Source organism: Vicia villosa, linkage group LG3 (assembly GCF_029867415.1).
Source record: "Vicia villosa cultivar HV-30 ecotype Madison, WI linkage group LG3, Vvil1.0, whole genome shotgun sequence".
Lineage (NCBI taxonomy): Eukaryota > Viridiplantae > Streptophyta > Magnoliopsida > Fabales > Fabaceae > Vicia > Vicia villosa.
The window spans coordinates 46,184,917-46,256,713 of record NC_081182.1 but is presented as its reverse complement, the minus strand read 5'-3'; the positions used below and the strand labels follow the sequence as shown (position 1 = coordinate 46,256,713).

Sequence of the window (71,797 nt, the reverse complement as noted above, 5' to 3'; positions counted from 1 at the left end):
CTGTGAGATTAATTAGTACATTAGATACTTTTAAGACGCTATAACTCATAACCATGCTTCTAAATGAAAACATGTCATTTCACAAGGATGACCTCGATGATGCATAGAGCTGGATATTAACTCATTGTAAGAATCATAAGTCAATACTCATGACTTATAGGCTATGTTTAGATTAGTGGTATGAGATGAAATGGAATGAAATGAAGTGGTAACTAATGAAATTCCACTGTTTGGATTTGCAAATAATGGATGGAATGAAACACGATGGAATCCATTCCATCCCATTCCATCTAATTCCCCATTTGTTATTCCATTCAATTTCGAGTATATGTGATAGAATGAGATATTTTATATAAAATAACCAAACAATGGAGTGTAATCCATAATCTATTCCGCTATGATATATTTCATTCTGCTCTGTTATGTTCCATCAATCCAAAGCATAACCCTAATTAAATAGACGACATCTTACCATTTTATCTAAGTATTATTAGATACTAATGTGTTTTCGATTAGCCTCTTTAAGCTCCATTTAAACTCGCATCATTACACATCCAAATTAAGATTTAAAATTATATTCAAAAGTGTCCTCAAACTATTTAAATGCTAGACAATTAAAGCTTTGTTTGTCAAACCATATTTTGAGCTTATAGCTTATAACTTATAAGCTCGTATAATAAAAAAAATTGTTTGATAACAGTATTTTCATCACGAGCTTATAGCTTATTTTAGTAGCTTATAACTTATTTTTCAGGCGCTATTTTAAATAGCGTTTTAGCTTATAGCTTATATGTTATTATTTTTTCTTCTATTAGTACCTTTATAGATTTTAATTATTTTAAATATATATTTAATTATTAATTAATAAATGTCTTTTCATGTCCTTTTACATTTATTAGTTAGTTAAACCGTTAATTTTACCAAACATTTTAATTAGCTTATTCATCGGCCGCTATGAATTACTCGCTCAGTCCCAAAATAAATGTCACATTTGTAAATATTATTTGTCCCAAAATAAATATCACTTTTAATTTTCAATACATTTTTTATTTTTATTTTCCAATTGTACTCTTTAATTAATACTCTTACTTTACTATTTCTTTCACATTAGATTAATGATAATACAAATACACCAATAACAAAAAAAAGAATAATTTGGTAAAATTGATATTCTCTCTTTCATTTATCATATTTTCTTAATTAATGTGAAAGTGTCAACTACTACATTTATTTTAGACGAAAAAAATATATGATATCAATCATAAATCATCAATCATAAACTATAAGTTATAAATTAGTTTAGCAATCAACCGTAAATTTTACCGCACATAATCTGAATTGAATTATTTTTTACGTACAAATATAGGTTTTCATTCACAAGGGACATATTTTACTGTATTAGGTTAGCGAGGGTAGCGACTACTTGACGCGAGACAAGAAATCAGCGAAGGAATATCGCCCACATCGAATGCGACAACGACAACAAGACATTAGCAAACTGGGAAAGGGAATTAGACTAGAGTTCATAATATAATATTATTATAAAAATACATAAATGATCTATCAATATTTTTGTTAGCAAAACGCAAGTGCAATTTCAATGGTCCAAACAAACCAAGAGCACCTCTTTGTTGGTTTCTGGCTCACCCTCTTGTTGCTTCACTGTTACGCACGTCAATCTTGTCCTGTTTGGGTAAGAAACGAATGAACCAAAAACAAACGGTGGTCAGACCATACCATACCACCACCACCACCACTGGGCCCACATCATCCATATCGCACCTGGTCCCCGCATCCTATTATTCTTCGGTTCCGATGTAGAGTGGTTGACCTTTCATCTTCCAGAGTAGCGTGTGCCTCTCACGCCAATCAATCTAATTCCACACGCCTCTCCTCAATATAATAACATCGATTAACCATCTTATGTCAAGAGCCCCTGTTTTTCTTATCTGTTTTTCCAACCACTATAAATATCGCTGTATCTTAGTCAACACTTACCTGGAAACTACCTTTGCAATTTGCAATACATTCTACTAGGACAACAAATTTCAACAAAGTTTAACAAACTCCTATCTTGTACTACTACTAATAACATGTTGAACTACAATGCAACTTAGGTTTAAAGTCACTGGTCTCATTTCTTGTCACTTTTCCCATGACAAAGACAAATATAAATTCATGCTTCCAGGGTTTACAACCGGTGAAGAATCATAGTATAACAATACTACAATTCATTAATTCAAACCCTGTATTGTCGTTTCTCACAAACATTCAATTCTACCATCAAAACAAAAGGTAAGAATAAGATATTTGGTGACCTTTTATTCTGTTTTTACCTTACGTGTCACAAATTTTCAAGAATCGGATTCTAATTTACTAATTCTGACACTACCGCACTCCTCTTTTTTTTGTTCAAATAACTATTTATTTATTAGTTCTCTTCATTCATTGCAATGATTTTTAAATACAGTTTCAAAGAGTTTCTATTTTAATTCAACCTATCATTGAATATTACTTCTTTTTTCTCTTTTCTCTTGAACTTTTTTTTGACATGATTGGTTCAGTTACTAGATTGGAAGAATCTGTGAATCCAATGAATACTATAAACAATGAAGAAGAAAGAGAGATAGAAAATATAGAAGAGGGTCCAGTGGCGGCTATGGAAGAGGAAGTGAATAGAATAGCACCTTGGAGGAAACAGATTACGGTTCGAGGATTAATAGCTAGTTTGGTGATTGGAGTAATTTATAGTGTGATAGTCATGAAACTGAATCTCACTACTGGATTAGTTCCTAATCTTAATGTCTCTGCTGCTCTACTTGGCTTTGTGTTTATTCGAGTTTGGACTAAGATTCTTGCAAAAGCTAAGATTGTTTCAGTTCCGTTCACTAGACAGGAGAATACCATCATTCAAACTTGTGCTGTTGCTTGCTATAGCATCGCCGTAGGAGGTTAGTTTGTCCTTTCCGTAAACTCTGACAAACAGGTTTGTGTGTGTGTGTGTGTTTGTGCTTTGTTGAAGTGAAATTGTATAATAATTGTAGGTGGTTTTGGGTCTTACCTATTGGGGTTGAATAGGAAGACTTATGAGCAAGCAGGGATTGATACACCGGGGAATACTCCTGGTAGTACTAAGGAGCCTTCGATTGGTTGGATGACAGCATTTCTATTTGTGACCAGTTTTGTTGGACTTTTAGCGTTGGTCCCCATTAGAAAGGTCTCCATTTTAACATTGAATTGAATGGTTTCATGATTTTGTTCATTCAAATGTTGTTAAAAATTCTGTCCAAGACGTTTTAATTTCACAAATTCTGTTCATTTCTATTTAGAGTTTTAATTTCACAAGGGACGGAGTGTTGCTATGGAAATTGGTTCTATTTGACTTGAATGGTGCTGATGATGAAATTTGTGTTGTTTAACAGATAATGATAATAGACTACAAATTAACTTATCCAAGTGGAACTGCTACAGCGGTTCTTATTAATGGATTCCATACGCCTAAAGGAGATGTCATGGCAAAGTATGAACATGTTTTTGTCTTTTTTTTGTTTTTCATTTTAGTTTTTTCGAGTTTCTCAAACTAGTTTAACTTCTTTTGCAGGAAGCAGGTTCATGGATTCGTCAAATTCTTTGCGTCAAGCTTTGTCTGGGCGTTCTTTCAGTGGTTCTTTACTGGTGGAGATACTTGCGGCTTTGTTCAATTTCCTACTTTTGGATTGCAAGCGTGGAAAAACTCGTGAGTTCTCCTTTGGTTTTTGTTCTACTACTAGCAGTACTAAAAATTCTCATCTACATATGAAATAATTATGTAATCGTTGCTGATTAAAGCGCTATAATTTCGCAGATTTTACTTCGATTTCAGTATGACTTATGTTGGAGCAGGAATGATTTGTTCTCATCTTGTTAATTTATCATTACTTCTTGGTGCTGTGGTTTCATGGGGCATCATGTGGCCATTAATCAGAGGACTAAAAGGAGAATGGTTCCCTGCAAATATAAAAGAAAGTAGCATGAAGAGTCTCAATGGTTATAAGGTTTTCATTTCCATTGCCTTGATTCTTGGTGATGGGTTTTACAATTTTCTCAAAGTTCTCTATTTCACTGCCACAAATATCCACGCCAACATGAAAAAGAAGAATCTTAATAATACATGTAAGTAAGTGATAGCTTATAATTTTTCCAGTCCTTGAGGATTTCATTCACACTCTCAACATACCCTTGTCATTTGCAGTTTCCGGTAACCAGAAACAGTTGCCTCTTGATGATCTAAGACGCAATGAAATGTTTGCGAGAGAAAACATTCCAATATGGTTGGCATGTACAGGATACATTTTTTTCTCCGTCATCTCTATTGTTGTAATCCCGTTGATGTTCCCTCAGGTGAAGTGGTATTTTGTCTTGTTTGCATATGTTTTTGCACCTTCTCTTGGCTTCTGCAATGCTTACGGTGCTGGATTAACCGATATGAACATGGCCTATAACTATGGAAAAGTAGCTCTCTTTGTACTTGCAGCCTTGGCTGGAAAAAGTGATGGTGTAGTTGCTGGACTTGTAGGGTGCGGTTTGATTAAATCAATCGTTTCGATTTCATCTGATTTGATGCATGATTTAAAGACAGGTCATCTCACATTGACTTCGCCGCGTTCGATGCTTGTGAGCCAAGCAATTGGTACAGCAATAGGTTGTGTTGTTGCTCCTATCACATTCTTCCTTTTTTACAAGGCTTTTGATGTTGGGAATCCCGATGGTATTTACAAGGCTCCATATGCTATTATATATCGAAACATGGCAATTTTGGGCGTGGAAGGTTTTTCCGCACTTCCAAGTCACTGCTTGCAATTGTGTTGTGGATTTTTCGTGTTCGCAATAGTGGCTAATTTGGTGAGAGATCTTGGCCCAAAAAAAGTTGGGAGATGGATTCCTCTTCCAATGGCTATGGCTGTGCCTTTTCTCGTTGGTGGTTACTTTGCCATTGACATGTGTATGGGAAGTTTGATTGTGTTTGCGTGGCATATCTTGAACAAAAGTGAAGCAGGTTTGATGGTTCCTGCAGTTGCTTCTGGTTTGATTTGTGGAGATGGATTATGGATTCTTCCTTCATCCATTCTTGCTTTGTTAAAGATTCGTCCCCCGATTTGCATGAGCTTCTTCCCATCTAGGTAGAATGTTCGGATTTGGACATGTTGCTTGGGTTACAATTATCGAAGTCAACCGTCCAATTTCAAATTATCTGTCATAATCATTTTTTAGCTGATTATGTTATTGTGAAATCTGAATTGTATCATCTCAGATTATAGGCAGAAATCTTGGTTCAAAGTTCACACTCAGTAATATTCACTTATAGAGATTAGAGGAAAATGGAAATAGATGTAGCTATGGTCATAATGTCATTACATAGGAGGCTTGGTACTTAGTTATATTATTATGTATATATAAATATTGCATGATTTGGAATTCCTTGTTTTTTTGATGAAAAACTTTGGAATCCAGATTGATATATAAATCCAACTCATATTTGCACAAGAAGAATAAATTTTGAGCACAAGACATGTCCCTCTTAAGAGTCTTAAGTGAATTTAAGTTTAGATCATAGATTAGAGAACGAGAATCTTTGATTTATTTCTGAAAATAAAACACAACTAGATCATAGATTAGAGAACGAGAATCTTTGATTTATTTCTGAAAATAAAACACAACTATCAATAACTACCTATATTTCTCTATTAATATTCTTATTTCTAATTTTATATTTGCAAACTAAATATAAAATATGTACCAAACACATTTGTGAATATAACATTTTCAAGAATATAACTAATAGGTAACCGGTGCTTATGCATGGGGAACGGCGTTGCCGCTTTTTTTTAGTAAGAGATCGATATTAGTTTAGTATAGATATATCCAGTTATATATTATGAGTGGCGTTGTCGCTCCCAATCTTCAGAAGAAAAAATTTATATTAGTTAAGTGTTGAAACAAATAATCTTTATATAATTCATAGGTTAGAAATGAAAATAACTATATTTAATCAAAATTGATTATTGCAACATGAACTGAAAATTTATTAATCATTAGTTTTTACATAATATATAATATGAAAAGCGCGACAAATAATATGGTAACAGAAGTCTTTGAAAATTCTAGTAACACACGATGGATGTCGTATCGGATGTTATGACATCCACTTCAGAACTAATTATAGAATTTCGTAGAGTAAACAAAACAATAAAGAACACAGATGATTGTTTACCCAGTTCAGTGTACAACAACACCTACTCTGGGGGCTACCAAGCCAGAGAGGAAATCCACTATATGCAGTATTAATTCAGAGTTAAACACAACAGTTTATCCCCCTCACTTAAAACCTACCCAATGCAATTTCAATCTAACACTAGACCTGAGTCCCTACTCACTCCCCCTCAATCACAACAGTGATAACAAACAGAAAACTTTGAAAAGCAAATTGAAGACACACTTCAAACAAATCTTGATCTTGCTTAAAAGCTTCAATCAAGAGACACAGCACTCATGCTTAACAGCTTAGAGTGACACAACAAATTACAACTCAAAACACCCTATTCCAATACAATCATCAAAGTGACTATAACTTGGAGTACAAGACAACACAAACACAAACACAAACACACGTGAAAACAAACACAAAGCACATAATTCTTCACGCCGAAATCTCTACCTCTGAAAGTAGGATTAGCAGTCTTCTTATAGGCAACACTTGGACCTCGGGCCTTCCAAACATAAATTAGGGTTAACCAAGTTAACCTAATTTCCACATCATCAGGGTGTTCACACATATGTTGTAGACATATATTTCAGCGCAAACCATACAACACAAAATATATAGTTTCCTAAATTGTAGCCTGAGATAAATAAGGAAACATAACAGCCAAACATAACAGCCATTGCTCTTAATTACTGATGTCATGACATCGAGCATGACATCCAACAAAAACATGTATTAGCTCAACCATACAACCCTGCAGAACACTACACATAGCGTGTCATGACATTAGTTAAGACATCAAAACACAGGAATGTTTTACCACAAAATGCAACCAATATGAAAATATCTACAGTCTTTAAGGATGAACCTTATATACATGACACTTATTGTTTGTTGATATTAGTTTAGTGCGAAATTATTTCATTTCATAAATGTCGATATTACATTTGGTATGAAAAAGGAGTGACATTGCTGTTCTTTTTTAGTAGCATGTCGGTAATATGCCGATATTAGTTTACTATGGAACTATCCCGTCACATAAACGTGTCGACAGGGAGTGATATTGTCGCTCTTTTTTTAGTTTAGTATGGAAGTATTTCGTTTCATAAATGTTGATATTACATTTAGTATGCACTGGGAGCAGCGTTGCTGCTCTTTTTTAATAACATGTCGATAATATATCGATATTAGTTTAGTATAGAACTATCCCGTTACATAAACGTGTCGACAGGGAACAATGTTGCCGCTCTTTTCTTAGTAATATATCAATATTAGTTTAGTATAGAACTATCATGTTTCAAAATGTCATATTACGCACTAGTCCACTAGGAGCGGTGTTGCTGCTTCTTTTTTGGGGCATGCTGGGGCAATTTACTGACCTTAATGATGGTAAAAGAGATTGAAAATTGTGTATCAGATGTATGCATGATGTACATTAGGTGAGGTTTTTATTTTGAATTAGGAATCTTCTTTTTTGTTGCGTTGGCATGGTTTAACTACATGGTGCTAGGCTTATTAAGTTAACTTAGAAGAAGTATAGCTAGATATAGGCCATCATCTTAACTATGTTTGAGAATATAGTGGTTGAAGCGGACGATATATCGGCGCGATACGGGAAAAATCGCCAGGTTGCTTCCGGTTGTACTATTTTGGCGCGATAGGATGAAGCGGTCGCGATTTCGGGTCATAGAGCGGCTGAAGCGGACACTTTTCTAATTTCTCATGTCGGGTCCACCCAATTTCTTTTAAAACGTAAAAAAACCCTATTTGTAACCGTTACAAAGCAATTTTCAGTAGCCGCTCCAGGACATACGATTACGACTATTCTCTCTGCTATTCGTCCATTGCCAGCCTTCACCATCTCTCTTGCTCTTCCTCTATCGCCAGCCTTCACCGTCTCTCTGCTTCAGTCTTCATCATCTCCCTGCTTCAGCCTTCATCATCTCCACTCAAGATATTTTGCTTCATCTATTTCTTTCCTTCTTCTTATCATCTCTGCTCTAAATTTATTATTTACTTCTTCCTGTCCTGTGCTTAGCCTGTGCTTTGCCTCTGTTTTGATTTTATTTGTTGTTCTCTACTTCTGTTATGCTATTTCTACCAAAAATTTAGCAATTGCTCCTCCAACTAGTTCTACTTAGCCATCATCATTCGATGTTCCATCTGTGGCTTCTTCTGCTGCTAAGATACACAAACCAATAAGTGATATAGGCTGGAAATTTAACCATATGAAAGACTTGAATAACAAGAGGAGGATTACATGTGATTTTTGTAAGACCGGAGGAATTTTAAGGGCTAAACAACATTAATTAGGAATAAAAGGAAATGTGAAGGTGTGCACTCAAACACCAGAAGACGACGTTAAGTTGATTTTACAGGAGCATGAAGATAAGAAATTGGCTGCAAAAAAATCTATGTCAGGTGAAGTCCATGAAGATGATGATGATGATGATGAGGCATTACAATTGATATAGATATTTAGGATTTGAAGTGGAAAATAGAAGCTACCGGAAGAGGGGGAGTATGTCGGCTGCCAAGAAGAATACAAAAGCCCCTTAGATGTAATTTACTGGAAATTTTGAAAAAAGGAAAGCAAACAAGCTTGAACGATGCTTGTGATAAGAAAGCAAGAGAGATTTGTTGCCAATACATAGCTCGTTTTTTTATCGGAATGAAATTGCTTTCAATGTTGCAAATTCATAAAGTTTCAAATGGATGGTTGAAGCAATTGGTATGTATGGTGCACATTTGAAACCTCCAAACTACAATTAAGTGTTCATTTGCTTCAAGATGAGTTAAAACTTACACATGAAATGCTGAGTACTAATAAGAAAGAACAAGAAAAATATGGTTGTTCCATAATGTCTGATGGTTGGAATGATACAAAGGGAAGAACATTGTTCAATTTTTTGGTGAATTCTCCGGAAGAAACAATGTTTGTTAAAAGTGTTGATGCTTCTTCTAACATGAAAATCGGATAAAAGTTGTTTGAGATTTTGGATAGCTTTGTAGAAGAGATCGGTGAAATTAATGTTGTACCGCTAATTACCGATAATGGAAGAAACTATCTCTTGGCCGGTAAGCATCTTCAAGTATCGATGCCCAAAAATATTTTAGACTCCATGTATTGCTAATTGTCTAGACTTGATGCTAGAAGATATTAGAAAATTCCAAAAGTCAAGAAGGTTGTACAAAAAGGAATGACTCTCATGGACTTCATTTACAACCATTTTGTGGTTTTAAACTTAATTAGGGAGAAATTAGAAAGTGAGTTGGTTATAAGTGGAGTCACAAGGTTTGCCATAAACTTTCTCATTTTGGGAGGATATTGTGTATGCTCTTAAAGATGTGGGGCCTCTTGTAAAAGTACTTAGGCTTGTTGATAATGAAAAGAAGTCGGCAATGGGTAGCATCTATCATGCAATGTTGGAAGCCAAGGAGTTAATTAAAAAACTTCAACAACAATCATGACAAGTACAAAGAAGTCATTGATATTGTTGATAGAAGATAAAGTATTCAACTTCATCATTCGTTACACGCAGCTGGGTATTATCTTAATCCAAAGTACTTTTATAGCAATCCAATGATTGAGAATGACGATAAGTTATTGGATGACCTTTATGCATGCATTAATAAGCTTTCTGCAAGTACTAAAGTTGTTGATGCCATCCATGGAGAATTGGCGATATAAGATGGGTGTATGCCACTTTGGATTGAATAAAGCGGTAAGGCAAATAGCCGATGTAGCTGTTGGTAAGTAATTATGTCTATTTCGCAATAATTTAATTACATAACCATTTTTGTGTATATATGCTAATGCAAATAAGTGTTGCATTGCAACTGAGTGGTGGAGGAGGTATGGAGAAAAAACACCAAATTTGCAGCTCCTTGCTATTAAAATATTGAGTTTGACTTATAGTTCCTTGGGTTGTGGGCGGAATTGGAGTGCTTTTAAGCATGTAAGTAGTTGATATTAAGTTATAGATTCAAATTAATAGTTTAGTATGTATATTTATTTCCTTAAACTAACATTAAAATTATAATATAGATTCACTCCAAGAAGAGAAGTAGACTTGAACATCAAATGTTGAGCTTGCAATCAACACTAGGAGCCAAGCAGCATTGCAGAAGAAGGTGGCTGCACCTCCACCACCTTCTTCATCTAGATCTAAGCCAAAAGCAAAGGAAATGGTAGTAGTAGATGATGAATTTGATGATCAAGAATATATTGGACAGGGTGCTAGTGGCGAAGGAAGTGATGATGAAGACTTAGATTTTGATTATTCTTGAATTTTTATTAGAGTTTTCATGTTTAGTTATTTTAAGATTTAGATGCTTAAGTGTTTATTTTCTTGAGTTTTATTGCGATTTGAAAGTATGTTGCATATTTTGCTTAAGACTTATGCCTTTTAATGGTATTTGGAATTGGAAGTATGCTATTGTGTATTTGGAAGTATTTTATTTCTCAAGACTTATGAAGTTTGAGTTTTTGTTAGTATTTGCTAGTATGTTTTCGGCATATAAGTGCCTACTTTTTAGTGTCTGCGTCGCTAAAATAACGCCCCCGCTGCTTCCCGCATTCATGCTGCTCCCATTTTAGGTTTGACCGCATCGCACCGTTTTCCGAAATTAACAACATAGCATCTTAAGCATAGGACTTATTTAGCATACAATGGTCAAGAATTAGTTCTAAACAATACCTACATTTCATGCAAATTTTAGTGTTTACATTATTATTATTTTTATTTATTTATCTAGGCTTAATATAAATTGATAGTGATGGTTAAGGAAATGAAATAATATCATAGCCTGGCGTGTTTTATGGTGGATGGTGCTAGTACTCCAATTGAATGCATAATACAATTAAAGTGGACATTTTCTATGTAAACTATGTTGACAGGTGTGTGTAAGCAAATTACGTTGGTTGGCAATTGGGCTCGAGTGGTAAACGAGATCCTGTTAAGGACAAAATTTGAGGAATATCGAGTTCGATTCTTGGTGGGAACAATATTTACTTGGCTAGTGCCATGACCTTTCGACATGAACTCTGAATTACTAGGGCCCATTTCTCCTAGGAACCAGATTGCATTAAAAATAAATAAATTATGTTGGTTGGTGCCTTATGTGAATCATGTTGGTCGGTGTCTCATATAATGATGTAAAAATATCATTTTGCGGTGACAGAAGAAGATCCATTGCCAGCTATAGATGAACTTCAAATTTCGGAAACCTTTGATCATCCAATTTATGTTACCTTGCTATTACTTTTATATCTTGTTTAGGTGACTCATCCTAACTTTAAGAAGGCTAAGGATAAATGATGTTTAAGAAGAAAGAAGGAGTGCCAGAAGGACTATATATGTGAAATATCATCATCTATTATCCCCAGCCTTCTTTCTTTCTAATTTGGTCCTCTATGTTACACTTTTTCAAAATATTGGTAATTCATTTGTACTATGAAGTTGAACTTTATCCATATGCAGTTTCTCAGATCAAGTTAGTTGTGGGGAACTGAATGTAAACTATGATTCGTTTTAGTTCCACATATTTTCAAATATCGCCAAATTTGAAATGTTTCATATATTAAGATTTAGGTGTGTGAAGCTATGTTCATGTTATTAACTCTTCATTGGAGATGCTTATGAATTAATAATATTATAAAAAATAATAATACTGTAAATAAAAAAATTTCATGATAATAATTTAATAAAGAATACTATAGATAAAAATTATTAATGGTTTAAATTATTGTTAAATGTTAAAATTAAATAATTAGTAGCGCTTCAAGTTACAATGGTTTGAACAGTCAGGATTTCACACTCACAACGGTTTAAAACCGTTGCAACTAGTATTGAAACAAAACTCAAACTGAAATTAACTGTCAAAACTTGCAATTTACGTCAGTTGTCTACCCGTTGCAATTTAGGACGATGTTTGGAGTGGCGGTTTTAGCAATCGTCGCAGTATAGGTTGGCCACACACGTTTTTTCGATATGACCACAACCGTTGCGACTTGCCAATTGAGGCAGTTCAAACCGCCGTAACTTGCAAAATTAACAGTCACATCTTCCCAATTTTCTTAGAGTGGTCCAGGAAGGTTCCAAACAACAATTTTCATTTTAGGGAGTCAGGTGCACCAGTGATGGTCATCTGAGTGTTGATGGAGACGACATGTTCATAAGGATCGATGCGCTCATCAAACTTAGCCAAAGAGGGAGACATGAATCCTTCGGGGACATGAGCTTCCTATATTTCATCAAAGAGTGATTAGAGATCAAGTACTTCCATTTCCTCCAGGGGATTGGTTTCTTATTGGCACCGTCTAATATTGTGGATGTTGATCTCAAGTGTTTGATTTTGACGGCGTAGTTCGTCGATGGCGGCACACATCTCCTCCAGGGCGTTGACATCAGTGCGACCACTGGTATCCTCAGGTGTGGGGGATGGAGCTCTCATGTTAATCATGGTCAAGGATGACTAGGTATATGAGTGGAGGGTAGCAGCGAGTACATTAATTATAATGAAGAAGATGTGGCTCAGGTAATTTTATCGGAGCCCCATGTTGGTGCCACTGTACTGGTTAAAAAGTACATGTGTGTGTGGTATCCCTACAAGGGTATGGGGTAATCAGAGGCCTTAGTAGGTTTATAATAATTTAGGGTGGTTAGGGCTTGTCAGAAGCCTTGTATGGTGATGTTTATGGTGTTTACGGTGGTTTAGAAGACCTGCTTACATGAGGTTAGAAGTTTGTATTATGCAGAATAATGGTGAAGTTATGATATGTCTTTCATCCGTTAGGGGATAAGTATTTATAGATACTTTGGATCCTAGGATTTAGGAATCCCTTAGAGACAGTAACCGCTTCCCTCTAATTAGGGGAGGCTATTGATTACCTACTTTCTAGGGGTTCGTGGTATGACCCCTTCTTAAACTTCCTTATATGACTAATGGGAGGGTAACAGTGTTATCCACTTTCTCTGTCCCAGGGTGAGCCCCATTGTTCTGTGAAGATGTCGCCCTGACAGGGCCATACTAGGCGATGGCCTTGGAGTCGTTCCTATTTAGGACTCTTACAAGTATAATACTACACGTTATAAATCTTATTAATGTTTAGTTTATTGCCTAAACCGAATTTTTTTTGTTGTGACACATAATAATTCAAATCTAAATAGAAAAATGACAATATAACATGTTTTATTTAATCAATGATTAAAGTCAACGAACGAAATGACTAACGAATTAAAGAGTGAGGATTATATTTTTGTTCTAAAATTTTATTAACAAAAAATACTATTTATATTTCTAAATTTAATATATTTTTAATTTTTTTTACTATGTTTATATAAAAAATTCTAAAATTAAAAGGAAATTTTACACTAAATCATATGAAGTTAAGGCTCTATTTATAAAGCATAAGTGTATTAATTATTATTTTAACAATACATTTTTAGTTATATTTCATCTCTATATAGAATTTGTAATAAATATTTTTTTTATTTTTTTTAATGAGTAATTTTTTTTATATAAATCGGATATCCTCTGCACGCAACTGCGGAAATAGGATTATAATAGACGGTAAATTCTCTCTAAGAAATTTAACTAATTTTTTGTAAGATCATAATAGACGACAAACTCTCTCTAAGATATTTAACACTACTGTATGTTGAGGGCTAGTTTCGAACACAGAACATTTGGTTAAGCTGAAAGAGACTCTGCCATCTTAGTATATTTTAAATTCTTATAATTTACGTAAAAATATTATATAATTTAAAAATAGTTTTAGTAGTATTTAATATTTCACTCAAAAGTGCCTTAAGACCACTTGTGGTTTGACTTTGTTTACTTTGACTAACCCATTGTTTTTGTGGTAGCTGTGGACTTGCCTTAATTTTAGTATATGAGACCGGTAGAGGTGGACTAGTTTGAGTCACTATTACTTTTACAAATAGCTATATTTTTTGTTTTATACATTTTTTTATATCTACCAACTAAACTATTTTGCATACTCTAGTTTTTTAACATCCATCCAATTCAATTTATATTCAAATGTAGACTAAATTTGAGCATTCTCTCACCATATTAGACTAAATTGAGTCAATTTTGGTTGGCACTGTTTTACAAACTCTTGTGCTTCGGTAAACACCGTTTCATAACAATAAAGTACAATTTTATTAATTTTTTAAAGATGGCCGTATTATCATTATATAGAAGAAAAAACATTTAGCATTTACTATTAAAAAACATGAGTGAAGACCCATTTTAATCCCTCACAAATATTACACGAGTCAAATTAGTCATTCACAATAAAATAGATCCAATTTAACCCCTTATAAAATTTAACCGGATCATATTAATCCTTCTGTTAATATTTTTTTTAAACCGGTTTTTTCATGGTTTTAAACTGTGACTGGACTGCCACGTTGAATTTTATTTATTTTTTATTTTTTAAATACTGAATTGATTTTTATTTTTAATTTCATTTTTAAACAATTATAAATTAATAATATAAAAAGGCCAAAATTGTTTGTTATAAGGAGTTGAACTCAGACCCACGTGGTTAATCTTAAATAATTCTAAATTTAAAAAAAAGATATACAAAATTTGTATCAATATGGTCTCGAACCTAAGTCTCTTCAGATTAAATGACAGTCAATTTAATACAATAACAATTGATTTGTCTATTTGTAAATGATAGTCACTTTACTAACAATAGAAATTGATTTGTCTAGTTGTTATTGATAATCACTTTACTAACCGTGAAAATTGATTTGTCTAGTTGTAAATGATAATCACTTTATTAACAATAGAAATTGATTTATCTAGTTGTAAATGATAGTCACTTTACTAACAGTTGAAATTGATTTGTCTTGTTGTAAATAATAGTCACTTTACTAACCATAGAAATTAATTTTTCTAGTTGTAAATGATAGTCACTTTATTAACGATGGAAATTGATTTGCCTAGTTGTAAAGTGAAAATCATTTAACTTGAAGGGACTTGGATTTGAGACCTCATAGGTAAGAATTTATGTATAGAATTTGTTAAAAATTACTTTATAAGAAACAATTTTGGCTTTTTTGATATTATTCATTGATAACTGTTTAAAAATGAAATTAAAAATAAAAATTAATTTAATATTTAAAAAATTAAAAATTAAAAAAATTCAACGTGTCAGTCCAGTCACGGTTTAAAAGTAAGAAAAGAACCGGTTTAGAAGTAGGAAAAACGGATTTGAGAAAAATATTAGCAGAAGGACTGATATGATCCGGTTAAATTTTGTAAGAGATTAAGTTGGGTCAATTTTTTTGCGAGGGACTAATTTGACTCGTGTAATATTTATGAAGAACCAAAATGGGTCTTCACTAAAAAAACATTTAACATTTTACTATTTTCAATAAGAAGAAACTATTAGTTATTTTAACGGTTATTTTCAACAACAAAAAATCAAATACAATTCGTTACAATTTAAAGGAAACATTCTAAGGATATTTAATATTAAATTTCATATTCAAACTCAAGTTTTCACATTTCTCTTATCCTAGATTATATGTGTAAGAATTAATCTTAATTTTTGGAAATAATCTGAATTAATATTGATAGATAAGAATTAATCTTTTCGATTAATTACTCCTTTTGCTCTTCACTCTTCATTCAAGTGAATCAACCACACCTTGATTGCCAAATGATTCGGCTGCACAAAGATAATAAGAGAAAAAAAAAAAAAAACGAGAAAATTAGGATTTTAGAGAAGGAGAAAGGAAGAAGAAGTTGTTAAATCTGCAGAGTAACTCTCAATTTCTCAATTTTTCGTTATGTTTACAATAGTAGGGTACCTCCCTATTTATAGCTGAGTTTGCTTGCTCACTGATCAAACTCTAACTAACTCAACAAATACACAAAATAAAATAACTGTTAAATCTAACTCTGTCGAAATGCACTTCTTTGACAACAACATATTTCGACAAATATTTGCTATGAAACTTTAGAGAAGAAGCAAAACTCTGAAAAAGGTTCTTGTAACTCATTCTGAAGCCCATAGTGAGCTAATGAAAAAAAGCCTTATTATAAAAGAGAAAATTATTTGTTTTAAACATGAAAACTCTACTCTAAAAAGTAAGAGTGATATTTTAGAAAAATAAATTCTCATCAATGTTCCTATGAACTTTGAATGTGCTTCAAAGAAGTATGAAACTTCTTTTTTAAACTTTCTAGCTAAAAACATAGATAAAAGCAAGATGGCTTCTATGATCTATGGAGTTATTGTAAATGGGAGAAGAGGCATTGGCTATATATGACAAAGGAACAAAATGCTTGACCCTAAACCTCTAGAAAAAATTGTGATTGCTCCAAAAGCCTTGTATTCTCGCTTCACTTATGGACACGTGCATGATACTGATTATGCACAAAGACCGTAGGTTGATAAAACCTCTGGAAAAACTAACCATAAAGGTTCCAAAAAAGATATGGGTACCTAAAGATAAAATAGTCAGTGTTGCAGACATCCTTAGTGTAACGCCCGGAAAAATAAGTATATGCTTAATTTGGACGTTTGTGACGTTTATTGGAATTTTACCGTTTTTGGAGTCGTTTCAGTCGGTATTAGTTCGGGATGGCGGACTAATATTTAATTGAAGGTTTTCATATTTTTGGTACTAGAAATATTATTAAGGTAATATTCTGCGTTTTGGGGTTTTTCTGAGCAATTGAGTTTAGACCGTAAAGTAGATATTTTGTTGAGTTATTTTGGAGAAGTAGGGGGGATATAGAAAAGAATATAAGAAAAGAAGAAAGAAAAACAGAAAGGAAAGAAAGAAGAGAGAAAGAAAGGAAGAGAGAAGAAGAAGAGGAAAAGGGATTTTTGTGGAGATCAAAATAAACCTTGATCCAAGAACAAATCCAAGGTAAGGGGGAGTATGTCGTTTATTATGCATTTGTATGGTTTATATAGTTGTTCTTGTTCATCTTCTTCATCCTTTCCATATCTTCCATTTTTTCTTGTTGTGTAAGAAAATGTTAGGTTTGAGAGAGATTGATGAATCAACCATGAAAAGTTTGATGTTAGGTTGTTCTTATGGTATGTATGTGTTGTATTGATGTTATAATGATGTATAGGAGTTAGAGAAATTTTTGTAAGAGTTTGGTTGGTGGAAATGGTGATTTTAGGGTTTCTACGAAGCTTAGGTCGACCTACACAGGGGTTTGCGTCGACCTATGCAGCCTAAAAGGCAAAAATCTGTGTTTTCTGCTGAATGCGTCGACCTATTGGGTCAGCGTGCGCATACCCGAGGGTGGCAGGAGTTCAATGCGTCGACCTATGTTTTCCATGCGTCGACCTACAGCTTTTTCCATTTTTTGACAGATTTTGTAACGATCATAACTTTTGATCCGTAGCTCCGATTTTGTCGCCGTTCGAAGCGTTGGAAAGCTAAGGCAATAATCTACACTAATATTTAATGAAATGATACATATGATGTAGTCTCCTATTATTTTTATTAGGATTTAGTGGTAGAACTAAGTAGGGTTAACATATGAAGTATGTTTATGTTTTCCAAACTTTGAAAAGTCGTATCTTTTAACTTGGGTGTTCATTTTATGTGTCGTTTGAAACGTTAGGAAGCTATTTCCATGCTCTATATGATGATGTAGGATGTAGTAGTGGTTGGTTGATTTTCATAAATGGTTTTGTGAACTAGTGCATGATAAATCATGATGATGTGTTATGTGAATGTTAACGTATTGGTACGAGGTATATGATTAGTTGTCGATAACATGGAACCATGTTCATATGTGTTATGTATTAATGAATGTTCATTCTTGATATGTGGCGATGTTTGGTTATTTGTTGTTAACATGATGTGTGGCCTTATGGCAAGTAATTGTTGTTATGAGAATGATGTATTATCATTGTTGAATTGTTGTTATTACAACTTGTTGATGATGTATTGATGAAGTTGTGGGCCGATGACCAATATTAATTTGATGTGTATAAGTGTGTTATACGTTCATCTATGCCGATGTGGCAGGTGTGTTTTGACGGTGAATGTGTGTTGTGTGCTTATTAATGCCTGTGTGGTAATTATGGTGTGATGTAATTGATAACGATGTTATTAATTGGTGATGTATCCTTTTGGATAGAATATAAACGATGTAACGTGAGTGTATGATCATGTTATATTGTTGATGATGTTGTTGTCATGTAATAGAGTCATATATTTGCGCATCATAACATTTCAATACGTTAATGGCGGAATGCTGTTAACAGATGGCTTGCGGGCATTGGTTACCAGTAGGAGCTTAATGCTCGGTAATGGTATATTAGCCTGAGTGGCAAGAGGTCATCAGTGGGAGCTACATGCTCGATGACGACAGCCTGCGGGCTTCCTGAGTGGAATAAAGTCCCTGCATAATGCTTGGCAAGGGTCATCAGTGGGAGCTACATGCTCGATGACGACAGCCTGCGGGCTTCCTTAGTGGAATAAAGTCCCAGCATAATGTTCGGCAAGGGTCATCAGTGGGAGCTACATGCTCGATGACGACAGCCTGCGGGCTTCCTGAGTGGAATAAAGTCCCAGCATAATGCTCGGCAAGGTGTATTTGTCATAATGACAAGGAGGAGTTTACTCCGGATTTGGTACCACATGCATATGCATAGTCGAGTCTCATTCATCATTGTCTGTCTTTATAATTTATGTTATCATTCATGTGTCGCATTACTTATATATCGATTGTGGTTGAATGAGTGGATTGCCGTGACTTTTATTCTTGAGATATTATGTTGATCCGTGTGTTGTATTTTGATTAATTGTGTTTTAGTCGCTACATATATTATACTTATTCGTAATGAACTATATACTCACCCTTCTGCTGATTTGATGCTTGAGTGGCATCCTGCAGATTAGCCGCTTTAGGAGTCTTTTGGAAGAGGTAGTTCTCCAGTTGGTCTTGTCGGTCGCTCTGATATGTAACACCGGGTAGTCGGGAGTTTGTTGTTATTTATTTGTATATGACTCTTTTGAAAATGTATATGTGATAACGTGCCATTGTGTATTGTAAACACTTTATTTTGGAAAACTCCTCTTTGAGAGTGAGAGCTATGCGTATATATATATATATATATATATATATATATATATATATATATATATATATATATATATATATGTATGTTCATATCTTCCGTGTGTTATGTATCGTTTTATTGGCAGGTGTTGTATGCTTTTGGCATCGCTGATGTTCGTTTGTTTTCTAGGTGTTTGTTTGGTTACTTAGTGTAACATCCTAATTATGTTGTATGAAATTTTAATCTTCTGATATTTTCTTGCTAAATGCTTGGGTAGAATTGGGGTGTTACACTTAGCAGCCCAGTTAAAACACCAGTCATGGTACCTGAACTCTGGATGCTCACGCACATGACAGGAAGAAGGAATATGACGAGAATATGCATAATTTCTTCGATAATAACATATTTCGACAAATATTTTCAAGAATCTCAACTAAAGATGTTTCAAGTTCAGAACGATATAGATAAGAAAATACCTCTTCTCTATCTGATTTTGTTTCTGATTCAGAGCTACCCACTTTCGCTTTTGCCATCAGCGTCATATTTGCTTGCTCTTCTTCATAGTCATCATCTGAGGAGTCAGAGTCGTTCCACGTAGCCATCATAACTTTATTTTTACCTTCGAAGAACTTCTTGTTTGACTTTTCTTTGGTGATTCGGGGACACTCATTCTTGTAATGGTCAGGATCTTTACATTCATAGTAGATGACTTCTTTTGCTTAGAGGTTGACTCTGTTCTTCTGTAGCCTCTGAACTTATGTTGTCTTTGCTTACATAGTTGCTTAACTCTTCTGGATAGTAAAGACATCCCATATTCTTCATCAAAATCTTCTTCATATTCTTTTTTTCAGCTTGAAAGGCTTTAGTATTTTCAGACTTACATTTGGACTTTAAGGCCATATACTTTCCTTTCTTCAATGGCTCGTCCTATAATGTCTCTCCATAACTCTGTAGATTGAAAATAATTTAAAAATATTAAATGCTAAGATAATTACAACTTCCAAAAAAATTAATAAAAGTCTCATAAACATATATTACCTAGTAATGATATGTTTCATCTTAGGTTTGAGTGGTTTGTCTAACGAACACAGTGTAATTATCATATTCGTCCGAAGAGATATGATAATCAATTGAAATTGATCTCTGAATGAATATACACGCATATATATAATTAGTAGTATATGGTAAAACATGAAAACTAACTATAATAGATAAACAATAATTTTAAAATTATTCACGTAAGGAGGAATAATGCAATAACATCCTTTCCTCCCACTATTTGGGATGTTAAGAATTCTTCAATGTTTTTTTGGAGTATTACTTGTAAATCCTACTCTAATTTGATCCAACAATCCATAAGTATCCAATTTATTTAATTCTATACAAATATGATGAATGTACCTAAATGGTTAAACAAAATGCAAAAAACACGTGAGGAATTAGTTATATACAAACCAATGGATATGCCATAATGAGATATACTTACATGCATAAAACTTGTAGTAACCCTACGTCCAGCCACTGATTTCCATTGATCATATCCTTTATATCTTTAGGAAAGAGTAAGAAACTCTCTAACCCTTCCATATCTGGATCATGTTCTGGCGCAAAAGTAAACATTGTGTCTTCATTACGCATAACAGTACATAAAATCTTGGAATATGATCCTTCAGAGGGATTCAACAACCCGTTATCCATTACTTGTGGGGGCGGCTGAACAACTCCTTTTTGTCCTTGCACCACATACAACATTTCTATCAAGTAATTTATCATCATCATCATCTTCTTCATTTGGACACTATGGGGCGGTTCCACTTATTCTCAACATCATAAAAAACACAGGAACACAAAATAAAATTAGCACAATATATATTATACATTTCAAATATCACAATATTCTCACATACCGCATATCAGCATGATTCCCTGAAGGACCGTAGTAAAGGTTGCATCGTTGTATGTACTTTTTGTAGTAATGCCAATAGAATTGATAAATGCTTATGTATGATGTAACAAATATTTCTTTTAATTAGATAAAATTAAATTGGTATAGGCCATATGAATCAAATACTTCCTTTACAAGGACTTCATTGGTAGCTGGAGATTTTTCAAGACAAAAGTTAGGATGAAACTCAAAGAAAACAAAGTTGTCACGAGTAAAATGACTAACACTTAGTGTAAAGACAAGCTCATATGGATATAAAGTTTTGATTAAGACAAGATTATCAAAGAAGGAAAAGAGCTCTCAAGTGAAGATCAAGTGGCAATCCCTCTCTATCAAAGATCATATACATAAGCTATTAATGTCATAAAAGAGAATTGATTATAATGCAAAAGTTACACAATTGCAGTTCATTATGTAATATCTTTATATGCTAGAAATAACATTGTTCCCTTCATCTATAATGTTTCTAAACTAGTATGCATTAATATCATCTAATCCAAATTGATTTTTCAAAGTTTTATGTACTGTAACCGGATACACAAAACATGTAACCAGTTACAGGTTCATTTTGTTTACTATTTTTGAAAGCTGACAGAGGTGTAATCGATTATACAAATCATGTATCTGGTTATAGGTCGAATTTGTTTGACAAATATGATTGTTATCAAAGGTGTTAACCAGTACACCATGCATTTTTTTTTTTTTGAAAAATCTGAACCACTATGTATCCAATTCAATGCAATTGTTCACGAAACTTCTCCAAACAATTGCATCTGATTCATGAGAAATATTAGGACGTATTTAAGCAAAAATACATGAGTTTTTCAAAGTACCTCTTCCATTCAAATTTTCAATACAATTCAAATTTGTTTTGAGATTTTATTCTACATAAATATGGAAACCTTTTCTGCATAATTGTCATATCTTTTGCAAAAAGTTTTTGAGCATTTAAGGCTGTTATATTTGAATTGTGATGGAATTGATTCAAGTACATCAATAATTTCTAATAGGTTTCAAGTTATGTTTTGATCACTAAGTGTGTGGTGACAATTGACTGTAATAGAAAGTGGTGTGATTTTTAAATGTTGTAAAAAGAAATCGGTGTGCTTTCTTGTTTATGTTAGAAGATTGTAAGAGATGTCTTGGTGTGAGACTTGTACACGGACCCAACATAGTGAAAAATCCTTACAGTCAATTATTTATAAGGGGAACTAAGATATATCATTGTGTTATTTACATTCTTGTTTTTTTTTAAATTTATACTATTTATATTCAAATTTTAATAACTTGATTTTAGACAAATAAAAAGAAATCATCTTTGCTTAATATTGATAAAAATCCAACAAATCTAATTCACTCCCCTCTTATGATGCAATATATAGTTATACTTAGTACATTTTTTGTTATAGTTGGTACATGAAGAAGATTTTGCAGAATAAATTTAAATTTTGAATTATATAGAGAATTAAAACAGGAAACCTTGACCATTGTAAAAAAAAATTGATCACGACCTTCAAGAGGGGAATGTTGGTGAACTTTTAAGGCATTAGAGGTGGCATGGTGGGAAGCACTAGAGTCAGGATACTAACTAACAGAGTTTGTAGAATCAATGTTGACCACAAGTGCCTAAGGTCCATGGAAAGATTGTTAAAATAACATTAGGTTAGGGATATGTATCATAATGTAAGGATTCATATCTGGAAGTCTGGTGTAAGTTTGGTTTTTCCACATGAGTTGTAAGACCAAGGTAGGTATGGAGTATACGGCCAAGGTAAGAATTTTACCATGTGAGGTACTACATGTGTCACCAAGGGGTAGTTGATGAATAAAGTATCTCTTGGTGTTAGCAAATTGAGGCATCATGACCATATTTGTGACATGCCTGACACTAGATTGAGCCACAACCTCCACGATCATGGCCACGACATCCTTAAGACTGCATATTTGGTTTAGGATATTGCTCGAGTATTTAATATTCATATTAGATAATATGTGTTTACGAAAGTGATATAGGTGTGCTTCATGACTAAGAGGCAACATCTTAACTTCTTCAATGAAGATTAAACTAAATTTGCTGCTGATTATCGATATGGTGGATTCAAATTCTTGAGGTAAGCCTTCGAGGATGACATCCAAATGTTCACGAGCAGAGATTGTTTCTCTTCAATACCATTAATGGAGCCAATGAGTGAGTAAAATTTCCAAAGGAATTCTGAAACATAATTCTGCAACTGCCATGACGCATATTACATATATGTGAGTGAAACTGGGAGAGATATTTGTTGTTGAAAATAGGCATGAACTTTATTCCAAAGCATCTACAAATGTTTGAGCCAATCAAACGTATAAGCATGACACGCGTCATGGCGACATGAAGTCAGACTAACATAATTTGATCATGTTGCTCCCAAGTATCATATTCATGTGAGATGTGACTTGTACTGGCATCGGTAACATAGTTAAATTTGGTAAGGATAATAGGATTCATAAGAAAGTGATGAAGTTTGTATGCTTTGATTACAAGTTCTACTTGGTAACACCAAAGTGACTAGTCTTCAAAATATAATTTCTCTGATATCGCGACGAAGGGAAGTTTCTGGGTGGAAAATGACGATACAAGGCTGAGCAACAGTAGATCCTTCGTAGTGTGCACCAGAGCTCCGTTCGAAGAGGCCATATGATCGATGTAAGCTTATAATATCATAATAGAATTACTAATAATGTATTTTGATACGATTCATAAATGCTTATAGATGAAAAACTATGAACTAAATATTGAATCTCAACTTCTAACTTTATTTAATGAATTTAGATTTTGGGCAACCAATTTAATGTCAGATAAACATCATTCAATTAGTTACAATTGAAGTTATGTAACTACATTATAACATAATTTAGTCATGTTTGTCTGCACAAATCTGTTACAACGAGCCTTTTAATGTATTCTTAAATCATGTTTGTTATATCTTTAAAAAAAGATCTTTGTATTTACAAAAATAATTTTTATAATAATGTCTTTTAAAATTTTAAAGTTTTTTTTAAAATTTGTTTTTAAAATATGGAAAGATTAATTTTGACTTCTTATAATATAAATATACAATATTGATGATCAAAACTTAGTTAAAATTGCAATTTTTTAAGAGTTAAAAGATAGTTATTTTACACTGTCATCCAATGAAAATTAATCATTTAGCCATGTTATATAAATTATTTAAAAATAACAGAATGATTTGACACTTAACATAGTTGTAATTGATTGACAGTGTAAAATAATTACATTGTCAGTGTATATCCTTTATTCTTTTTTTTAAAAAAAGTTGTTTCTCAAAAATAATTTTTTATAAAACGCTATTTAAAAAAGCTTTAAAATTAAGTGTTTTTTTTTTATTTTTTAAATTTTGATATCCAGCAAAAAAATTGTGATAAAATGATGATATATCTAAATTCAAACCAAATTTTAATTTGAAACTTTTATTAAAATTTTATAAACAAAAATATGTAAACTATAAAAATCACTTTTAAAAAAAACTGAAACAAACTGGCACGTTCAGTTTAAAAAAGATACAAAATTTTATTTAATTTATATAAATTTTAATTAAGATAATCTGTTTTAGATTTCTTATTGAAGAACTTTTCTTAAACATATCTAAGAGAGAATTTAAAAATAATACTATTTTTAAAATGGGTCCGTTTGTTTAAGTTTTTTTTATAAAAAATTTTAATGAGAAATTGATTTAAATAGTTATTTTTAAAATATCATTTTAGATGTTTCATCCTTTTGTCAGAATTTTTTTTAACGTCAAAATTTAAAGATAGCACTTAAATTTGCAGATATTCTAATAGTTTTTCATAAAAATTATTTTTGAGATGCATCTTTTTTAAAACATTGTGATTTTAAAAATTGTGATTTTATCTATGTTTTGATCTTTAATAATGTATATTTATGTTATAGGATGTCAAAATTAGTATTTCAATTTTTAAAAATAAATTAAAAAAACTTTTAAAATTCTAAAAGACATTTTTATAAAAATTACTTTTTAAAATATAAAAAAAATCCATTTTTATAAAGATAAAAAATGGGATTTTTTTTTAAATTGTGATTTTATCTATATTTTGATATTTAATAATGTATATTTATGTTATAGGATTTTAAAATTTGTCTTTCAATTTATAAAAAAATATATTTACTTTTAATATTTAAAAAAACATTTATATAAAAATTGTTTTTAAAAATATAAAAAAATCCACTTTTTCAAAGATAAAACAAATGGGATTTGAAACATTTAATTAATATCTTTATCAAAACAAGGAATAAATTATTTATATAAATTTCTATAAAAAATTTCTAATTTCTCAAAATAAAGTATCTTTATATATAGTTACAAAGTTATTATTATTCTTGTATTAACTTCAAAGTTTATTTTAGTCCTTTTCATTAAAAATTGTGATTTTATCTTTGATCTTTAATAATGTATTTTTATGTTATAGGATGTCAAAATTAGTATTTCAATTTATAAAAATAAATTAAAAAAAACTTTTAAAATTTTAAAAGACATTTATATAAAAATCACTTTTTAAAAATATAAAAAAAATCATTTTTTTAAAGATAAAACAAATGGGGTTTTTTTAAAAATTGTGATTTTATCTATGTTTTGATATTTAATAACTTATTATTTATATTATAGGATGTTAAAATTAATCTTTCAATTTATAAAAAAAATTATTTATTTTTTAATATTATAAAAAACATTTATATAAAAGTTATTTTTAAAAATATAAAAAAATCCATTTTTTAAAAGATAAAACAAATAGAATTTGACACATTTAATTAATATCTTTATCAAAAAAATAAATAAATAATTTATATAAAGTTCTATAAAAAATTTCTAATTTCTCAAAATAAAGAGTCTTTATATATAGTTACAAAGTCTACTTTCAAGTTGGTTATTATTCTTATATTCACTTTAAAGTTTATTTAGTCCTTTTCAATATAAAGAAAAGATTAAATATATGTTTCAAAATAAATATTTTTTAAAATATGAATACAATTTTTTTTATTTTATCTTTATTTATTAACTTTCACGAGTATTTTAGTAAATAATATTAATTTTAAGAACCGTACATAATTTAAATAACACATTTATTATAAACAGAGATAGTAGTAGTATACTGTAAAATATAAATAAATAAAAATTTCATGCCAAAATACTACTAAATGTTTTTTTTTTTTGACAGAAACTATAACTACTCCCTCCGTCTCATAATAAGTGTCTTATTTGAGTTTTGCGCGGTTTTTAAGAAAATGATTAGATGTGTTGATTTTAGTGAAAAAAATTAATATCATTTACTAAAATACCCTTATTTATTATAGATAGTGGAGTAGTTAAAAAACGTGAAAGTTAATATATAAATGTTGTATTAATATTCTGTCCAAAAAAAATGTTGTATTAATATTCTAAAAAAACATTTATTTTGAGACATAAAAAAAGTGAAAATGATGAAACAGAATACACAATGGCAATTTTGTAATATGAATAATCCACGAGGTTAATTTCATAGCCTAATGAGAATTGATGAAGATTTATAAGCAGGCACATGCTTGATCGCCATCACCAACCACAGAGTGAAGAGATTTGACACTCAAGAATCTACCAAGAACCGGAAGTGGTAACTCTTTTTGACTCTTCATTATCGCTTTTCTCTCTACGCTTTTCACCATCCATTTTTTTACAATTTTCTATCAATTATGCATGCCTTTTCTCTTCTGATTCTGTTTATTGATTTATTCTCTCTTGTGAATGATTTGATGTTTCCCCTTTCTTGATTCTATACAGTATAGATCCTCTTTTTTATTTTCATGTTCTGATTAAAATTAATTTGGGGGTTTGATTTTGATTTTTCTGGTTTTTATTTTTGGTTTGATTTTTTTTTTTTTTGGCAGTGAAAGAACTAAAAAATGGCTTCAGATCCAAAGGTTCACACTTTCGAAGATGTTGCAAAGCATAGCAAGACCAAAGATTGCTGGCTTATTCTTTCTGGAAAGGTCTGTTTTTTTGGTAATTGAATGTTTTATTTGATTGTTTTTGTTGAAGATGAAGTTTGATCTTTTGGGGTTCATGCATGTCTGACTTTCTTTTCTGGATCTTGTAAATTTCTGTGTTGCATGCAGAGTATTTTGTTAAGAAATTGTATTATCTTGCTTTTGAACAATTTTATCTGCTACTTAGTGTCTATTTTTAAGATGGATTGTTGCTGATGTTTTGTTTATGCTTTATTTGACTGAATAATAATTGTTTATTTTTTTCTACACAAGCGATCTAAGTCTATGTTTGGTTTCACGTTTGGGACATTCAGAATTGATTCTGGACGCTTAGAATTGATTTTGAGGTGTTTGGTTGATGTCAAGTATAATTGATCATGCTTTCAAGAATTGATTCTAGACGCTTAGAATTGATTTTGAGGTGTTTGGTTGATGTCAAGTATAAATGATTATGCTTTCAAGAATTGATTCTACTTGAAAAAGGGTTGTACTTGGAAGATTCCATATTATCAAAGAACAAAAGCTAGAAAACTAAAGAACAAAAAATCTAAATTAGAAGTTCACATAAAAGTCAAAAAAAGGCCACATGAAAAGAGGAATCTCCTACCAAAAGGTCCTCCCAAAACTTGATGAGGACTGTTACCTACCCTTAAAGGAAAGCAGCCAATGACCTAAATATGGCATAATGATGCATACTTGACCACACTATTTTTTTTTGGGGCCAAAGCTGTACTCTAGATTACCAATTCCCAAGGGAATGGTGTTTCTAGGGAAAATGACATTGCCTCTTAGCTACTGGATCGCTTTTAGAGACCTAATTGCCAATACCTAAACCCTCCCTCTTTCCTTGGTCAACAACAAACCTCCCTCCCTTTAGGCATCCTTGTTCAAAGATTATATTTTAAAAACTTAGCATAAAAGTTTTCTTCAACAATGTACACGTGTAGCCACCTGTCATCATTGTTTGAATTTACTGTTTTGTGATTTGTGATTAGTATATAGTAATATCATTGATAACTGTATTATCTAAGAAGCTGGTCATCCTTTATAAGGTTTATATACATTACAGAACTAGTTGGAAATCAGTTTCGGTCATATTAACTTAGAATTTAGATGCTTTTATTGGCTATGGTTCTCATATATACCCTAGTTGTCCTTGTGATGCGCTTTAATGCTGCCTTCCCCTAAACCATCTTCCTACAAGACATTAGCTAGTTGGAAATCTAGCAGAAGGAAAATCACTTTTACTGACGGCCAATTTTGAGGCTATTCAAATTCCCTGATCATGCAGAACACTGTGTTTATTGGCCTGAATGGTCCACCATTAGGCCAAAGACAAATTATTATACTGCATAGTTTTAGTATGTAATACTTTGAATTTTTGTATCTAAACAAATTTTTGTTGTTCAACCATGTTAGGTGTATGATGTCACCCCTTTTATGGAGGATCATCCTGGAGGCGATGAGGTTCTGTTGTCTGCAACAGGTATGATTATATCATATGAAGGGTATATCACTAAAGCACCTAGGATAACCATATTGATTATACTATATTGTATGGATAACAGGGAAAGATGCTACCAATGATTTTGAAGATGTGGGACACAGTGATTCTGCTAGAGAAATGATGGACCAATACTACATCGGTGAGATTGATCCAGCAACTGTACCTCTAAAACGCTCCTACATTCCGCCTCAGCAATCTCAGTACAATCCTGACAAGACTTCGGACTTTGTGATCAAGATTTTGCAGTTCCTGGTGCCTCTTCTGATTTTGGGCTTAGCCTTTGTTGTCAGAAGCTACACCAAAGAGTAGTTCCTTCTTTATCATCACATTGAACCCTTGTGAGGGGGTCTGTTAGCTATTTATAGCGGGTCATTTAAAGGACAGTGTTTAGTTTCTTCTCGGTGTCTTGAGCAATAACTAGATGATAATGTTTTTCAACTTTCTTTGGTATATGGTATTGGTGTCATTGTGAGTGAGGAACCTAATAATGTTGGATGGTGAATTTCATATCTCTTCATTTAGCATCTGTTTCATTAATATTTTTGCTACCCTTTTTTTAAGGATCACTCTAACTCTGATTCAGTGAGTTTTTGTAAGGTCCTTATTTTCTTCTTGTTTATGGACATGAAAAGTGCAAAGATACTTTTGAGCCATTAGAATTGTCATGGGTTCACTTTAATGTAGTGACCGACCGGTGTACCTGAAGTCCGTAAGTTCTGACTTTGGAGGCTCTGTGCATGCTTGAGTTGCAAATATTCACTCACCCCCTACAGGTTGATGCCATCAGAGACCTTGTTATATACCAGATTCACCACATTATTTATACATCTTTGGTCCTCTCCATTTTCTTTTATCTTCTCTTACTATCTATTTCTTTCAATCTCTCTCTTAATTATCTCTTTATTAAAAATATATATAATTGAGAGACAATTAGATTAAGAAAGAGATAGAGAAGAAAGAAAGGGAAGGAAAGAATAATGAAGGAGATGATGAAAACTCTTGTTTACGTTCATTCTGCACTTCCGCCATTAGAGCCACTGCAGCAATGTTGCAAATCCCACTAATCAATGTTGTAGAAGGGTTCTTTCTCTAGAGAAATGTCGCTCATGTTCTTTGATTGGAGCATTCATGCGTTTTTAGCAATTTAGTACTCTCCTACTAATGAAATAATATAAATGTATCGAAATTTTAAGGGATGTATTGGATTGAAATTTCAAGAGATTATTTTGAACAAATAAAATCTTACAGATTAGGGATGTCAACGGAGCGGGGAATGTTCGGAGGATGCTTCTCCGCTTCCCTCCCCACCCCAAAATTTATTCTTCATTCCGATATGGAGGAATATTTTTCCATCGCCACAAATCTCCACGGAGATCAAATCTTTAAGAAAGTTTATATATTTAAATAAAAATACATCTTGCATCAATAACAAAAGCAAAAGCAGTTGTTGCTAATATTTTTTCTAAAAGTAATAATAAATATTAACGGAACTTGTTGTTATCATGCTATTTACTACCATGGTACCGCTGCCGTCCGACACAAGTGGTTGATTATGTGTGACTGTGGCAAATCTATAACTACTAATTTATTAATTGAATGAAAAACATGTTATTAATGGAAGTAAAATGAATTTGAAGAGTAATTATCCATGAATTTGAAGAGTAATTATCCTAAGCACAATGAACAAAGGAGAGCGGTTGTAGTGATAAAGAGAACAGAGGAGATGATGAATGGATGAGACAAAGATAATTTGAGAAAATGAAGATGATGAAATAATAGTGCAATTTGGAGGGTTTTAGAAGGAAGTTAGAATTATTGAAAAAATAAGGGAAATTGTGAAATTAGAGATAAGTTGAGGGAAAGACTGTAATTACTTAAAATAGAAATATTAGGTTATTGTTAATAAGAAATTAGTAAGGCTCTTTTGTCAGTACGTGAAATTGATAAAAATGGGAGAAAGGGGCAAATGTGAAAAGAAGCAAATCAAAAGTTAAAGAGAGAGATTAAAGCAATCGACAAAGCTTGATTTTGCTGGAAACTTGAGGTGAGGGAAATTACTCATTTATGAGTGTCAAATGCATGAAGGATAGAGAAGGATCATCACCCTCTTCTTTATTTTATATGTTTTTCTCCATTGTTAAGCTTTGTGTGTTCTGATTGAGGTTTATGTGAAAACTACCTTGTTTGTTGTAATTGATATGAAATCCGTGCTCTAAATTATACTGAAATTCGTGCAAGATTGGTATATGTAAATTTGGATGTTGTTGTTCATGTTAATAAGTTTGAGTATGATGAATATGTTGATGAAATTGTGCTAATTTGATGAACTTAGGGACTAATCTATGAGTAATTGATGTAATACACATAGTTTAAAGTATACATGTTGATGTCTGTGTGATTTGGGTGGTTTGGGGTTGAAATCGGAGCTTTGGAAGAACTTTAATGATGAAAAATCGCATTTTTGATCTTGCAGTTCTGTACGTTCTCGCTTAGCTAGGAGGAGCTCACCTAGCAAGCCCTCGCTTAGCGAAGAAGGGTCTCGCTCGGCGAGATTATCAGTGTGCGTGTATGTTTCTGGTTTTGGACTCTCACCTAGGAGCTATGGTTGCGCTTAGCGAGAGCTCGCCTAGCGAGTTGCATGGTCGCTTAGTGAGCGGTGACAGTGTTGGTTGTTTTTTATTCCAACGACTTTTGGTTGTTATTTTGTTGTGTTTAATTATTTGTGTGAATATTGCATGGAGGTAAGAGTATCCGATGATGAATACTTGTATGATTTTATATTGATGAGTTATACTTACATATCATACTTGTCATGTCGAGATGGTGACCGTATAATGTGAGATGTTTACTGTTTGAAGAAGAATCAATGGTGATTGTGGCACCTGTTTGCTTTTGTTGTATGTCATGCATCATGTGCGCTGATGATAGAAATGATAAGTCGTTGATTTAGAAGAGGGGGTCAGTGATGAGTTTGGGTTCGAAGGATAACCGGGTTTGAATAGGAATGCAGGGAATGTTCGGGATGCTTCCCCGCTCCTCACCCCCATATTCTTCCCTCGTCCCCATCCCCATTCCCCACGACGGGGGAATATTTCCTCCCATCCCTATCCCCACAGAGATCCACGGATATCAAATTTTTTTAAAAAAAACCTTTACTATTTGATCAAAATTGTATAGTATTTCATTATTTTTCTTCTTTTTTTTTAGAAAAACAAAAAAAAAATGCAAAAGCACTTTCTGTTTCTAATTTTTTTCTGTAAAAAAATAAATATTCAACCGAACGTGTTGCTACAATGCATGCCCTTGTACAACCATGATGTAATGCGACAATACATAACCAAAAACACAATAATAATCCCCATCAAGTATGTATGTCCATCTATTCTAAGAAAAATCTTGCGTTAAATTACTGCTACATTACCACAGTTGTCTAGCACAAGTGATTGATTATGCGTGAGTGTGGAACAAAAATAGATACATTATACATTATATAATACATTATTATATATTTTTTCAAAACAATACATTACATTATACAATAAAACAAAACAAAAATGATTCATCCACTAATGACTCTTCATTTTCTAATACATAACAATCATGTAAAATTATATGATTATATATTAAATAATATGTAAAATATAAATAATATGTTCGGGTCGGGGAATCCACGGAGCGGGGGATACCTTTCCAATCCCCGCCCTAAAGTGTCATCAGAGAAACTTTTCCCTCCATCTTCATCCCCACGGAGGAAAAAATCTCCAACTTCGGAGCTCCAAACATATAATCCCCACGGAGATCCCCGTTAGCAGATACAAATTGACATCTCTAGGTTTGAAGGGGAACCAGTAATAAATGGAAGAAATTAATAATACAACTTTGATGTCCACAAATAGTACCGCATGCATTGGAGTCAAAGTGTTGGTCACATTACATCTATATTAGTATTGTGAATTGATTATTGTTATTGTGTATAAGTTATGTGTTTGATCACTGGATTTAATATGCTACCCTTACTATCTTTTGCACCACTAATATATTTTGAGCAGATTCTCACCCCTATTTGTTTTGTCTGTGGTGTCTGTACTCTCTTGGAGTACATATAATTAAATAGAGGGGTATCCACTGATTGAGTTGGAGGATGACATTGAGCCTATTCATTTATTTATTGCTTTTCACTTTATTTAGTTTTTGTTGGTGCTCTGAACTGTAACACTAAATTTGGGACGTTTTATCATTGTTTTTGAGTTCATAATTAAATTATTTAAGGATAAAGCTAACATGTGCCCCAAGGGAACATGTTAAGAAATCTAAAAATAAAATATTTGTATTGAAAAACGTAATAAATATATTAATTATCAATTTTTAATTAAAATAATGCACAATTTCTAAGAATTTTTTTTCACATTGAACCCTTAAGGCACATGTTAACATTACTCATTATTTAATTAATCAAGTACTTTATTTTATTGAGACAATTTAAAGTATATTTATTGTTGAGTTTTGTTGTTGTCTTATGTTTTATTTTTAAGAGTTTGTTGTTGAGAATGTGTAACACCGGTTTTAAAGAATTGATTGTGTATCTTTTATAAATAAATATTTTGGGGTTTTAAGGTGTTACATGGTGCATATATGGTGAATATGAAAGTGCACCTCCAAATTAATTTTTGACAAAAATAAAAGTGCGATGGCGGACAAAAAGAGAAATGTGATGGCTCATTTACACATGTATTCAGTGTGAAATAGATGCGTTTGAAAATGCATCTTTAAATTCATAGAAATACTTTTAAATTGTTCATACGATGCTTCTCCACTACTTAAAGTGAAAAAAATAATCCCTTATTTTTAGCTAACCAGACTTAAATTTGACAATACCTACTTAAATTTGATAATACCTAACTCCTACGAGAGCCCGCCTATTCTCACCCCTACCTAATCATTCAAAATCCATCTTGCCGAGTAATTTTTTTAAATTTGTAGAATTTTGAATACTAATAAACTTTATTCAGTAGAAATCTCATTATAAATAGCATTATATTTAAGAAACGCTGCATTTTGAATTGATCCAAAATTTAGACGAATTTTGATACTAGGAGGGAAAGACAAACTTGTACGACTTCATCTGAATTTTTCAACTTGAAACAGTTCTCAAATCAAAGTTATCAGATTTCATATTTAAAATCAATTTGATTGCTTTTGATAATTTACATTTTACTATGTGAATGCAAATTTGATAATCTACTTAGAATTTAATTATAAAAAAAATACTTTATTAGTAAATTACAACTGTCGATAAGTATAAAATATTTGACTTTTATTTAAATTTTTAAAAAAATAATACAATTGAATATTTATGATGTAATGATTAGAGCTGTCAAAATGGACTCGGCCTATGAGCCCTATATTTTATCGTGGGCCAGGACATAGAAAACCTTTAAAAAACACAACCCTATCTTTTTGGGTCGGTCCACCGGACTTATCTTTTTCATGGGCCGGACTGGCCAAACGGATTTTCGAGCTGGCCCATTAAAAATAAAATTTTAAAATAATTTTAGTTAATTTTGAAGAAAAAATATTGAGTTAAGGTATAATTGCATAAGAGTATTTCAATTGAAAAAGAAAAAATAAAGAGAATCAATATATGTTTTAAGATAATATGGTTAAAAAAATACTTGTGAGATAAAGATAAATTTTAATAAATTTTAGAGATAATATTCAGTTTCTCTTTACTTTTACATAGAAATCTTAATGGGATTCGAATATATAAATATTGATTTGATTAATATTTTAAATATCACTTAATTAAGTTATTAAGTTTATCATTACTCTCTACTTATCTTATGTAGCTTTTATCCATTACATCATTTTTATAACTTTATAACTGAGTCGTACTCATTTTTGGCAGCGGCAGCCCATGAAGTAATCGGACCCACCCACTTCAACCTCTTTATATGTTTTAGCCCCCAAGCCGGCCCATTTGACAGCTCTAGTAATAGTAAGGCATATCAATTAAACTCATCTATTTAAGTTTAGGGGCGGATTACATACATCTATATGGGCCACCCAATAATTGGTTCTATTTGGCATCGTCCATATTTATTACCTTTATTTAAGTTCACAAACTTTGATCTTTCGTTGATGTTAAACGCTTCAAAAGTATGCGGTCGTTAGTTTGCAACCTAGATCAATTAAATAATCCTGTTATATCAACTAAACTCTATGTACCTACTCAGTCAGCATCTAAAAATTCAAGAGTTCAGATTCAGTCAAAAAGGACAACACTCTTAGATGTCGAGTAAATCTCAGTCTCTTCTACTATAGGTTACACGCACCTACCTACCTACTTTAGGTAAAGGTGCTCCGAAGCGTGTCTCAAATCAGAATTGAAATCAAAAGGAAGAAAATGGTGGAGACCAAAAGAGATGAAAAAAAAAAAGAAATAATAAACATAACATGTAAATCTAACCAACTTCATTTCCCACATTTGCCAGCACTATTGAAACTAAAGATTGTAAATAAGCAGTGGAAAGTTTCAGCAAGCAGCAAGATTCATTTTAATAAACCCAGCATTTGCAGTGCTTATTGTAGGCGCAAGAGGAGATATCCAGCAGCCTGAACTAAAGATCTTTCGAAGACAATATAATAAAGTAGTTTATGTATCCACTGCAGTCATTGGAACGATGCCTCTATTTTCATTTTATCATGAAGGGTGACCACCAAGTTATGGGCATCATCCAGGAGTTTCCAAACATCAAGGTGTCCTGCCATGCCATTGCATTCCTTAATAATCTCGTCCATGCTGCTATACTTCTCAAGAATTAATTTCCTTCTCTGTAACACTGAGGCCGCTATTGCAAAAAGCAACAAGTCATCTGTTGGCGGAGCACGCTGCCTAATTCTGTTCCAGGCAGATTTCCCAATACCAGATCTGATGGCTGCTTGATCTGCCCACATTACTTCCCAAAGACAAAGAGTTTGTTCAAATGTCAACTCCCTTCTAAACAATACCACCACCATCCTATACACAAAAAAGCAATCCTCGGCCTGGAGCTTTTGCAAGTGCTTAAACAGGTGGGAATCCTTAAACTTGATTATTTTTGCAACTATATCAAGTTGCCTTCTAATACCCACCTCATCAAGCCTGAAATTCTGCCTAGCTTTCTTCATAAATCCAACAAAACACCAGAATGCCTCGTGATCTTCTGATATAACACTAATTATAGGAGATAACAGATCGCTCATACCCTGGCAGTAGCCAATTTCAGGGTCGAATAGTGCATATGCTTCAAGAATAGCAACCAATCGAGCAGCATGGAAGATTCTGCCAGCATCTAGGTGACCATAATCCTTTAAACCAACTGCCTCAGCAGATCGATGTGCTCTGCTTTCATGTACAACAGCTTGGGAGGGAGAGAATGGCATCCATTCTGCATTGGCACGTACTGCATCAAGTCGGATGATCCGTTGCCAGGTGGCAAAGTCTTCACTACTTCGTAGTTTTGAAGTGCCGTTCATTTGTGAGGGAGAAGAATTTTCCTTGGAAGTTGTCTCGCTGTTGTTCTCTGCCTGGGCATCATCAGAAGGAAATGTTTGAGTTACTCCAGGACTTTCTGAGGAATCTGAGTCAGTGGAATCTGAATCGAGGGCAGAGGCATCAGCATAGCTGCTGTTGGGAACATCATCTCCTTCCAACAGGGAAACGGATGGATCATCTGAATATTCAAAATCTGGACTCTGCTCCCCACTGGAAAGGGATTCTCTGGCACTTGCTGCATCTTCAGAACTAGGAGAACCAGAATCTTGAACAAGACTCACACCATCTCCGTCATAGCTGATTTCACCTATTTCAAAGAACTTAAAGCTCCCACTATTGGAATTTAACAACTGCCGGCATTGTCTACGGAGTTTCTCATACTTCTTTCTGTGTTTAAAGATTTAGAATAAAAATAACAGTATGTTAAAGTGAACAAAAGGAAAAGGTGAAGAGCAAACAAATGAAGTCTTAGAGACTGGCAAAAAATGATGAATCGAGCATGGGTTGCATATAAACTTGTATGCTTACCTATTTTGAGTTCGTATAGCATCTCTTTTTTCTTTGGTAGTGTCCAAGTCATACCTGTTTAAATGAAAGAGTAATCAGTAGCCATATAAAAGTTTGTCTAGATGAATGAAAATAACAAGGGAAAACGGGGAATAAATTCAAATAACACATAAAATATAATAAATGACAAGGTAGGTAATCAATATCCATCTGGATGTATAACATGAAGAAAAAAATAGAGATATTAAAAATAATCCAGTTCATTCCACACGAATCATGAATAACAGACACTTTGAATTACAAAAAAAAAAAAGAGTATTTAAAGTTCAAATATTCATGGGAAGCTTAAAGTTTTGCTTCATGTGTATGCCATCTTTAGACAATGAGTTTGTTTAAAAATTCATGCTTCTTAGATTTCATGTATGCACCAAATAAATAAACACCATTTAGAAGTGAACCATGATCGAATGCTTACACTCCAAGTAGGAAAGGCCAAACTTCAGCTCTTATACTAGGATCAACACCCTGCATCAGACATTCATAACATAATAAATATCAAAAGGAACCACCAAAAACACAAAATTGAAGTTTAAACAGATAAATTAGAAAACTCACTCCGCTACGAACTCTTTTCAGGAACTTAAGTCCACCATCGCGAATTTTCCCGTCATGGGTAAACAAGTTTTTCCATTGTTGAGGAGAAAGGACGCGTTTTCTCTTCCGGCGTGACCATGGTGATTTAAGACGACCTCTGAAATTGTTACAGATAATTACTCATTATTACTGCTCTAATGTAAATATGTTTTAGAACATAGAATAGGCAGAAAACAATCATTTATGACATTTAGTCGACTTAAAAAGTACACAGAAAATATAATATTACATTTTAAAAGCATATAATAATGCTTTGGTGTTATTGATATACTTGCCCAAGCAAAACGTGACTTTCTTCACTCCCAATGGAAAAAATGGTCAAACATACACATATTTAGTATTTAGAAACCCATGTGCATTACCATTCTGTGACAGATTTCACACATTTATCATTTCATTACATTCATGGATTCCAGAGAAATATGTTTTAATGTCAAACTATCTTATTTCCATAACGTTAAAAGGATTAAATGCATTCAAGTCCTCCGGCAACATAGACAATATTGTAATATGACGCTATATATGAACATATGGAAACAAACTACAGGTGCGTTTGAATTGGCTTATAAATCGGCATAGATAAGAATTTGACATAGTATTTGAAAAAGCTTATGGAAACAGAATTAACTTATCAATGAGGGATGAACCAAACTATTCCAAGTAAAAACTTATATGATGTAACTTAAAAGCATAAGGGAATAAGACGCAAAGTTTACAGAAATTGTTGAAAACTTGAGACACATCAACATAGCTCGGATAAGCATCCAGAAAACATCTAGATTATTACAGCCTAAAGAATTGTAATGCTTGATATGGCGTGTTAATTGACATACCGCACATATGATAAGTGTAATTCCCTAAATCAAGTTAGACTCTTTAAGCATAGATCTTCCATCTTGCTTATGAAGATCTTGACAAAATACTAAGCTAGAAAAAGGGTTTTGGTATTCAATAAAGATCACAATCAAGTTATATATTCAATAACAATGGTGATTTATGGATAAGTTGATTTGACATGACTCAAGAGATATAGGAATCCGAGGATAAAAATTCCAAAACAAGAGGAAAGGAACTTGAGATTGAAGAAACCTCCTCTCCTACACACAAAAAGACAGAAATCGCCTTACATAAACCAAAATAGAGATCTGTCTCCCTCTACCTATCTCGTCCTTTTCAGCCTTCCTGTTCCTTTCACACAAAATCAAAAAATTGCTTTGTTTTTTTCATTCATAAAAACATTGCAATTTCAAAAACCAATCACTCTACACACGAAGAAATAGACCCAAATTAGAAAACACGAAGCACAAAAATGGTAAAAAACATTCATTCTGATCAACCTAGCTTACACTAATAGCAAGATCGGTGAAATCCAAAATTAGAGATCTGGCACGAAATAAACAGAACAGGGTAATAAAAATCTTAGAACAGAAAAAAAAAAAAACAAAATGAGAAAGTAAAATCAAGTGAGAGCAAAAGGAGGGAGAAGAAGAACTCACCGATCAGAGGATGAACAAGAAGCTGGTGAAGAAGAAGTAACAACAAATAGAACCGAACGCAAATGGATCCATGATGAGGACGATGATGATGAAGGAGAGGAATTATTCGAAGACGAAGATGAATTGTTACTTCGTTTAAGGGGATTCATCTATAAATTCCTTGTATAAGCACTTTGTTTTTGTACCTTTTCTAGTGTAACGAAATCGGAATCGAAATCGAAAACAAAATCATCTATGCCTGAGTGAGAGAGTGAAGGATTGAGCTAGGGTTTTTGCGATTGCGATTGCGCTTGCGATTGAGATGAATCGTTCATTTGAGAGGACTTTGATATTTTACCTAGTAGCACCATAGAAGAAGAGAAAAGCGACGAGAGAGATGCCGCCGGCGAAGGCCGTGAAGAGAATCGGCGCAGTGGAAAGCGCAGTGATGAAGGAGAAGTTGGCGGCGCCACCGTGGGAGAGAAGCGGAGTGTCGTTGAAGTTAGTGGATAGGAACATGGGGGAGAAAATGACTTGAATACCCTTGGAAGGATTGTTCTGTTGTAAACGTGTTAATGAGAAGTGAACGCGAAAACAAACACGCCTTTGGTTTCAATTTTTTGGTGTATTGATAGAGAAGCCACTTTATTTTGTCTCTCTCACTGTGAAGAAAAGAGAAGAGATAGAGATAGAGAGAGAAAGAAAAGAGAGAGAAAGGAGTGAGATGCAAATGAAAGAATCTCGTTTCCCTATGCATATGTTAGTTGGAGAGAGGTTTGGGCTTTTTTTTACTTTTGAGGAAGGACTGCAATAATTGTTGAAACGATGCCGTTTTCAAACTTTAACTAACTAGTAGTAGTATTAATCAATCAATCTTGTTATTAAAAGAGATACTATAGGATTTTAATAAATTAAATTAAATTGTTTAATTAGTTAGTAAAATAATAATAATAGTATTGATTTAAGGAGACTATGACTATCTCCGTCGCTAATCTGTTCACTAATTATATAACTAACTTGCATTACTGCAATTGGAAAATAATGTACAATTATGTTTAAAATATTAGCATGCATGTGATGCTGAGTATTTTATATGATGACGTTTTAATAGAGTTTATATTCAAACCACCCCTAAAATAGAGTTTTGCCATGGTACCCAAAAAAAAAGTTTGTTGTGCATTGTTGCTTGGTGTTTACCGTAGAGCACATTACTGGACCAAAATTACTTCAGCTTAATTTAAAAGTAAGTTATTTTCGAAAGAAGACACAAAAAGTAGTTTAGTACTACTATATCAAAATGGTTTTGAATATAGACAATACAAAAATAACAACATTACATAGTCAGTCAAAAAGGAGTTTGAATTTATTCAAAGATTACCACCGACTTGTCTAGTAGTGTAACCAAATCCCATGTTACTTTTTCGTAACATGTTAAAAATGGTAATTGGATTTTTTAAGGCTATGTTTGGGAGTTTGGAGGGGAGGGGAGGGGAAGACTTCCAAAAATGAAATTTTAAAAAAATATAGAAAAATATTTGACATTTTTTGAAAAAATGATTTTGTTTAGAATGATAGAAGAGTCATTATCATTATTAAATTTTTAATTTTCAGAATACTATAACAACTTAAAAGATATTTGGAAAATTTATGTAAGCCCTTCAAAACCCTTCAAAACCCTCCTTCAATATAATTTTTGATTTCCCCCATTTTATGGGGTTTTTGATGTTATGAATAAACTCAAACCCTCCAAAACCCTCCTACCCAAAATCTTTTTATCCTTTTCACCCAATTCTTCTTATTTTTCAAAACCCTCCCCTCCCTTCCCCTCCAAACTCCCAAACATAGCCTAAAGCATTGTAATTGACCCAAAATATACTCAGCTTGGTAATTCTTTGAACTACCAAAAGTTATTATCACTTGTACTACTTATTTTTAAGAAAAAAGTTATGGATTGTTTTTAAAAGAAAAACATGAAAGGATAAGTTTATACTATTTGTGATTTTATGTCATAACCACACCAAAAATACAAATGTGAGTCAACAAAACATGTATGTAGTTTATTTTAATATTATTTTAAAACAGGAAAATAGGTTAAACAAACATTAGAAAACAGGTTAAAATATTAAACATACCTTTAAGGATTTTACCAAAAAAATAAAAAACATTTAAGGAAATGTGTAATTTTAGAAAATTAGGATACTTACTTAATTTTAAATTATTTTGTTCAAGATATAATTGTAAGAATCATATTATCATGGTCAAGCTAGTTTTTTTAAAAGGGTCGAAATTGTTATTTTGAGAAATGGATGAATATATAAAATTAGGATAGTATGAATATTTTATCAAATGTAATAAAAATAAATTGAAATATTCTCGGAACTTTTTTAATATAAAGGTGGCACTGTTCTCAATAACTAAAATTGATCTTTTGAATAAAAGTATTAATGACAAAAAAGTTAAATTAAAATAAATAATGAGGATATTATCTACACATTTTTGATAAATTATTTTCAATCTATTTATTTTTATAGATCAACACACTCTGTTTACTATTATTAAATATAACAAAATGAGTCATTAGTTTATGTGAGTTTTATATTAAATATATTTAAATTTTTAATATAAAAGTGATGTTACTTGTAATATAAATATAAATTAAAAAATCCTCGCAATCAGGGGTGATCAAAACCAAACAAACCCAATAGAAAATCGCAAACCAAACCAAACCAAACTGAAACCGCAAAAAACCGCATTTGGTTCGGATTAGCTTGGGTCATCTTTTAACAAAACCGCACGGTTCGGTTCGGTTTGCGGTTTGTATTTTGTAAACCAAACCAAACCGAATCAAACCGCATTATGTTACAACCTAACTTTTACTTAACTCACATCCTACCCAAACTTAAATCTATTACACCTTAGCCTTATGATTACGAACAATTTTCTCATCCTTACACATGATTTTAGTCTCGATCTTCTCAAATCTCTAATAGCATTATTGCGCCTTCTTTGCCACATACTTCTTCCCTATTTTTCTATAATCTCTACTCTCTTATATTCTTTCTTTTTCACCTTCTCATTTTTATGCAAATGTTCCTTATTTCATTTTCGTTTTTATCGCACAATCTCTCAACTATTTTGTTTTTTCTTTTTCACCTTCACTAATCTCTCGTCTCTTCAATTTTTTTGTTTCATTCTAATAATTTTTATATTGTTTTATACTATTATTTTATGTTTATTATTCCACTTTTGTCTAATTTAATTTTTACATATTAAATAGAAAGTTGTTGTCAAAATATGAGGAGTTTTGTTGTTATTTGATAGTGTATGAATGTATAAATACAAAGTTATGTTGTCATCTATATGTATATGTATGGCTCAATAAAATATTTGTAAAAAACCGAACCAACTGAACCGAACTAAACCGCATTAGTTTGGTTTGGTTTGGTTCGGATTTTTTTTAAAAGTCAACCGAACCAAACCAAACCGCACGATTTTTGTTCTTGCGGTTCGGATGATTTTTTTCGTCAAAACCGCCCAAACCGCACCGCGAGCACCCCTACTCGCAACTGCGATCGAGTGGGTTAGAATTATTTGATGTCAGAACTGAACCCCGAATCAGATTAGACAGTCTAGTGGGCCGGATACTGGTGGTGAAAGTAAAAAAAAAGTGACGTGAATTTGAGGTTAGGGTTAGAGTTATGGCAAATATGCTTTACGACCGTAACAAAGCACGATGACAGATTTTTTTAGTTTTATGGCATAGTGTTGGTTGTTATTCCTACTTGCTAAGTCTATCAAAATTGCTCTTACGCAGCCGTATTGTTTGTGAGAGAGACAAATGTTTTTTTGATGAAAATATGAAGTTGGGAAGCCTAAAACTAATATTGACTTCAAAGTCAACAAATAAAAGTCATATCAGATATATGAATCATATAAGCACTTCTTGAACCTTGAATCTTTTACTTGACGATGCTTGAGATATCTTAAAGTTGATCACCATTATCATAGAGTTAGAATGATATCATCAGTGAATTCAACTAGCACATTAGCTTTGTCATCGTCAAAACACAAAGAAGGTCACTGACATCAAGATCATTAACTTCATACCTACAAGCACATGGATCCACATATTTCTCCAGTTGAGCTCTCCAACTTCAACGAAAATAACGGTCTCCGTGTCATATGTAACCCTAGAAGGTGTGTAACTAGAGTTAGAATAAGCTCTGATTTAATACGCCTAGCAAATGTGTGGGAAATCTCATGCCCAATTTTCTTTAGATCTCTCTAGTTTTCTTCTAAGTCCCCTTAATAAGACTTTGTTATGTTTTTGTTCTTGATTGTTAGTTTAAGGGTGTTACACTAACGTACAATGTTGTTTGACTCCCATGTACTAAAAGAGCTTCTTGAATATTTTATTTTTCTAATTGGTATTGTTGTCGGTGATATTTCATATTAGGCTATGGAATTCTTTTGGAATAATTTTTTAATATTAGTGGTTGTTAATTTTTGTTAAAACCTCAATTTCAATCCATTGGTGAAATTATACAATGTCACTATAAGGAACTTTAAATTCTCTGAAGCAAAAGGCTTAAGGATATCCACACCCACTAGGAGAACGCCAATAAAGCAAATAAATTAATAGAGTTTAGATTAAGGGGAAATATAAATGTTCATGCTTTTGGCACCTTTCACATTTCATTACATATTCCTTGGAATCTTATACCATTGAAGGTTAGTAATATCATATATGAGGAATTTCTTAGCCAATGTCTTTCCTTCTAGATGTTGTCTAGATATACCCTTGTGAACTTCGACGAGGGTGTGTACAGCTTAATCATGCTTTAACCGTTTTAAAATAAGGGTGTATATCACTTCTAAGGGGTTTGTTGGTAGAGTTATATTGTCAATGTATATCCTGACCAAGGTGATCCAATACACTTTAGTAGTTCCCACCGTCACAACGACCACTGTGGCCGGTGTGGATTGGGTTTCTCAAGTATTTCTTGGATGAAATAATGGTTGGTGGTACCATTCTCGTGCTTGACAATATTAATAGTACTGTTGCATTTATATTTGTCCTCTTGGTACATGTGCAATCTCATATGCCTTGAATGAACTCAATTTGTCTTTGATCATAGCCGCATACCTACAATAATGGACCTTTTTGTACATCTCTCCTAATCGGGGGGGTTACTAGTTGGGATCCTCTACATAACTTGACTTCTACAACCCCTATCTCATACGCCAACTTGATCCTAGCAATAAAGGCTATGTATTCAACATGGTTCTTTAAGGTGGAGAAGTTAAAGAACATTGATACTTCTATTATGATCCCTTCGCCACTCTTTATAATAAGGTTGGCTCTAATTCCTCTACTATTTGATGACATGTATGTGGAGACGGCCCACTTCATGCATAGTTCCTATTTGTACAGAGTTAATTCTGCAGTGAAATCCATAAAGACTTGGGCTTTTAGGGCTTTCCTGATCTCGAAAGAGATATCAAACTCCAAAATATCGATAGATCACTTTGTCATTCACCCTTCCAAGTATGTCCCGACGACGAATTACTCTAAAGGTTTTTAAGTGTGAATCACTATTAAATATGCTAGAAAGTAACATCGCAATTTTCTTGAAGCTATTAGCAAAGCTAGAACAATATTCTCAACTTTTGTGGTTTTTAGATCTTGCTAATGCCACTAAAATGAAATAAACTATACTATTGTTAATGTCTACCTCTATCACTATGAAGGCCTTTAATGCTCATGTTGTTACTGTCATATACTTAAATGTCTCCTGAGCCACGGGTCTTGACAAGACTGAGGTTTTAGATAAAGTGAGTTTCAGTTGTGTGAAGGCTTATTCTCATTTTGGTGTCCATTCGAATTGTTTCTCCTTTCTCAGGAGTTTGTGAAACAAAAGAGCATGATGAACAAATATCAAAATGAATTTGTATAGGACGGTGAACATCTTGTTCAGATTCATTATTCTTTCCTTGAAGTTTCCATTTTGACTATGGTGTCACATTTGTCTGGATTTGCTTTAATTATTGTTAATGTGATATAGAATTCCAATAACTTATTGGTCTTGACCCTGAAGGAGCATTTCTCAAGGTTTAGTCTCCTGTTATATTGGAAGATATAGTTAAACACAATGGTAAGATGGCTTTCATGTATTTTAATTAAGGTACGTGTTTGCATGTGAGTTGTGAATATGAGGTCTCGCTTTACTTATAAGTTGTAAATTTAATGGACTAATTTTCAAGTCATTCTTGATTTTGAAACACTTTCAACTCCATTGTTCTCTATTAAAGATGTTTTCAATAAATTATTGACTTTACTCATTATTATAAAGTCGTAAACTAAAACTAAATTAAGATAAAATGGGAGAAACAATATTAGGGGAATATGATCAACAAAATTGGGAAAAGGGAAAAATCAAGAGAGGTGAAATAAAATTAGAAAAAATAAGAAAATAAATTTGTGAAAAAGAAGAAAACAGAGTTATGAAAAATGCGGAAACAAAAATTAGGATTCAATTATTTTAAAGTGGGCATGAAAAGAATATTTGGATTCATCCATAAAAAAATATTTTTTTTCCATCAAATTAAAGAAGCACTTCCACCATTAAGCTGAAAATAGAAAAAAAAAAACACTATTGAAATTATGAAAGATAGTTCATATATAAAGGAAGAGATTAATCACCATACTCTGTCAGTGTAAAATTCTTTACACAATCAGTGCATCACAACCATTCACAAATATCATTTTATAAATAACTAAAATAAAAGTTAAATTTTATAAGCATTTAATGATCACGATTCACTGACGGTGTAAAACTGCTTTACAATGTCACTGTCAGTACATACCAATTAAATTCTATAAAGGAATGTGTTATCGTTGCAATTTATCATTCTTCCAAAGTGTTACAAAATAAGGACAAACCATTGTTTAACATTTAACAATGTTGTATACTCAATTAACGTCCATGTCATCTCCATTAATAAAAAAAAATCATCAGTAAAATTGAATTCTTAGACGCCAAACAAATTAAGATTCATTTGACTATCCTTAAATTCTCATAGATAAATGACGTGTACAACTTTAAGAAAAATGTAATTATTTACTCAAAAATAAATATTTAGAATATTATATTTTGAAAATCACAATTAATATAATTGATATAAAATAATTTTTAACAACTTGTATATATCTTATCATAGTATGGTTTAAATATATATATTTTTAATCTAGTAACCTAATAACTATATTTCCACCCATTAAATAAGTTATTGATAATTTAATGAATAAGTGGATTATTGTAGGTTGGAAGTTATTATAATAATAGATCATTGTTAACTAAAATTATTTATACATGCATCTAGTAAGATGTGATGATCCCAACTTAAGAGTGGATATTTGAGAGGATATGATATTTGATATTTTTGTGTGGGGTCCATGGTTTTTCAAAGTTTATTGCTTTCCCATCAATTGCCATTATAAGATCCGACAAATCAACTATTAAAAATTCTCCCCAAGATATGCATATTTCTCTCCACAATCTATCATACATATACATTGAAAGCCTTTTGTTTGTTGGCCATATAACCTTCCAACATTGTCACGATGAATATTGAAGAGACACCTTTAAAAATAACACACACACACAAACACACACCCTTTTCTCTATACAATTCTTAATATTACAAATTAAGGTGAGTTTAGTTAAATTCAACTAATACAATCTCAATTGTTGAAATCAAAATTTTGATATTATGACTTGAATTGCAATATTTTTAAGCCTAAACATGATTAGAATGTCAACCATAGAGTAACATATTAATTGAAAAAAGTGATCAATCTTGTAAGGCCCATATGTTTCACCTTTTGAATTGTTCATGTTTTATACTAGGTCTTTTTCATGATAAGTAGAACACAATGATGAAAGAGGTTTCCAAAGAATAAAGAACGAGTCTAAAGTGAGCATGCTTGATTTCTATAGGATAATGACAATAGCAACAACAACACTATGGTAATTACCAAATTGCACTCGCAATTTATTGCCTTAATTATGTGAAGTGATTGCGGTCAAAATTGCTAATCATGAAGTGGTTTGTTTGCGTTTTTAAGCAACTCATAGATCATTGATTAATTTGGACTTTTTCAATGAAGCAAGGCAAATTAAAGGAGTAAATTAATTCTATTTTAATTTAAGAAAAATTTAATCAATGAACTTAAAAATTAATTTTTTTCTTAATATTATAGACCAGAGATAATATTATAAGAAAAAAAAATTTTGGTACATTTGATAATTAATGTATATAGGCTCTGTTTGGTAAAACTAGCTGGTAGCTGGTAGCTGATGACTTTTAGCTGGTAGCTGATAGCTGATGGTTGGTAGCTGATAGCTGGTAGCTAGTAGCTGATAGCTGATAAGTTAATTTGAGTGTTTGGTAAATTAGTTATTATACTAGCTGATAAATACAAAATGACATAAAAGGACATTCTTAATTAAGAAATTGATAGTCTCATTATATTATCGTATTAGATAATTAATTAATTTTATAAAATAAAAATACATATATTTGCAATCACATGCAAAAAAAATTAATATATATTAAAATTAAAAATAACATCAAAATATATCGAACAATTATATATAAATTTTTAAATGAACTTATTATACATATAAATTTAATGAAATATATAAAATAACGTCATTACGATTTTGAATTCAATTATACTAATTTAAAATAATAATCTCTTAATGTTTCGCAAATTTAAAAATTAGCAACACTATTTCTACATTCATTACAAGGCATATAATTTTAATGTCGTTAAATTAATCGACACGAATATAATTATATAACGCAAAAATTGTTTTAAATATATAAGGGTAAAATTGTATTTTTGTTAAAATAATAAGGGTATAAATGAAATAAAAAGTCACAAGCTAAAAGCTAAAAGCTCAAAAGCTACTTTAAATAGCTTTTGAAAAAAAAGCTAGAAGCTAGTAAAAAAGCTACAAGCTAAAAGCTAAATGACAGTTACCAAACAAAGTTTTTTTGTTAATATGAGCTGAAAAGCTAAAAGCTAAAAGCTCTTTTTTTGGTGTTACCAAACAGACTCATAGTCTATGTATAAACTAGATACATCAATAAAAGTTCAATTTACTTATAATAGTGATTGGAGAGGATAGATTTCAAAAAAAAATAATAACATTGTTTTTTATTAAAAACACATTATTTAAATTAGGGTTTTGCTAACCAGTAGTACTTACAGACACTCTTTAAGCATACTAAATAAAGAAAATATTCTTTATAGAAGTTAATATTTCAATTTCCAATACATTTTCAATGCGATGAATACACACATTTTAAAAAAAATTTACTACTTTAATCACTTAAAGAGTATCCTAAGGACACTTGTTAGCATTTCCCTTTAAATTAACCTCTTAGTTGATATGTTGGTGAAGGTGAAGGTGGAGGTTATAAGAGTTTACTTCCCTAAAAATCTCGGATTACAAGTTTCATATTGATTAGACATAAAGTCTCTATAGAATTTATATAGAGTGACACTCTTCATTTTATAATTTGGTCTTTTAAAATTGATTTTGTAAGGATGAATTAGATCAAACTCTAATATAGTATCACAGTTTATTGATCGACGACAGACCGCCTTCCATTTATATCCATGTACCAAGTCAAAAAAAAGTGTTTGGAGGGAGAGGGAATATTGAAAAAAATCTTAAGTCTCGCATTGGTTAGAGGCTTTACAAATTATTTTTTAAAGTCGATATTATAAGGATGATTTAGGTCAAACTCTAATATGGTATCATATTCTATCAATCAAACTAAGAACCACCTACTGTTTATATCTACGCATCAAACTCAAAAGAGTGTTGGACGTGAAGGAGGGTATGGGAAAAAAGCAAAATTCCACATTAACTAAAGATAAAGCTTTGAAAAAATTTATATAAAATGACATCTCTCACCTCAGGGGCGGTTCTAGAGCCCAGCTAGCCGGGCACGCGCCCGGGCTCAACCCCTATTTTCTTTGTACTCCTCTAATTTAATAGCCGATTTTTAGACAAAATTATGGACAAAATTAATAAAAAATAGGATGTAAAAATTAAAACAGATAAATAATTAGTGGAGTAAACTTTTTGTCTAGGCTGTCTAGAATTTCTGACTCCGCCACTGTTTCACGTTATAAATTAGTTTTGTAAAATTAAATTAAATCAAATTCTAAAAAAAAATTATTTAAACCAAAGCTATGCTTGAGAATTCATTTTTTAGTTTATACTATTGGCATATGTTTATATTTAACACCAGTGCATGTATTTTTTCTTATAAAATCGAGGCAACATCGAAGTGGGGAAAGTATAATAAAGAACTTAGTCAAATACACCTTTACTCTTTTTGTGAAGCATCAAATACTCCTTTAGCATGCATGCAATGAAAGTGACATATAATATAAGGCAAAATAATGAACTGAGAGTTTTGGGGGGGAGAGAGGAGGAGACAGGGAAAAAGAAGGAAATAAAATACCAAAACATTGCCATCTTGGACTAATAGTACCACCATCCAATTTGCTTGCAAATTGCAATAGGAAAGAAAATACTATTTGTGGTTAAAGGTGTTCAAAAAGCAATGCCATGTAAATCCATAAAAGATAGATATATAAAACGTTGTGTGGAAATATAATAAGAATATGAAACGTGAGGTGAAGACAACATTGTTTGCATTCCCCAAATTTGCGGTTCCATGTGCTTAGAGGACGTTTCTTGCTTGTATGTTCATCCCTTTTATAAGTTGCAACTTGTTTGGATATATTCTTGGAGTGGTCATTAAGAATGTACCTAAATTAAAACCCTTATAATAGAGAATTTGATAGTATATGAATTGTTTCATGGAAGTTGTGCCGAGACATCAAATGCAGAACGCGAGTTTAAATCCGTGACATCTCACTTGTTCACCTTTAAAAAATAACTTTCGGCCACTAAACAAACATTTTGGTTGAATGGAAAAAAATTAAATAAAAACGGAACAAAATCATGCTTGAAATGTATTTTAATATGAGGACAATTATGCGTTGTAATGTTGTTTAACATGAGGACAAGCACTAGTGTGGTTGGAAATCAAGACCTTTTAAATTGAAGCAATGTTAGGAGATTCAAACCAACATGTTTTGATTTATAATGGAATGAACTATGTGGTCTTTCAATTATCACACTTTCTTTCTCCAATTTGATCTTTACATTATAGAAATATAGAAATCCTTAACCAAATTAGTAACCAATTAAACTACTCTACCTAAATTTTAAAAAATAAAATAAGGAATGTAGATGATGATAGTTCAGAGACGATTTAAATGATTAAAAATAGTTTAATGACTACTTAATAAAATTATATAGTTGAGAGATCAAATTGAATAGATGATTATAGTTTATAGATCAAATTAAGGGTTTATTTTGTAATAAGTACTTGATTTCAAGTCAAGTTACTCAATTTCATCATGTCATGTTGGTTTAAGTAGCCGAACTTGACTAAGGATAGGGTAGGTTGGGTGGATCAAGATTTTCCATAGCCTAAGTCTGATTTAGTTGAAATATTCAAAACTCAAACTTAATACACTATTTATAATAAATTTATTTTAAAATATTGAGATTTAACATTTTTAACAGTTTGAATGAAACGAAATTTTAAATTTTAGAGACTTTCAAGAATAGGAATTCTATCTCTATTTAAAATATAATTCAATACAAAAGAAAACTTATGCAAAAAATAAAACAAAATTAGAAAATATCGGTTGAAATAATAGATTGATTTTTAATTGAAATACAATACCTTGTTAAAAAGATAAAATGATACCTTTTTCTTTTGGTTCTTATTATAAAAAAATTATTTTTTAAAATATATTAAATAATCAATACATCTGATTCATATATAATTCAAATACATAAATTATTCATTATATATTTAAAAAAAAATTATAACAAAGAACTGAAATATTTCATTCATACTAAATTCTTATACCACTGAATGATATGTTAATATATTTGAAAATTAATTTCATACGTACGTTTAAATGAGTTATTTGCCATAACTCATAACTCTAAATAGACTACTTAACTAAAAGAGGTTGTAATCTATTTTACTACCAACATGATGTTTTAGAGAATTTTACTCTATGATATAATATTTTATTTGTAGTTTGTATTTATATATTTAAATATGTAGCAAATAACCGTTTTTAAGGCAAGGGTGGAACAGTGGCATTACACCGACCTGGAGAAAATCTAAAAATATAGAGTTCAAAGTCAACTGGCACAAGAAGCAAAAAATCAAAATGCATAAGGTAAAAGAAGGGAAAATAAAATAACAACACTAAATAAGGATAAAGTAACTCGCAGTTAAGTAGGGGTGACAACCGGATATGCAAGAACAAATCATCTGTAGAATGACTTCAAACTCACCTATCACTCTCCTCACTAAATTGAAACTCTCGAAAGAAACAAGAGAAAATCAGGGACGATAGCCTTTCGCATGAAGCATTTCAATTGAAATGAAAATTTTTGAACCAAAATAACAACTTCACATTGCACTCCTTCACTTTACCATCCTCTTATTGCTACAAAGACCTCTCCACTCGACAGTGTTAACTAGTATCACTCAGATATGGAAGATTCAGTACTAGTTATGTGTGACCTATTACACAAACTCCTTATTGCAAAAACAAATATACTAACACAACTTGGCTTTGGGATCTACAGCTTTGAGGCTGCACCTTGGTCTAAGAACCATTTCAACTCCCCTTCAGGTGAAACCAATGCAGCAGGAAGTTTATCAGCTGTTTCAGGTCCGCGCAGTGCAGAGTGAACTGCATCTGCTTTACCGCTACCAGTCACCACAAGTGCAATGTATGCAGAGGCGTTGATCACAGGAAAGGTAAATGTTATTCTCTCTGGTGGTGGTTTTGGGGAGTCGGTAATGGAGGTAACCCATTTCTTATTCTCATGCACAAGAGGGTGTCCTGGGAACAAAGAAGCAACGTGCCCATCAGGGCCCATGCCAAGCAACATGAGATCAAATTTTGGAAATCCACTGGTTGTTGATGACGTTATAACATTGCTATTGACCAAGTGTTTGACACATGTCTCGTAATCATCAGCTGCTCCTTCAGCTGAAAGGGCATCATTGATTGCATAAACATTGCCGGCTGGAATGGGCACCTGACAAGAGAATTGGGATGAGAGTACCAACACGTTATTAGAAAGACATGAAAATATTTTAATAGAAGACTATTTTAGGGAGAAAGAATACCCTGGTCATGCATGCAGCCACTTTAAAGATTATACATAAATAAAAATATTAGCATATAACTTGATACTGACAGCAACTAATTCCCTCTAGCCTCATTCCGAAGGGCATACCACTGTCCCCCAACATCTTGTGGGTCACGTCAATAAGAACATGCCCATGTAATGCATTCTGTCCAATTCCAAAATAGGGTTTCTAATTTATAATGTTACAGTAAAATATATATTCGCTCTTTTCTCAATTTTTCCTAACAAATGCTTCAATGTTGGTTTTATGTAATTTTAATGAAATATACGGTTGCCAGCAAATTTTGGCTGGAAAGCTAGTGCTTCAGCATTCACAGAACAAACTTTAGATTCCTTTACGTATACCCAATGCGTTAAGAACCCGTTAATTGGATTGCAAAAAAATAACAATTTATTTAAGAAATAGGAGAGAATCTCTCCTCCAAGGGTTTCCCCTTCACAATAGAGAATACCCTATTCACAAATACAAATTTTCAAAGAAGCTCTCTATCCTTTGTGTTCTCGTAAGTCGTAACTATTATAATATCTATTATTCTATTATCCTAACATGGGTGTTTAAGCCTAAAACATTGTGAAGCAAATGCTCGACTAATGGCTGCAAAAAAGTGATATTTGCTTTGCAGTGCCCCATGCATGAGCACCACCAGTAAAATCTCACCAATTGTACTAGCAGCTTTAAATAGAAGAAGGAAAGGAGCTGAAAGTACACTTTGCATGTAAGGGGCACTTGAAGTACTATGGGTTAGGATCTTGTCCATCCTCAAAATAGAGAGAATCCCAACTCCTAAAGTACACCTTCTGAGTTTGATTGAGGAAACTTGAAGGTTCAACCTACGACTCATCATCAATGGACTTCCTCACTTCATCTTTTTCTATTTGCTTCTCTTTGCCATGATTTTCAATTCCAATTAAATCTCTTGTTAGAGTGTTGTAGTTCACTTTGGATTATGTAATGAATGCTTCATTTTTAATCTATCCCATTCTCTTAAGATTTGAGAAGTGCTCTTCTTGCTTAATGCTTCTTTAGTGTAGCTAGCCATGAATTGATTATGGATTTATAGTAGAGTTGGAAAAATTGACTACAATCCAAATCTAAGAGGTTCACGTCTATTGATGATATGATATCTAAAAATATATTTAGTAATTTGAGTTGGTTTTGCTGAAGTCCTATTGTTTGATCATTCCTTTTTCTCATTAAAAAGAACTAAAGAATTGGTGAGTTCATTTGGTTAAAAGATGATCAATTAACCAAGGAATTGGTGGTCTGTTTGGTTGGAGGGAATGGAAGGGAGTGAAGGAGGGGAGAGGGATTACTTTAAGTTTTAGTAGTTTGGTTAATTTTTTATGGAGAGGAGGGAAGGGAAGGGAGGGGATTATAACTTATAAGGGAGGAGATTAAAATCCCCTCCAAAGTCAATTTTGGCTCCCCTCCAAAATGGAGGAATTGGAGGGGAGGGAATAATTGTATGTATTTAGACTTAAATAACCTTATAATTAATGTGATCTTAAATATTTAAAGAGTAAAATATGTAATTTCATACGATCCTTCCCCTCCCCTCATCGAAACCAAAACAGTTTCCACTCCACTTTGTTGAACAAAAATAAGGTGGGATTAAAAGAAGTGTCAAAGGCTGATGAAACTATCTCTAGTTGGTTGATACCTTTGCACACCACAACTCTTAACTTTTGGTGAGGAAAAGCATGAAATAATAAGCTTAGTAGAAGTAAACAATGAATGAAAGTCTGTCAGAAAGTACCCATTCAGCAATGGAAAGATTTAGAAGATTCAACCTTCAAACCTGAAGCTAGAGATTAGATCAGAAATGATCTAGGGTACATAGCAAGGTCTGGATGCAGTCCTAACAATTTTTTTGTGAAACCTTTAAAAAAAACTCAATCTATTATCCTATTGCATCTTATTCTGTTTTTACTGTCAGTGGCTCGGTGCAGTTTAATTTTCTTTTAGATTTAATTCTAAAAAAGTTACTTAAATCCATGGTTGTCAAACTCCAGACCCCACCTAAGATCGTCCGGGTATAGGAAAATCATGACATCGTAACACACAGATTGTAAGAAGCCCATCATGTGAAACAAGCCCTATATCACCCTTTCTCCAAACCCTAAAACTCAAACTTCATCTTCTCCAAAATGCATGCAGCTTCTTCTCCCGCTGCCTCCCAACTGTGTCTACTGCACCTCTGCACTTTCCGTCCTCATCCATCACCACTTCTCTTCAAGTGAGGCTGGTGGCTAGTAAACAGGGTCATAAAATTTTCCCTGCAAACTGGATCAAATGGGTCCTTGACGGACGCTGATCCTACATGTTTGTTCGCCATGCTGCTCACACCACCTCGTCAAGAGATTTTGGCACACATCTAGTATCATTAACCTTATCTTAAATTAGGGAATTAGTGATCGGTAGCTTCATTCTATTGAAAACACTACTCACCCATCCCTTTCAACACTCTTATGACTTGTTATACTTGCCAAAGTCTGTAATGGATCCTCACATACAGATTGTTTTGACCTAAGTAGCACTCACACTTCAGATTGAACACTTGTTTGTCGTATACCACCCGTTGGTGTTAGACGATGACAGAATACAGATCTATGTGGTTATATTCTATCAGTTCTAGGTTCTCAAATTATTACTAATGTCTCCGAATTTCTGCTTTAGCTTAGTAGATTTTCACTACTACTAAGTGCTATAGGTTTATGACACAAACCTAAAAAATATGAAGAAAAAAAACAGAAGATACCTTGGAGAGAAAGCCATCAAAAGCAAGCTTATAGTTACTATCTTCATGATCCTTTGGTACAACTCTCTCATCCACCCAAAACACATGCCATTTAGCCCATTCAATAGAATCAACATACGGAGCCTCCAACAATTTCCTAAAATCACATTTTCACCATAAAATCACAATAAACACAACATTAACCTAATTCAATTCAGTTCAATTAATTATCATCAACAATCAATAACAACAACAACTGATACAAAAAGTGAAAGAATAGACTCACTGAAGATAGTTGATCAAAGAGCCACCAGACAAGCAAACAGTGAAAGCCCCTCTTTGTTGAGTAAACTTATTAGAGATCTCAGCAACGTATTTAGCCAGAGAAACAGCCAGTGCCTCTTTCTCGAACACCTCAACTTGAACCGCCATTGAAGATTTCACAGCCTGGCAAATGAATCTCTTGTTGGATTTTGCGCTGAGCCCTTTGAATCTGAGGGGTTTAAGAGAGAATTGAGTGGAAGACGGATGGAAGTTCGGCTTTGAAAGGGATAGCGATGGGGTTTGCGGAGTGTTGAGACGCAGGGTGGGGTGGGTGTAAGTGTAGGCCATGTTCTGTGTGTGTGTCTTGTTCTTATAAGTGGGAGTCAAATCAAAAGGAACACGTTCTCGCTTGGTTGTTCACCAACCCAATTTCAAAAGAGTGAAGTGTTGTGTTGTGTTGGGACATTTTCCTTTGTTTTTCTTCTTTCTTGCCTATTTTATTCTAATGATTTTCGATACACTCATACACCCAACCAAATGGTGCTTTCAATCATGAATCATCATTAAAAAATGTGTTATCAAACAAAGACCAAAATAAAATTTGTTCTTTGTTGCTGCTGGGTCTCTCGTCATTTTTATTTATAATGCGAGAGGTACAGTTGTGAATTTTGATCTAAACATATAAATATAATAATTTTGCAAACTCATAATATTCCTCTGCATCAACCAAAAGCTCAATTATGAAGACTTCATTCTAAGCTCCACCAAGTATGATGGTCGATAAGTAGAACTTTGTTAGAAAGTCGAACACTTGATTATAGTTGCTCACGTCACGTATCGTTTGCTATTAGATTTTATTGAACAGCTCTCCACATTACACATCGATTTAGACTAAAATTTGTTTCGATTGCATGTTATATATAAGCTCTACCACATGTTGTTTGCAAATATTATCTCACTCTTACTCTCATACTATATCTTTGTGATTTCACTTACTTTGGTGCTGAAGTGTTAGCCTTATAGATTCTCCCCACTTCGTTGTATTTGAAGTTCTACCTATTGTATCAGAAGAATTTTTTTCTCCCAACATCTCATTTCTCTTGTTCCACGATATATCACAAGTGTCGTTCGTTGAAATTGAATTTTGATTCTCACGAACTTTCACAACGAATTCATATAATTTTGAAAGTAATGTCTCCTCGGTGATGGTTCCTCCCGATTAGCAATGATGAGCTCTTATTCGTTAGCTAGGTGTGTTATCCTTGCGTCAACCTCAAAATCGTTAGCAAACTTCATTGTTTCTCTGGTCGACAGAGGATCAACTTATAAGAGAGAACTAAACAAAGGACCTACAAAAGAGGACTCTTCGAGATCGCTGGCGACGAAAGGGAAATAAAGATAGACACATCTGAGGGTTTAGAAAGAAAAAAAGAAAAAATAGATGAGATCTCCAACGTGGCACTTCCTTTAATGGTGACTACCATGGTGGATAATCGCGTAATCATGAGAATCCTTATTGACGACCGAAGCTCGTGTGACGTCATATACGCCAACTCTTTATGCAGGGTCGGCCCAACATATTTGGAGGCCTAAGGCGGAATTTAAGTGAAAATATTTTTAAAAATAACAATAATATAGTTTATATATTTAAAAGTATAATTTTATGATTAATGTTAGCTTTTGTTGTTTATAACCAATAATACAGTTTTAATAATTTTTAAAATAAAAAAAAACAATGTATTAAAATTATAGCTAAATACCGATGGTGCGAGGGTAAATAACATAACTGCAGGCTGTGGGTATCATTAGAAACATAAACGGTGTTTGTTTGGGAGGATTTGCTAAGTATTTGGGTCGGTGCAGTGTGATCACAGCAGAGTTGTGGGGTGTGTTTGAAGGGCTCGAAATTATATGGGAATTACGTATATCCAAAGTTGATGTTAATGTGGAATTTAGTGTGGTTGCAGACATGATCAACACGGGCATAACAACTAATATGGATAGTGTAGCATTAGTCAAGCAGATAATCTTTCTTATACTGTGCATTGGAGAGGTTTGTGCTTCCCGTTGTTATCAGGAAGTCAACCACTGTGTGAATGCATTAGCAAAGTATGAAGCAACAAGTGGTGGTGTAATATTGTTCAAGGAAGACATTTTGATGTTTATCTCTCATTTGAGTTCTAAAGCCACTTTAGGTGCTTCGATCCCGAGGTTAACCTCGTTGTAATTTTCTCTTCTTAGGCTTCTGGCCCTACATTTCACCAAACAAAAATATAAATAGTTTTTATAATTTTTTTTTTACATAATTATAATGATTATAAAAGAATTGGTGCATATGTTTAGTCTTAGATTAAATTAGTATATTACTATTGAAAATGTTCAATCGTAAAAACAAAAAACTTTTTTAAATTTAAATTTAAATTTTTTATAAAAAATATCTAACTAATATAAATTAAATATTTATAAAATAATTTTGATTATTTTTAAAACAGTACATATCTCCAATATACATGTTAACATTTGGTTATATGTTTTTAAAAAATAAATTCTGACCTCAAATCACTCAAATCAAACAAGTGAAACAATGCAAACATGCACCGTGTAATGTGTAAAAGTATTTAAAATTAGGAAAAAAAAATCAACCATAAAGTTTCGAACCCAGCATGTCAAGACTTAGTAGCAACCTTCTTAGCACTAAACCAAATTGCATTTTTATGTAGTTCTATCGATCGCTTACTTATTATTTAAAAAATGAGGCATATTTTTTTAGCATTTTAGGCCTAAATAAGAGTCCAAAATTATGAGGCCCAAAGCCCTTGCCTTACTCGCCTTGGGTTTGGGCCGAACCTGTCTTCATGGGATTGTGGTTAGGCAAATAGGACCTCACACCATGAGAATGTAAGAATCTCCAAGCATTCAATGACTCTATCACTCACCCTCGCAGTGCTAAATAAGTCCAATTTCCTAGCAAGTTTTTCTCTCGTAACATTAGACATTGTAACTTTCATTGTCCACCTAAAGATGAAATATCATAATTGCTCCGGTGAACTAAGTGTCATTCCTACTAACTTGCGCGGAGGTCGTCTAATATATGAGACGATCTCGAAGGACCCTCAAGAAACCACCATATTCTCTCTTGGAAAGGAATCTAAATGAGATTGCTACTTTAACCATCGTGATACAGTTGATCTCGATGTGCCTAAAAATTTACCATGTCAGGTGACGAACTCAACTCCCAACGGGGAACCAAAGTGTAAACCTTGAGCCCGATTCCAAATAAAAACTTCCAGATAGTGAAACTCGACGAAAATATGGCCAATCTTATTCATATGCGAGTCAGTTTTTAATTCTGGTAAGGAGAGGACTCATCGAGTGTCTAAGAACTAATGTTGATGAGGGAGTTATGTAAAGAGTGTTGGACAAGTGACTTTAAGCATGATAAGGGGTGGATTGAGGCATTTAAAATTCGTGATTAATTTTTATACCCTCCTCAATTAATATCGTATTAGTAATTTTAATTGAGTAATTAACAGCGAAATTAAAGTATAGAAAATAAATTGCGGAAATTAAAATGATAGTGTTTGAGAAATTACACTAGAGATTTATACAGGTTTGACCGAATGTTGGCCTAGATCTGTCCCCAAGAGGTCTTCTTGAGATTTTGAATATAATCTTTGAGCTTTTGAAGGTCCCACAGACCTTAATACAGTCTGATCTTGAGATTTTTACAAACTTATCCCCAACCCAATGACAGCTTTTATCTTATGCTAAACTAACGAACTGATTATAGATTTATGGCTTATCTCAATAACCAAAACAAAGCTTTTTTTTAGAAAATCTTAAAAAACCAAATGCAGAGATTTTATGACAAGTTTATCTCAAGAATCAAACTCGATCTCTTAAGAGTATCGCACCCTTAAGAATACAAACGACTAGTACGACCACCTACACAAATTCCTTCCTCACAAGTAAATCTTCACATACTAACACTAAGACAATAACAAATGAAAACTAATATATTTTTAGAGAGATGGATAAGAAGATTATAGAGATAAATTCCAAAGAAATATGAAAACATTGGAAAGTAGTGTGATTTGAAGTGAGGGTGCGCCTCCCTTATATAATGGTTGGAAAAACATGAAATGGAAATGATCCATTGGCCGAATTAATGATCTAATATATTGGCATAACACTCAAATCGATTAGACAACTCATTTATAATCGATTAGAAAGCCCAAATAGGAAAGTTTGAATATATAGTCGTTGCATGTTATTAATGTGTTATCCTTGTTGACTAGGTAATCGAAGCACTCTCCCAAACAATTGGTATAATGCTCCAATAAATTGGCTGGCTCATAAATGTTTTGCTAATTGATTGACACAACTTACCAATAATTAGTTAGTTTAAAAAAGTTTTGGACAACTTTAATCATTTGGCTATGGCTTTTAGAAGATAGTTTTCAAGATAAAACATTTTGAAAGATATTTTAGGTGTGTGTGTTAGTTGCCTTAATACTTTTAAGCTACTTCCTTACTTTTACAATACTTGGTTCACTTAGACAGACAAACACACATGACCCGGTGAGCTTTCACACCTTTCTCCAGAACTTCAAGACTTTTGCTAGATGGTTTATGATTATACATGCACTTTGATTTTGAGTTCTTTTGTTGATGATTCATAAGATGCTTTTTGTTATACTATCATCATTTAAGATTGAAAGCTTTTTCCAAGCATTGTTATCATTAAAACTTCAGGGCGAAAGTTTCTCAGGCTGGATATATGTCACACCTCTTAGGTGTGACCCTCGAGTTTTGTCCTGCCCGAGGAGATTATAAGTCCCTCAGGCGAGTATTTAATTTAGCTTGGAAAGTCTAAGTCTTCTAGACGAAATTGCATATAGCTCAGCTGATGAGACTATCAGTCCCTCAAATGAGACATTTTACCTACTTGGGCGAGACTTCCATCAAGCCCTCTTGCAAGGCTAGTTCTCAAGTCTCTAAAGCTGTATATCCGTCACGTATCTTGGGCGTGACTCTTGAATTTTGTCCCGCCCGAGGAGACACTAAGTCCCTCAGGTGAGGATTTAATTTAACCTGAAGAGTCTAAGCCTTCTAGATGGAATTGTATATAGCCGACTGACGAGACTATCAGTCTATCTGGCGAGGTGTTTTACCTACTTGAGCGGAAATTCTATCGAGTCCTCAGGAAAAACTAATTACCAAGTCTCTCGTGTTGGATATCTTAAGATAATGGATCGATGATTATTATTTGTTGCATAACCTCGTGTGCCGCAAAAACAAAACCTTGAGAACTCACTGTCATGCCCTAGCAAATAAGAGAATGAATAAAATACTTTAAGAGAGTGGGTCGATGATTATTATTTGACGGGCTTATTTAAATTATTCTTTAAAACTACAAGTTAAATAATTTAAATATTAAAGAATTAAGTGAAATATAATACATTAAAGGCTTAAATATATGATTCATCCATGTAAGTTGACGCGTTTTTGTTTTTTGTCCCTGTATCTTTTTTTTTTCATGTGAAAAAAGTCCTTAAAAGAAGGCAACATGGAAAACATTTGTGATTTGGCACTAGTGACGTGGCCTAGGAGGACGAAATCCAATTTTTTTTTTATAAATTCATCTTATTCTTCCTCAATCCATCTCCAACCTCTAACCTCCATTTGTTTTCTCATCTCCATCCTCCAATCTTCTTTTTTTGTCATCTTTAACCTCCATCTCCAACCTCCATTTTTTCATCTCCAACCTCTATCTTCATCCTCCATCTCCAACCTCAACCCTCAAACCTCTATCTTCAACCCTTATCTCCAAAATACATTAAGCATACATCCAACAATAAAGAAAGTGACAACACTATAATTAATACTCATTTTAGAGGAACACAAAGTTATGCTGCACCATAATTGTGAAAGGTTTATCCAATGACATATAAGTGTGATATTTATAGTTTTGGTATTCTTTTATTTAAAATTGTAGGGAGAAGAAGGAATTTTAATTCTAGTTACAGTGAATCGCAACAATGGTTTTCAAAATGGACATGGGAAATGTTTGACAACAAATAGTTGGTTGTGATGCTTGCACTTTATGGAATTGAAGAGAAAGATAATGAGAGAGTCGAGAGAATGTTAAAGGTTGCTTTATGGTTTGTTTAATGTTTGTCAAATGATATGCCTCTTATGAGTACTGTAGTGAAGATGTTAGAGGGTGAAATAGAAATTTCACCACCTCAATTTCCCTTCCATAATCTTATTCCTATTAAACAAAAGTTGACATAAGACGGAAGCGTTACCAATACATATATTACATCATCATGGAATACTGATTCTATTAGAGAATGTTTTAGAACCAATCACAATATGTTTGAGATAAAATATATACACAATGCATGTTTGAAATCATGACGACTTTAATGAAGCTCTAAAGTATAATTGTTGGCATAATTGTGGTGGAACACTAACCAAACTCACTACAAACTCAAACACACACTTAAATGTATCATAACAGTTCAAAGAAGAAAAAAACTCGTGCTATGAAACTCCTATATATTTACAAGGGTGGTTTTGATACTTCAACATGCTATATTTTGGTAATTCTATCGAGTAAGTTTTTGTATAAAATTCCGCTAATTCAGGTTGAAGATAGAGGTTGGCGGCTGGAAATAGAGGTTAGAAGTTGGGGATGAAGGTTAGAGATGGAAACATGGAGGTTGAAGGTGGAAGTTGGAGGTTGGAAATGAGAAAACATCGAGGTTGGAGGCTGGAGATGGATTAAGAAAGAAGAAGATGAATTTGTAAAATTAATTTTTTAGTTTTCGTCCTCCCATCCCACATCACAAACGTTTGCCACATTTTCCTTTTTTAACGGAAGGTTAACGTCAGAAATGCAAACCAAATGAATTTTAACATTTAAGCTATGTTTGGATTGATGGAATGCAATTGAATGAAGCAGAATGAAATAGAACAATATCATATTCCATTATTTGAATTAGTAAAAATAGGATAGAATAAAGTGGAGCATGACGAAATGCATTTCATGCTATTCCATCAAATTCTTTAATTTTTATTCCATCCAATTTGAGGTGTATGCAATGAAATAAATTAATTTCGTTCCGCTTCACTCTATTCAATACAATTTGAAATGTCTGCAATGTAACGAACTAATTTGTGCCGTTCTGCTCCACTCCATTCCATCATGTATCCTTCCCCTCCATTCTATTCCATCAATCCAATCTTAGTCTTAAGAAAAAGATATATGAACGAAAAATAAAAACTCATCAATTTACATGGATGAATCATATATGTATATATATATATATATATATATTTAAATCACTAATATATTAAAGAAAAATAAAGATACAACAAAATACTGAGGGGACAAAACAAAATTCAGTCAAAACTTAACAAAAGTAGTTAGTATTCCAAACAGAACACAACTATTACAATTGCAAAGAAGTAAAAACACACACAACAAGCACTGCATAGTGAACCTGCGTACAAGAATGAAACTAGATAGCCAAAGAAGGTGTTGTGTAAGTCTTCACAAACTTTAATTTATGGTGTATGAATCGACCGCCAACACAAACCAATTCATGTACCAACATTTCCCTACAAAAATCACAGCAAGCACAATAGCTATTTCAAGCTAAACAAACCAAAATCACATCGATCGAATCATAACAAGGAACGACGGCGACAAGGTTTAGAAAGAGAACAAAATCGTCATTGTGGTAGCATTAACCCAAACACATTGATAACTACATATCTCAACAAATCTAAACAAATCAGAAATCAAAAGTAAGGCTCACCACCACCAACCACGAAAATAGAAGGAATTGATTAACTACACGACAACAACAACTCTTCGCTCGAGAAAGCATTTACAACCTCCAGGAATCCAATACCCATATTCCGCCAACCAGGATCCGACGATGTGAGCAAACTAATTGAGTGGGAGGGTGAGAGAAGAGCAAAACTACCACTTACCAACAATGCTAAACATATAGAACCCAAGATGAGACACCACACGACGACGGCCGCGTGAAGACCAACAACATATAACTCTCAGGAGACACGGTGACACAGAGGAAGCTCCTCATCATACCACCAAAAATTTAGTTACATACTGTAGCTGAAGATTTGGATTTTGGGGAGAGAAAATCAAAGTGATGGCGGCGAAAAAGTTTTACTCGAAGAGAGAGAAGTGAGCGTTTTGGATTTGGTGAGTAGTATCACGAATCATATATTTAAAATTCGTGCATTCAACTTTTAAAAATTAAAATTTATTTTTCAACCTTAATTTTTTATTTATATTAACATCTCTTTTAAGAACAAAACTTAACATGATTGTAACCAAAAAAAAATTGTAATAATACTCATAATAAGGCCCTAAACACACCTAAAAAACCCTAATACGTTATCACCTCATATAAATACACCCATTGGAACCACAGCAAAAACTTTGACAGCAGCTTGGAAAGAGCAACAGGCGGAAGAAGATGCAGATCTTTGTGAAAACCCTTACCGGCAAGACTATCACCCTTGAGGTGGAGTCAAGCGACACCATTGACAATGTCAAAGCTAAGATCCAGGACAAAGAAGGCACGTTGTAACTCAAAAATCAGATCCATTTTTGTTATCGTTTTCTCTTATTCGTTCTTGTTTAACTCATCTTAATTTTGAATTTTTCAGGAATTCCTCCGGATCAGCAGAGGTTGATCTTCGCCGGAAAGCAGTTGGAGGATGGCCGTACCCTCGCCGACTATAACATCCAGAAAGGTTAGGAATTTTCAAATTCGAATTAGTCGATGTGTTAGCAGTATTTGTTTAAATTGAATTTTTGATGACTGAACCCTAAATTTTATGTTTTTTGCTGAATGATTGAACTCTAATTTTGTTTATATTGCACATTTTATGACTGAACCCTAAATTTCATTTTTTGTTGAATGACTCTTGTTTGAATTGTGAGGCTTATAAGATCTGTTTTTGATTTTGCAGAGTCAACATTGCATCTTGTTTTGAGGCTTCGTGGTGGTATTATTGAGCCATCTTTGATGGCATTGGCCAGGAAATACAACCAGGATAAGACTATCTGCCGCAAGTAAGTTAACATAATCTGAGCTTTATGGTATTGGTATTGGAAATTGAAGTGTAAGTAGTTGTATTTTGTTAATTTCAGAATAAGTAATTGGAAATGTAGTTGACTTGTTTAGGATGGCTAGTTTGATGATTGGTGTATTAAAGGGGAAGCATGTAGTATAGTCCAATCTCTACTGAAGCACTTAGATAGTTAGATGTCTGACAATCAGAAGAGTATACAACTTATAAAAAGAACTATCTGGTTCTGTAAAACTCTTGCTATTGCAAAGTCAGATTGTGGATACATAGATGTTATGATTAAATAAATTTATGGAAATTAGATGTCAAATAGTCCAATTGAGTATGTGTTAGGAAGTACGTAAAACCTCATCAAATATGTGTGATATTTTGCTGGGCATGATTTTAGACTCTGGGCAATAATCTTACAAATAATTGCTTAACTCTTTTGGAAATGCTTGTAATGGAAAAGATAATTCAATTACAAATCTATTATTGTATAAAAAACTTAATTGCATTATGATTTTAAGACTTACGAATTCAATTCAATATATAGTTGCTTATGCGTTAACTAATGAATAGTAGTAATTGCCAAGGTGTTCATGTTGGGAGATAAATATTAGAAACCCTACATCCGTGTTACTATAGGTCTACATAGCTACTTTGTATTATTATGGTCAATAGCAAAAGATGATTTGAAATATAATTGCCTTGCCATGTATTATTTGAAATAGGAGAAATAAACATTGATGTGTACAATATCAAGTAACAAGTTACATGCATGCTTACTGATCACTGTACTGTGCAGGTGCTATGCACGTCTGCACCCTCGTGCTGTCAACTGCAGGAAAAAGAAGTGTGGACACAGCAACCAGGTATAGTATTCTTTCAAAGTTATTGCTTGTATCTAATATTGAATGTAATTTGCATGTTATTATTGTTTATTCTTCATGGTTTATGTTTTTGTATTGCAGTTGAGGCCAAAGAAGAAGATCAAGTAGACCGTTCTGATCGCAGGAAGGATTTTTTTGATGTCATGGATTACTGGAGAATGTCTTTCGATAATTAGCTTCTTAGTATTGTAGGAAGTTTGTTGGAAGTTAAACTAACAGTTTTTGTCCATGATTTTGTTTTTGTTTGAGACAAGATTCTTATCAATTATGCTACTGTTTGTTATATGTGATGACAATTTTGTATTTTTAATCGTGTGTAGCTAAGATGCTAGCTTTGATGCTCTATTTTTAATTTTCATTGACAATTCAGTGTTCTTCAATAAAAAGTTATATCCCCTAAAAAGAAATAATTTAGGACAGACATTTTGTTCACATCAGCAATATACAACCATTTTGAATTTGATGTCATCAGTGGCATATTTTAAGTCAATCCTAATGACGGTTTATAAGTTGTCTTTTATAATTTGTTTCATGCCATTTGACTGTTTTTAAATGGTGTGAAGTATGCTAAAGATTTCTTAATTTTGCAAGCAAAAAGTGTCTTACTTATTTTTACATTGAATGACCGGAGATAAAATTTGAAATTCATTTTACAATTAATTCTTTGAATTTTGTTCACAAGAAAAGAGTAAGTTTACTTAAATTTTGGTTACTGAACTAGTTAATTGATAATAAATATGTAGTCTTGAGTTGGAGAAAAAACATTTAATTTATGCAATTTAAACAAAGAGTCGAACTTTTATCAAAAAAAAAAAAAAAGAGTTGAACTTATTTGTAAACTTTAAATGAGTTTAGTAGTAGTGTAAAAATAAATTATAAAAACGTTCTATTGAATTTCCAATTAAATTATTTGAGTGATTTTTTTGTATGTTATTTTTCTGACCGTGGGTATGGCTCTGTTTCTCACTATAAGATTTTTCAGCACTGTACAAGTAAAATATTTCTACGAAAATTGTTGTAAAACATTTAAGAAAAATTATGAGTATAACTATATGATTATCCAGTAGTATCTTGGATGAACGCAATTCATGTTTTTTTAAATTACAAAGTTATCACAACAAGCACGTAATGCAGTACTTTAAGCTCGACAATTGCTTTAGGAGTGCTTGATTCAGTTTATCTCTTCTGGGTCAGTACAGATGAAATTGTTTTACAATATGTCCTGGTTTTCACATGATAAAAACCATGTGGCCTCCTTGCCTTCATTCTCAGTCTGCAAACTGTGCTGCTGAGGCTTGTTGCTATTATCTGATATATGAAAAGAGAAGTTGTACACCAATATTTACAAATTTTATTAACCTTTCAATATCTGAAATGATATTTGTTAAACTGAATAGCATGTATACCTGGTTTGGAAAATGTTTTGGATCATCCTACGGGGTGATTCCTGTGCTGCATACTCCAACTGAAGTATCTCGTCTGAGGAGAGGCGCCAACCCAGCGCACCCAAGTTTTCTTCCGCCTGTGTTATTGACTTGACTCCAGGAATTGGAATTGTACCTTTGCATATACACCAATTTATTGCAACCTGACATGACAACGCGATGCATTAGAAAATGATTTTATTAAGCTGGGCAAGTTGGTCAGAGTAAGTGTTCAACATTGCTATTTGTAACACACTTAGGACAAGGACAATCATGTGGGATTGTGGGTTGGCTGGTAGTGCTTTAAAGTGAAGTTTAAAACCTTTAAAAAAGTAAGTTGTGTTGGCAAACTTGACATTAAAAACATGAATGAATTGGCATTAAAGATTTGTCTTTTCTGGTGGTTGATCCTGATAATGAAGAGTGAAGTAGGAATTGTTCTGATGTTGTTGTGGATAAGTCAAAAGCAGATGTACTTTGTGAAACCAGGCACTAATGATGTATGATATCATAATCCTTTAACTGAGTAATCTCTTACTTTTCTGTTGAAAGAGTTTTTAGTATTGTCATTTGGAGCTCAGAACGAGGACAAGGAGTAGTATTGTACAAGAAAGATTGGATCAAGAGACCGAAGACAGATGTTTATAGTCTGAAAATGACTGCCAAATTGGATAAAGTTATGTTCTCCAGAAGATGGGCCAAGCCCGCGGGGCCTAGCTTTGCAAAAGTAGATGGAACTGTATGTAAGCACGCGCCTTATTAATGTGAAAACTACAGAGCTTGTTTGTTGAAATGCTCTTGTCAAATAAATGCGAGGAAGATAAAATCTACACAATGGAAATAACATTTATAGCACTATCTGTTCATTGACCTCATTCAGTTGTGGTACTGCTGGAATTCAAGTGATTGAAATAGTTCCACAATAAGTGTGGATGGGTGTAGTAAACTTCAGAGTAATGGGTTTGATTCCTACTGTTAAAAAAAGAGCCCTAAACCTGTAATGCAAGATATGCTACTGCACAGTATATAGTAAACCTTCAGGATTCAAACACATTTAGTTGCATTTGCATCTGACATTAAACAGTCAAAAGAAATTGATGAGAATTTTAGCACTACCTCTGAGCAACTTAGAGTTAGTGATATTCATAACAAAAGGTTAACAGGGCGTAGTGGAAAAAAATCGATAAAAGATTACCTGTGACATGGTTTTGCGCCTTTTATTTGCAATTTCTCTCAAGGAACTCAATAAAGGATCCAGTCCTGGAAGTATTTGCTTAAATAGCAATCCCCTGTGATTTGCAATTAATAACAAAGGTACAGCGAGAAAAAGCTAATAATGCATTATTAGGCAATAATGTTAACCACTAAATAGCGCTCTAAAATGTTTGCATAATTGTCAACACACCTTGGCCCAGTTGGAAGTTTGGATGACGAGTATTTCCCAGTAAGCATTCCAAGTCCCAGAGGACTATAAGCAATTACCCGAATACCCAAAGAATCACATATACTCTTGATCTCTAGTTGTTCTTCCCCCATGCTTAGCAAAGAAAATTGCACCTGAAATGTTGAAATTACTATAAAGAATATTAATGAAAGAATAACCACAAGAGTATTACAATTACTGAATGGTTATAGCATAGAGATAGCATAGTTTGCAGGAATCAGAATCACTACTGCTTGGAGTTATCCTGGCAACTCATGCTCATTTAACTGATAACTCATTCAGAAACTCATTGAGGCATGATACTATATTGTGTCTTGTTTGAGAATTAGACCATGCTTATTTGTCACTACTAAGATTAAAATGCATTTCTCCAAAAATAATTTGAATGTTAAAAGTTATTACGTTATTAATATGCATAACATTATACCTGAGCTGAGCATAAGGGAACTCCACGTTCTTTCAAGTAATCATGTATCTTTAAAAGCTGCTTCGGTCCATAATTACTAACTCCAACAGCTTGAACTAAACCCTAAATGGTAATAAATATGAAGATAAAATCTTGATTATTGAAGAAATCAAAACTAACGTTTTTCTTCTAGTAAAAATCATTGAACTATTTGTTTATGCTCTTTTGATATGCGAAAAAATGAAAATTGCGAGTAAATAAATTATCCATAGCACCCTGAAACTTTTTATCCACACATTGCATTGCAAACTTCAATTATGGTACTTTATACAGGGAAACACATTTGTAAAGTAACCTCCAATTCAAAATTTTAAAGAATGGTTCGTTTAAGGTCTTTATTGTGATTATACTATTAACCATGAATTATTGTAACCTTGTCATACATTGCCACTAAACCATCCCAAAGAGCTAATTCCTGGAAAGGAGCATAATTTGCAGTTGACCAATGTAGTTGTCCTATCCCAATTTGCTCTATCTGCATCCTATCTAGTGATGCCCTGAAAATTTATTTTATTTGAGTTCAACAGTATAAACAAATACATAAAGCAGATATTTCCAGAGGAAGATTGAATATAAAGTTTAAGAAAAGCTTGATAATAGAAATAGGTAAATTAGTTAAGTAATATCATTTATGCAAAAAAGGAACATATATCAATACAAAAAAACCACCTGCAAGCATTCACAAACTGCCCTGGTGTAAGGCGCCATGGATAAGCAGCAAATTTTGTAGCAATCACAATTTCACTCCTGCTCCCCTTTTTCTCTAAGGAAGTGAACACACAATTTGATGAACAAGTAAAGGAAATCAAAGAATTCAATACACTTATTATGTTTTTCCATTAAGGTTCTTTAGATTAATTCATTTGACGTTATCTAACGGTATAAACACTTGTAGAAGTGTTTGGGAGAGCTCATGGAAACAATTCATAACATGCATAAGATATTTTCAGAAATTCTCTAAGATAGCTTAGTAAAACGACTTATAGATTAATAAAAGCAGTTTGACTTTTGATGTAGAAAGCTCATAGATAAGCAATTATATGATAAGCATTTATACTCTAAGCGCAATTGAGTTATTTATCCAAACATGGCCTAAGACATGTATGAAGGAGCTATCATAAACCCTAAAATTTTCATACAATTTCATCATATTTCTTCCGGCTATTCAGAAAAGTAAAGGCAAATTTAGTATACATGTAGTGGAAGATGAACGAACCTCGAAAATCTCGAACGAACTTCCCAAGGAGTTTCTCACTCTGGCCATTAAACCTTCCAGTACCATAAGAATCAGCAGTATCAAAAAGATTAACACCATTCTCCACAGCCATGTTGAAGACTTGTTGAAGGTCATCATCCATAGATTCCTTATATCCCCACAGAAGCTGATTTCCCCATGCCCATGTTCCAAAACCCATTGGAGAAACACTCAGAGGCCCCATCTTCAGCTACAAAAATCACAATTGAAGCAAGGTGGTTAGCACAGGCAATACAACAAACACCATACATAATTGAAGCAAGGTGGTTAGCACAGGCAATACAACAAACACCATACATGCATAATTGAATTCAAGTTGAAAAGAAAACAGAGAATAGAGTAAGTACCTTTTGTGTGGATGGCCATAAGGAAGGGAATTTGAAAGGAAAAGATGGTAAGGGGTTAGTGTTTGAAGAAGCAAAAGTGTAACAAGAAGCTGAGAGTGCCATTGCTATGATGAAAGGAACAACACCAGTTTTGGATAACAATTTTATGAAAAATAGTAAGAAAATAAAAAATAAAAAAAAGAATGACAGCTGTGGGATTTGAACCCACGCCCTTTCGGACCAGAGCCTAAATCTGGCGCCTTAGACCACTCGGCCAAACTGTCTTGTTGATAGTTTGATCGAGTTATTTTATATAGTATAAACAATAATGGTGGTAACTGCAGGGTGGTGTTGTTCCTTTCAAACTGTTGTGATGGAATATGAAGATAAGCAAATGGATATGGATGTGAGGTGGAGTTCATTAAAAGCAAACAGAAGAAGGATATTCTACTGGATCAGTGGCTTCATTAAGTTAAGTATGCATCCATCAACTATTATTCAGTCACGTTTGATTCATTATTTTACTGCAGGAATTGAAAACTAGTATAATGCGTAAATCATGTATTTGATTTAGACAAGTATTATTAGTACATCACAACAACATTATCAATTTTTACATCATCCCACCAAACAATCCCATAGTATTTTATCATATTATAATATCTCTTTCTAATTCATTAATATCTAAATTTTTATTACTAGTTTTTTTTTTTTATAATTATATTTTTTAGTTTTCTCCTCTAACTATTTGATGATTAACACTTTCTTGTCCTTGCATTTATGCGCTTTGTACTACCTAAGAGATTTGAAAATAATGAGAATTTGAAAATTGTGGCTACAGGTTCTTCAAAATATTAGTCACTCAATTTACATCATGTCGTAAATGTTCTTAACATTACAAAAAAAACTATTTAGTGTGTCTAAACTTGTTGACTATAATAACATTATTGTTGACGATAGTAAAATTCTAGAGGTTGTCTTAAAAAGTTGTAATATGAAACTATTACTTAGCAATTCTCTAGCAAATTCTTTCTAAAGGGAAACTTCATTATGGTTATCATGTAATAAAATATCAATTTCTTCATAAAGTCAAGCAATATTTATTTTGAACCTATGTCATATGTGTATCCAAGTCATAAGTTACAATGATCATACAAATCAACAAGGTGATATCTAAAGTTATAAAAAAAAAGACAAATCTAAGATTAGAAAACCAGAAAGGAAAAACACACGCTCACACTGACACAAGCAAATGGTTGGAAAATTCATGCAAGCATGTGCATTGCATAAAAACAGAGAATTTTTACATTATTTCTTCATCATCTTCATCTTCTTCCAAATCTCTAAACAAATGAAAACTGTATGAGGCTATCATAATTCTCTAAAGCCTACAAAACTTCTTCATTTTTGAGATTGGAGACATTCTTCTTGAACATGCATGTTTTTTTGAGCCATTCTTTGTTCTTTCTTCTATCAAACACAAAACATTGCAACATAGAAGAACATGGTGCAATGCAATTTTGTTCTAAGTCCAAAAATCCAACCATTGAGAACTACTGCA

The 71,797-nt window shown here is 32.7% G+C and overlaps 7 protein-coding genes and 1 non-coding gene across 9 annotated transcripts in view; 3 read left to right on the top strand and 5 right to left on the bottom strand.

Moving 5' to 3' along the window:
- Positions 1–1,598: 1,598 nt before the first annotated feature.
- LOC131661265 (metal-nicotianamine transporter YSL3-like) lies at positions 1,599–5,321 on the top strand. Its single transcript, XM_058930734.1, has 7 exons — positions 1,599–2,295; positions 2,565–2,951; positions 3,045–3,217; positions 3,423–3,520; positions 3,602–3,736; positions 3,845–4,152; positions 4,232–5,321. The coding sequence occupies exons 2-7, from the start codon at positions 2,594–2,596 to the stop codon at positions 5,161–5,163; spliced, it is 2,004 nt and encodes a 667-aa protein (XP_058786717.1). The 5' UTR covers positions 1,599–2,295; positions 2,565–2,593; the 3' UTR covers positions 5,164–5,321.
- A 21,457-nt stretch (positions 5,322–26,778) lies between these two features.
- Positions 26,779–29,314, top strand: LOC131661267 (cytochrome b5-like). The gene is made up of 4 exons (XM_058930737.1): positions 26,779–26,913; positions 27,188–27,289; positions 28,706–28,772; positions 28,855–29,314. Exons 2-4 carry the CDS (start codon positions 27,203–27,205, stop codon positions 29,100–29,102), a joined length of 402 nt encoding a protein of 133 aa, XP_058786720.1. The 5' UTR covers positions 26,779–26,913; positions 27,188–27,202; the 3' UTR covers positions 29,103–29,314.
- A 5,720-nt stretch (positions 29,315–35,034) lies between these two features.
- LOC131661264 (rab GTPase-activating protein 22-like) lies at positions 35,035–39,728 on the bottom strand. 2 transcript variants are annotated; one of them, XM_058930732.1, is made up of 5 exons: positions 39,322–39,728; positions 37,450–37,585; positions 37,310–37,359; positions 36,856–36,909; positions 35,035–36,714 (listed from the first exon to the last, which is right to left on the bottom strand). In XM_058930732.1, the coding sequence occupies exons 1-5, from the start codon at positions 39,480–39,482 to the stop codon at positions 35,463–35,465; spliced, it is 1,653 nt and encodes a 550-aa protein (XP_058786715.1). In that variant the 5' UTR covers positions 39,483–39,728; the 3' UTR covers positions 35,035–35,462. The 2 variants fall into 2 exon arrangements, with proteins under 2 accessions (XP_058786715.1, XP_058786716.1); XM_058930733.1 differs by having other exon boundaries at positions 38,985–39,462.
- An 11,627-nt stretch (positions 39,729–51,355) lies between these two features.
- On the bottom strand, positions 51,356–55,807 carry LOC131661263 (probable 6-phosphogluconolactonase 4, chloroplastic). Its single transcript, XM_058930731.1, has 3 exons — positions 55,334–55,807; positions 55,069–55,204; positions 51,356–52,195 (listed from the first exon to the last, which is right to left on the bottom strand). Exons 1-3 carry the CDS (start codon positions 55,657–55,659, stop codon positions 51,731–51,733), a joined length of 927 nt encoding a protein of 308 aa, XP_058786714.1. The 5' UTR covers positions 55,660–55,807; the 3' UTR covers positions 51,356–51,730.
- A 7,957-nt stretch (positions 55,808–63,764) lies between these two features.
- Positions 63,765–65,631, top strand: LOC131661262 (ubiquitin-ribosomal protein eL40 fusion protein). Its single transcript, XM_058930730.1, has 5 exons — positions 63,765–63,933; positions 64,024–64,110; positions 64,330–64,432; positions 65,237–65,303; positions 65,403–65,631. Exons 1-5 carry the CDS (start codon positions 63,831–63,833, stop codon positions 65,427–65,429), a joined length of 387 nt encoding a protein of 128 aa, XP_058786713.1. The 5' UTR covers positions 63,765–63,830; the 3' UTR covers positions 65,430–65,631.
- A 646-nt stretch (positions 65,632–66,277) lies between these two features.
- LOC131661260 (pyridoxal reductase, chloroplastic-like) lies at positions 66,278–70,723 on the bottom strand. The gene is made up of 9 exons (XM_058930727.1): positions 70,258–70,723; positions 69,872–70,100; positions 69,325–69,418; positions 69,029–69,152; positions 68,617–68,718; positions 68,151–68,302; positions 67,941–68,034; positions 66,728–66,909; positions 66,278–66,629 (listed from the first exon to the last, which is right to left on the bottom strand). Exons 1-9 carry the CDS (start codon positions 70,357–70,359, stop codon positions 66,626–66,628), a joined length of 1,083 nt encoding a protein of 360 aa, XP_058786710.1. The 5' UTR covers positions 70,360–70,723; the 3' UTR covers positions 66,278–66,625.
- On the bottom strand, positions 70,441–70,520 carry TRNAL-UAG (transfer RNA leucine (anticodon UAG)). Its single transcript has one exon. It is a non-coding gene; the product is annotated as a tRNA-Leu (tRNA).
- A 589-nt stretch (positions 70,724–71,312) lies between the features above and the next one.
- Positions 71,313–71,797, bottom strand: part of LOC131661261 (homeobox-leucine zipper protein ATHB-12-like) — a 1,544-nt gene continuing 1,059 nt past the window's right edge. The window contains exon 2 of the mRNA XM_058930728.1: positions 71,313–71,797. This exon is cut by the window's right edge and continues 309 nt beyond it. Within this exon, the coding sequence (XP_058786711.1) occupies positions 71,762–71,797 (36 nt within the window). The 3' untranslated portion in view covers positions 71,313–71,761.

Coding starts and splice junctions, on each gene's coding strand:
- LOC131661264 (XM_058930732.1), bottom strand. CDS start 39,482: ATGTTCCTATCCACTAACTTCAACGACACTCCGCTTCTCTCCCACGGT. Junction 37,360..37,449: donor TGAAAAGAGTTCGTAGCGGA/GTGAGTTTTCTA, acceptor TGTCTGATGCAG/GGTGTTGATCCTAGTATAAG. Junction 36,715..36,855: donor GCTATACGAACTCAAAATAG/GTAAGCATACAA, acceptor CTTTAAACACAG/AAAGAAGTATGAGAAACTCC.
- LOC131661263 (XM_058930731.1), bottom strand. CDS start 55,659: ATGGCCTACACTTACACCCACCCCACCCTGCGTCTCAACACTCCGCAA. Junction 55,205..55,333: donor TCTTTGATCAACTATCTTCA/GTGAGTCTATTC, acceptor ATGTGATTTTAG/GAAATTGTTGGAGGCTCCGT. Junction 52,196..55,068: donor TTGATGGCTTTCTCTCCAAG/GTATCTTCTGTT, acceptor TTCTCTTGTCAG/GTGCCCATTCCAGCCGGCAA.
- LOC131661265 (XM_058930734.1), top strand. CDS start 2,594: ATGAATACTATAAACAATGAAGAAGAAAGAGAGATAGAAAATATAGAA. Junction 3,521..3,601: donor AAAGGAGATGTCATGGCAAA/GTATGAACATGT, acceptor CTTCTTTTGCAG/GAAGCAGGTTCATGGATTCG. Junction 3,737..3,844: donor TTGCAAGCGTGGAAAAACTC/GTGAGTTCTCCT, acceptor ATAATTTCGCAG/ATTTTACTTCGATTTCAGTA.
- LOC131661260 (XM_058930727.1), bottom strand. CDS start 70,359: ATGGCACTCTCAGCTTCTTGTTACACTTTTGCTTCTTCAAACACTAAC. Junction 69,153..69,324: donor CAGTTTGTGAATGCTTGCAG/GTGGTTTTTTTG, acceptor ATAAATTTTCAG/GGCATCACTAGATAGGATGC. Junction 68,719..69,028: donor TAGTGGCAATGTATGACAAG/GTTACAATAATT, acceptor ATTACCATTTAG/GGTTTAGTTCAAGCTGTTGG.
- LOC131661262 (XM_058930730.1), top strand. CDS start 63,831: ATGCAGATCTTTGTGAAAACCCTTACCGGCAAGACTATCACCCTTGAG. Junction 64,111..64,329: donor CGACTATAACATCCAGAAAG/GTTAGGAATTTT, acceptor TTGATTTTGCAG/AGTCAACATTGCATCTTGTT. Junction 64,433..65,236: donor GATAAGACTATCTGCCGCAA/GTAAGTTAACAT, acceptor TGTACTGTGCAG/GTGCTATGCACGTCTGCACC.
- LOC131661267 (XM_058930737.1), top strand. CDS start 27,203: ATGGCTTCAGATCCAAAGGTTCACACTTTCGAAGATGTTGCAAAGCAT. Junction 27,290..28,705: donor GGCTTATTCTTTCTGGAAAG/GTCTGTTTTTTT, acceptor CAACCATGTTAG/GTGTATGATGTCACCCCTTT. Junction 28,773..28,854: donor GGTTCTGTTGTCTGCAACAG/GTATGATTATAT, acceptor TATGGATAACAG/GGAAAGATGCTACCAATGAT.